This window comes from Dasypus novemcinctus, chromosome 25 (genome assembly GCF_030445035.2).
Source record: "Dasypus novemcinctus isolate mDasNov1 chromosome 25, mDasNov1.1.hap2, whole genome shotgun sequence".
Taxonomy (NCBI): Eukaryota; Metazoa; Chordata; class Mammalia; order Cingulata; family Dasypodidae; genus Dasypus; species Dasypus novemcinctus.
Genome location: NC_080697.1, coordinates 22404043 through 22476131, shown reverse-complemented (window position 1 = coordinate 22476131; position 72089 = coordinate 22404043). Strand labels below are relative to the sequence as shown.

At 37.5% G+C, this 72089-nt stretch overlaps 1 long non-coding RNA gene across 1 annotated transcript; it reads left to right on the top strand.

The window, feature by feature from the left end:
* The first annotated feature begins 11629 nt into the window (after positions 1–11629).
* On the top strand, positions 11630–53783 carry LOC139437608 (uncharacterized). The gene is made up of 3 exons (XR_011647465.1): positions 11630–12057; positions 30454–30585; positions 53695–53783. It is a non-coding gene; the product is annotated as an uncharacterized lncRNA (long non-coding RNA).
* Positions 53784–72089: the final 18306 nt, after the last annotated feature.

The following is a 72089-nucleotide window of genomic DNA, read 5'->3' as shown; positions in this document are numbered from 1 at the left end:
GACCCATCTATATGTTGTCTACAAGAAATCCACTTTAGATCCAGGTACTCAAGAAGGCTGAAAATGAATGGCTGGAAAACAAATTTACAAGCAAACGGCAACTAAAAATAGGGTGGGAGAGGTAGCAATAATAATATTGGACAAAATAGACTTTAAATGCAAAACTGTTTAAGAGAGAATGGTGGACACTGCATATTAGTAAAAGGTGTAATTTTTCAAGAAGAAAGAACAATCATAAAGGTTAATTCACTGAACAAGGGAAACCTCAAATACATGAGGCAAACCCTGGAAAAACTAAGTGCAGAAGTAGATGCCTATACAATTATAATGGTGGACTTGAATCCACCAGTATCAACATTAGAGAGAACGTCTTGACAGAGAATCCAAAAAAAGCAAAAATTTTGAATAACACCCTTGAGGATCTGGAACTAATAAACATACACAGAGTATTATACACAAATATAGCAGTACATATCGATTCTTCAGGGCACATGGATTATCCTCCAAGATAGAACACATGCTTGGGTGCAGAACAAATTTCAATGAACTCAGAAAGACTGAAATTATACAAAGTGATTACTCTGACCACAATGGAATGAAGCTGGAAATCAGTAATGGGAGAGGAACAGATTAGACACAAAGATATGGAAGTTATACAACATAATCTTAGACAAGCTGTGGATCAAGGAGGAAATTACAAAAGAAATCAGTAACTACCTTGAAACAAATGAAAATGACACCCACAAATATCAAAACCTATGGGATGCAGCAGAAGCTGTACCGAGTTGAAAATGCATAGCCATAAACACATATATCATAAAAGAAGAGGTAAAATTGAAGACATAACAACACACCCAGAGGAATTAGAAAAAGAAACAACAAACTAAGCCAAAGGAAGTAGGAAGAAGGAAATAACAAAGATTAGAGCAGAACTAAATGAAATAGGTGGAAAAAAGAACTAGAAAAAATATTTTTTAAAAAGCTGGTTATTCAAAAAGATCAATAAAATGGACAAATCCTTAGGTAGACTAATAAAGAAGAAAAGAGTGAAGACACAAATACACAAAATAAGAAATGAGGACGGGGAAATCACCACTGACCCCATAGAAATAAAGTGTATTATAAGAGGATATTTTGAAAAATTGTATGCCAACAAGAAGAATAATTTAGAAGAAATAGATAAATTCCTAGACACACACAAGAAGTCTTTACTGATAAAAGAAGAAATGGATGAACTCAACAGAACAATCACAAGTAACAAGATTGAATTAGTTATCAGAAACCTCCCAAATAAAGAGCCCAGGACGAGATAATTATGCAGGTCAATTCTAGCAAGCATTCCAAAAAGAACTAACACCAATCCTGCTTAAACTCTTCAAAAAACTAGAAGTGGAAGGAGCATTTCCTAACTGCTCCTATGATGCCCATATTACCCTAATACCAATTATAGGCCAATATCTCTAATGATCCTAGTTGCTAAAATACTCAACAGAATACTTGCTAATTATATTCAACTATACATCAAAGGAATAATACATGACCAAGTGGGTTTCAGCCCTGTTATGCAAGGCTGGTTCAACACAAGAAAACCAATCAATGTAATACACCACATAAACAGATCACATATTAAAAGTCAAAAGATCATCTCTATAGGTGCAGGAAAAGCATTCAACCAAATACCTCAGCCCTTCCTGATAAAAAACACTGCCAAAGATAGTATTAGAAGGAAACTTCCTCAACATGATAAAGTATATATGAAAAATCCACAGCAAACATCATATACAATGGTGAAATCCCAAAATATTTCCCTCTAAGATAGAGTACAAGGCAAGGATGCCCACTATCAATGCTTCTATGTAACACATTGTGTTAGAAGTACTTGCTTGAGCACTGAGGCAAGAAACAGATATAAAAGGCATCCACGTTGGGAAGGAAGAAGTCAAAACTTCACTATTTGCAGACGACATGATCCTATATATAGGAAGCACAGAGAAATCTACAACAAAGCTTCTAGAACTTATAAATGAGATCATTAAAGTTGCAGGTTATAAGATCAATGTGCACATTCAATAGCATTCCTGTACACCAATAATGAACAATCTGAGAAGGAAATCAAGAAAAAAATACCCTTTACAACAGTAAATGAAACAATCAAATACCTAGAAGTAAATTTAAAGATGTAAAAGTCTTATACACAGAAAACTACATAACACTGTTTAAAGAAATCAAAGAAGACTTAAATGGAAGAATATTCCCTGTTCATGGACAGGAAGACTAAATATCAAAAATTTGTCCATCCTACCCAAACTCATCCACAGATTTAATGCAATCCCAATAAAAATTAACCCACCATTTTTTACCAAATTAGAAAAATTAACCATGATTTTGTTTGGTAGAAAAAGTGGTTCCAAATAGCCAAAGACACATTGGAAATAAAAATGAAATCAGAGGACTCAAACTCCTGACTTTAAAAGATACTACAAAGCTACAGTGGTCAAAATGGCATGTTTGGCACAAGGATAGATATACTGACTAATGAAATGGAGTTGAGAGTTCTGATATAGTTCCTTACATATAGAGTCATCTGATATTTGAGAAGGCCACCAAACCCACTCAACTGGCAGAAAGTAGCCTCTTCCACAAATGGTGCTTGGAGAACTGGATATCTATACCCAAAAGAATGAAAGAGGAACACCATTGCACACCTTATACAAAAATCAACTCAAGACCAGTCAAAGATTGATCTATAAGAGCCAAGACCATGAAGGCCTTGAAAGATAATGTAGGGAAGCATCCACAGGAACTTGTAATAGGAAATGTTTTCCTGAGCTTCATACCCAAAGCACAAACAGCAAAAGAAAAAAATTAATACATGAAACTTCATCAAATTTTAAAACGTTTGCACCTCAAAGAAGTTTGTCAAGAAAGTGACATAGATGTGGAGTGAACATGGCCATTCTAGGGTCCACAGGAAGGAGGAATAGAGTATGGATTAGAGTGGACTTAACTGATATTCTATTCATGAACTATTGTGATTAGTAATTGAAGAAAATATGACATTGGTGTGGAGAAAGTGTCCATGGTGGCTTCTGGGGGTAAGGAGTGGGAAGAAGAGATGTGATGTGAGGGCATTTTTGGGGTTTGAGTTGTCCTGGGTGGTGCTGCAGGAACAGTTACCAGACATTGTATGTCCTCCCATGACCCACTGGGTGGACTGTGGCAGAGTGTGGGCTATGGTGTAGACCATTGACCATGAGGTGCAGCGGTGCTCAGAGATGTATTCACCAAATGCAATGAATGTCTCATGATGATGGAGGAGGTTGTTGTTATGGGTGGAGGAGTGGGGTGAGGGGGTTGGGGGGTATATGGTGACCTCATATTTTTTGAATGTAACATTAAAAAATAAAGACAAAAAATAAAAAACGAAATAAAATATTTATGATAAAGAAAGTGAAAAGACAATCTACCTATGGAAGAAAATATTTGTAACCATGTATCTGATAGGAATCTAATATTTAGCATATATAAAGAAATCCTATACCTTGAAGGGGAAAAAAAAGAAGACAAAAAGCCCATTTAAAAAATGGGCAAGTGATTTGAACAGACACTTACCCAAAGAAGAAATACAAATGGCTATGAAGCATACAAAAAGATGCTCAACATCACTAGCTGTTAGGGAAATTCATATGAAAACTACAATGAGATGTCATTTTACTCCCATTAGACTGTCTGCCATTAAAAAAACAGAGGACTAAAAGTATTGGAGAGTATATGGAGGAATGGGAACCCTTATGCACTGCAGTTGGGAATGTGGAATGGTCCAGCCATGGTGAGAACAGTTTGGTGGTTCCTCAAAAACCTAACTATAGATCTGTCATATGATCCAGCAGTTCCACTGCTGCATCTATAACAAGAGAATTGAAAGCAAGGACACAAAAAGATATATGCACACCAATGTTCACTGCAGTATTATTCACTATTGCCAAAAGTTGGAATCAACCCATACGCCCGTCAACAGATGAATGGATAAGCAAAATGTGGTATATACATACAAAGGAATATTACTCAGCTGTATTACAGCTGTATTACAAAGGAATACAGTACTAACACATGGGATAAAATGGATGAATCTTGAGGGCCTTATGTTGAGTAAAGGAAGCCAGGCATTGAAGGATGAATATTACATGACCTCACTGATAGGAATTAAACAAATTGAACAGACAGAGAGCTAGAGTCTGTAAGATAGGTTTACAGGAAATAGAAATGGAGAAAAAGATTGTGACCCAATGCCCATGTAGGTGAAATCTATGATAAGGTGGAAGAGAGTAGTTGTGCAGTCAAGGGATCTCTCGGGTGCATTGATACTATTGGTTTGGGTGGTGCAAGTTTAACAGGAGCAGAGGGTGGGTTGTGAACAGTCCGTGGAACTGGGGAGAGGGCTGGAAGAAGGAGCAGGTGAATACTGGGGATTTGTGGGCATGTGGTTGAAACTACAATATTGGGAAACCTCTCAACAATATGACAAGGAAGGGTTACTGGTTTAGGGAGTCGAATGGGGGTGCATACGGGACAGGGCACAATAGTGACAGTCATCTAGAGAAGGTGTGAGTGATTGTTTTGTCATAGTGCATTGTTTCATTAGGTGGAAACCCACATAATGAGCGAGGAGGAGTTGAAATCCCATCCAGGGGAGGGCCAATATGTTCTCAAAAGGGTGGGTGTCTCTCAAGAGCATGGGAGTTTCCTAATTGGGGAGGACAGAACAGTGTGACAAGACCTGAGAATTGTTGCAAGTTAACTGTAAATCTTGTCATTCAAGGAGCTAAGTCTGGTGGTTGCTGAGGGGAAGGGCAACAAGGAATAGAGTAGATGGAGGAGGGAGTATTTAGGGGGCAATGGAAGTGTTCTGAATGATCTTGCACTGAAGGATACAGGCCATGTTGGATTTCATCATAAACTTAATGTATGGTCTGGAGTGTAGAAATAATATAAAGCATTGCCCATGGTTAGTGGCTATATTTCAATATTGGTACATCAGTTGTAACAAATGTACTATCCATATTTAAAAAGGTTATTAATATGGGAAGGGGAAAAAGGAGGAGGATGTTGGATATATGGGAGTCCCCAGTGTTCTGTAAGTGACTTTAGTGTGACCTAATACTTCTTTGAACACAAAAACAAAAACTAAGACACTGGGGAAGAAATGGAAGAGAATGTGACTGTACATACAGGACAACTGACATTACAGCAATATAAGGCAAAACATCAAAATTTTAAAAATATTTTTCATTTTATTTAAGTTTCAGTTTTTGTAAATTGTTATGTGTTTTATATCTTATGGTTAAACCTATTGTTATTTCTTTTCCCTTTTAATTGTATTTGGCAATATTCTTCGCTTCAATTTTGAAGAAGTTTGGGATCATGGAAGGGTTATAACTGTGGCAGTGGAGAATCATTGCGGTGGGTTGTCAGTAATGGGGGATACATGGGAGGAAGTTCACCTGGGCATACATATAAGTAATGTAACTGTGTTGAAATGTTCATGGGACATTGTCCCAGTGGGTGGAGTTTCACATAATAACCAAAAGAATATTGAATTCCCTTCCTAGGGAGTTCTGTCACATTTTCTAATGGAAAAGCAACAATCCTCCAAGTAGGGGACAATGACTAGTAAAGACAGATGGTCCATTGTTGGGTCCATGATATTTGTGACTATTCTTATGACCCCTTGCTCCTGAAATTACAGCTTAGCTTAGTACTCTAGGGTGCCTAAGATTTACCTCCTATGAGCCTCCATGTTGCTAAAATGTGGCCTCTTGCTAAGCCAAACTCAGTGTATAAATGCATTACCTTCCCCCCAGTGTAGGGCATGACTCCCAGGGATGAGCTTCCCTGGCACTGAGGGATTACTACCAAGCAGCAAGTAGCATTGTATCTGGAAAAGGACCTTGAATAAAAGGGGAAATAGGTAAACAAAAATGATTTCATATAGCTAAGAGGCATCAAATCGAGTCGTGAGTTTATCCCATAGGTAACAGTTATGCACATCTCATCAGGATCTCATAGACTGCCAGAGTAGATACTACCCCAAAAGTGGGGCTCCTGAGTGCTCTGGAAACACACATATCCTAGAGTCACCCTACATAGCTCCAGAGGTTTATGCTTTGCCAGTGGGCCCTTCATTTTTTCTTTTTATCTTTATTATTTTAATGTTACAATCCAAAGATATGAGGTCGCCATATGCCCCCCACCCCCCTCTCCACTCCTCACCCGATAACAACAACCTCCTCCATCATCATGACACATTCATTGCAATTGCTGAATACATCTCTGAGCACCACTGCACCTCATGGTCAATGGTCTACACCATAGCCCACACTCTGCCACAGTCCACACAGTGGGTCCTGGGAGGACATACAATGTCTGGTAACTGTTCCTGCAGCACCACCCAGGACAACTCCAACCCCCGAAAATGCCCCCACATCACATCTCTTCCTCCCACTCCCTACCCCCAGCAGCCACCCTGGCCACTTTCTCCACACCAATGAGTGGGCCCTTCTTTCGAATTTGTGCTCCTGAGTGTTGGACTCATGTGTGACTTCTCTACACATGCCTCTTCTGTCCCTTTTTTTGAACCTATAGTTTGCACTGGATTTGATATGTGTACGTCCAAGAGGCTTGAATCTTTGGTCTGTCCTTTTTCCAGCTGGACCCTGGGCCTCAATGGAGTTGCCACACCTACTCTTCAGTTTATTTGACTCACCCAGGACAACTAACAAGGAGGTGAGAATGGACAACCATCATAGCAAGGAACAGAGAAAGGCTACAAATGCAAGGAAGAGAGTCCTATCCATCAGCCATATGAGAATGAGACCTCCTCTCAATTAAGGTGGAGTGGGCATCACCATCCCAGAATTCTCAGGATTGGGGAATAAAATATGGTCTAGAGTGGATTTACTGGTATTCTACTATAGACTTATCAGGATTCTAGCAATGGAAGAAATTGTATCATTGATGTAGATACTGGGGCCCCTGGAGGTGCTGAAGGCAGGGAGAGGGAATAAAACATGTAATATGGGGGATTTTCAGGAGTTGGAATTATCCTGAATGACACTGCAATGACAGATACAGGCCTTTATGTGTCTTCCCATAACCTACAGAATTGAGTGGGAGAGAGGGTAAACTATGATATAAACTATAATTCATGATAAGTGACAATGCTCCAAATGTGTTCATCAATTGCAATGAATGTACCACACTAATGAAAGAAGTTGTTAATGTGGGGAAGGGTGGGAGGTGTGGGGAGTGGGGCATATGGGGATCATTATTTTTGTGTGTAACATTTTATTATTTAAATATTAATACATATATTTTAATTTATTGAAATACATCACTCATAAATACACATAAACAATAAAGTGTATATTAATAGTTGTGAAATTAGAAAACAAACATCTCTAAAATCATACAGGACTCTCATAAAACAGCCTACCACCCATAGCTTGCAATGTTGTTAAACATTTTAAACTGATGAATAAAGAACATTTTCAAAATATTAGTACTAACCAAAGTATGTTCCTCCAACCCACCCTATCATTTATATCATTTATATATGAACATACAAAAGCTAGAAGTGTATAGTAAAAATTGTGAACTTACAAAGCAAAATGCATAACATCACTCAGGGGTACCATACATCAACCCTCCACAAACATCTTACATTGTTGTGAGGCATTTGTTACAAATTATGAAAGAATATTGTCAAAATCTTACTACTAATCATAGTCCTTATCTTTCATTTGGTGTACTTTCCCCCCAATACACCCTATTATCATTTTTTAAAAATTTTATGACAAAGTTGTAAATTTATAAGACAATCAGGAACATGTGCGGAATTCCCAAACAACATCCCTCTATCAACACACCACATTGTGGTGGAACATTAGTTACAGATAAGATAGTATCTCCTGACTGTTACCACATCCAGAGTGTACATTTGGCACATATTTTCCACACTTCCCCATTATCAACACAGTACATCTTTGGCATAGATGCAAAATATTAGATTGTTACTGCTAACCACAGTCCATAGGTCACTCCAGTGGTGTTTTTCCCATGCTTCTGCACATTCCCACCACCCTGCATTAGTGATGTACTTTTGCTCTAGCTCACAAAGGCCAGTCTTGCATTTGTACCATCAACCACAATTCTCATCCACATCTTGGTCTACTGTGCTAGTCAGTTCCTAGATTATTCTCTAGCACTCTGTCAGTTAACATTTACATCCCTAGACTGCCATTTTAGCCACATCCCCATTTATAAACTAGTTGTTACTCACTCTTTGTTACCATCGTCTAAACATTTCCAAACTTTTACAGTACAGCTAAGTAAAACTACATACATTAAAAATCAGTAGTCCATCTCTATCCTCCTCTTATCTCCTTTAGGAATCCACCACCTACCACCAGGTCTTTAAGATGTTTTCCTACAATTTCTTCTAGAATCTCCATGGTTCCTGCCCTCATTTTAGGTTTTTGAAACATTTTGATAAATGATAGTATTTTTGGTTCTTCAAGTTGCATTTAGCAGGTCTCCAGAATAATATTAAACCCTTCAAATAAGGAACATATTATTGCTTTTAAAGAAAAGTATGCTCTACAGCTATAATTCACATCATATATCAAAGGTTTAAATATGAGTCTAGAGCAGTATAGATGTCGAGAGAGGTTCAATTATTTGCATATGGAAAGGCCAGGACTCAGTAATAATTTTGGGAAGGAAAAAAGAATTTATTTATGACCAGCCGGGCTCAGGGAGCTTCTCATCCAAAAGCCAAGCCTGGAATAAGATTTTTTTTTAGAGATTTATTTATTTAATTCCCCTCCCTCCCCTGGTTGTCTGTTCTCTGTGTCTATTTGTTGCGTCATGTTCCTTTGTCCGCTTCTGTTGTTGTCAGTGGCACAGGAAGTGTGGGCGGCACCATTACTGGGCAGGCTGCACTTTCTTTTGCACTGGGCGGCTCTCCTTACGGGGCGAACTCCTTGCGCGTGGGGCTCCCCTACGCGGGGGACACCCCTATGCGGGGGACACCCCTGCGTGGCAGGGCACTCTTTGCGCGCATCAGCACTGCGCATGGGCCAGCTCCACACGGGTCAAGGAGGCCCAGGGTTTGAACCGCGGACCTCCCATGTGGTAGAAGGACACCCTAACCAGTGGGCCAAGTCCGTTTCCCCAGAATAAGATTTTTGAGTTCATTTTATACAGTGGTAGAGTTCAGGGGTCCTTTGATTTAGTGTTCAATAAGTTTGAATTAACATATACCCCCCACATTCTAGGTATGCTTTTAGCATGAACGTCATACATTCAATGTAAGCTTTTAACACATTCAGTTTGCATTCTTCTTGAATATTTAAAGTTTATAGAATTTTCATTGCTTATTTTTCAGGGACTGGAATTGTTGCCATAGTTACCAAGGGCAGGACTGCAGCTCTTACTGTCTGACACACACAGCTCAGGTTATCTACAAAGAGACGAAGATCCCCCATGCATAGCCTATATCAATACATGTTCATTCATTATATTTTGAAATTGAAAACAAACTAAGTTCAGATATTATTACACTATAAACATTATAGTATTTACAGAACCCTAAAGGTGACATATTAATCAAAATTTATATTCCAGGCAAATCAAAAACAATTTTTTAAAGTTAATTTTATGTTTAAAGAAGCTTCAGATTACATAAATGTTACAGAAAAAATACAAGGGATTCCCATATGTCCCACTCCCTCCCCTTCCCACACTTTCCCACATCAACAACATCCCTCATTCGTGTGGTACATTTCTTACAGTTGATGAACATATATTGAAGCATTGCTGTTAACCATGGATTACACTTTATATTAGAGTTTACACACTGTCCTGCACAATTTTGTAGGTTATGACAAAATATACAATGGCCTATATCCGCCATTGCAATGTCATGCAGGACAACTCCAATGTCCTGAAAATGCCCCCATATTACATCTATTCTTCCCTCTCCCATCCACCAGAATCAGGTGGCCACTGCCCAAACTTTTTTAGTTTTCTTTCAGTCCTTATCCATCTGGTGACATAATTATGAGTTTTCTTTCAGTCCTCCTTCACCTGGTAACATAATTTTACAGGACTGTAACCATGTTGTAGATGCAGTTTTATATTAGACTTTCTAGATTTTTTTCACATTATAACAATTGCCCATGTGTCTTCATATTACTTTAAAAAATATAATATTATTTTAGATGGCTATATCTCTTTAGATATTTAGCTTTTTACATTATAAGTACAATTTCAATGGATATTTTTAACATTTTTCTCTCTCTTGATCCTTACCACTTAAAATTACTTTCAATATATAAATGCTTAATAGGTAACCAAATCCCATCTCTAAATAACTGGAACAATCAGTCCATCAGACGTCAAACATGCTCGTCTCCTAACCTACCCCACTTCCACACCAGCTATTTTCATTAACTTCAAATTAAAAAAAAAAACAAAGTATTCTAATTGATAAAAATAATAAATTGCATAAATATGCCCAAATTCCTCTAGTAACCAAGAATTCCATTTTAAAAAAAGTGAAGTAATGTTATTTTTTTCTTAGATTGCAAACACGTTTTCTATAAAAAATATATATTGACGGGCAATACTCTGTTAAGAAAGGTAAGGAAAAGGTAGTGAAAACATAAGAAACCTCAGCAAAGAAAAGGAAACTATAAAACTGAAGTAAATTTTAGTACAGAAAGAATTCATTACCTGCAATAAAAATTCACTGAATGGTTTTAAGAGAATAATGGAGACGGGGAAGAGTCAGTGAACTTAAAAATAAATCAACAGACCTCTTATATTATTTAATGTAACATTTGTGTGATCTATTTATCTTTTAAAGAAAGACAATAATAAAATATTTTTTAAAAATCTAAAATCAATAAAAATTCTCAAATCTGAGAGAAAATATGTATTTGAGAAAATGAACAGCACCTCAGGGACCTGTGAGACAATTTCTAATGATCTAAGATTTGGGAAGTTTCCTAGAAGAGGAGAGAGAGAATGGGACAGAAACAGCGGAAGAGCCTGAAAATGACTCGATTTGGGGACAGATATAAATTTAGAGATTAAAGTTCAGCAAAACCCAAACTGGATGAATTTGGAAACAACAAAGCCTACCAGAGCATAAGCGTCAAACTGGTGCCAACCTAAGATAAAGACAAAATCTTGAAGGTAGCCAGGAAAAACCCAGACCTATTATAAACTGGGGAAAATTGATTTGTTAGAAACCATGGAGACGAGAAGACGGTTTCACTGTATCTTTAGAGTTCAACAAGGGAAAAAACCAAAATGACCAACCACCGAAAACCCTCCAACCCAGACTTTTATATTCAGCAAAGCATAAAGTATGCAGGTGTAATTAAATCAAAGATTTAGAGGCGAAAAACAAAAAGGAATTGGTGGTCCCCGCAGGGATCAGCGCCCCCAGAGGCCGACGCAGGGGGTGTTGGTGCCCAGGCTCCCCTCCCGGCCCCTCGCCCCCCTCCCCCGCCCCAGGCCACTGGGAGACCAAAGGGGAGGGGAGGGACCCAGCAGAGGACGCAGCCCCGCGACAGATGGGATGACAAAGGCTGGGGCTGCTCAGAAAGCGCCGGAGGCTGAGGAACAGTCGTTGAACTGCTGACAGCCGCATCCGTACCGCGCATCCCGCAAGCGGAAGGAGCGGGGCGGGCAGGAGCCCCCGGAGCCGCCCCCAGGGCACGCGGCGCCGCCAGCCTAACGCAGCGACCCGGCGTCTAACGACGCGGCAACCGCCTCTGGGCCCCGCGTGGGGGGGGGGGGGGGGGGCGGGCGGGCTCGTTGCTCAAATTACCCCCGGCTGGGGCTGTTGTCCAGAGCCCGCTGGGGGCAGAGCTAGCAAGGGAGGAGGAGCCTTAAGCGCCCTGGCCTGGACGCGAGCTGCGGGAGCTGGGCGGGCCCCAGGGTGCGGTCTCGCAGCGCAGCCACCCGGGCGCCTGTTGCACTAACCAGGTGAGTGCTGCAGTCGGCCAGGCACTGGTCACGTGGACAGGATCAGCGCCCCAGTAAGCTGAATTTCGCACCCCTTCTCCTGTGCCCACTTGGGCCCCTCCCAAGCAGCCTGGGATTATTTAAAAGCAAACAAACAAAAAACCAAAACCCTTCGAAGGTTAATGATACCGGAGAAATTGCAATCTCCAAGAATGCATGAATTGCATGAGAAATGGTAAATATAATTGAATATTCATTCTTAGATTCATTCTCAAGCATATGGCTACTTAAAGCATCGTCAAAATATTATCGTATGTGGTTTATTACATACGCAGATGTAGCTCATAGAATAAATGGCAGGGGATTAAATATACCTATATAATTAAAAGGTTTCTATATTTTAGTAGAAATGGTCTAAGGTCAACTTTTGTTAGGTGGCAAAAAGTTGAAGTTGTGTAATTCCATCCCGCGATCAGCCACTAGAAAATAATGCAAAGAAGTATGGATAGAAAAACAACAGACATTAAAATGAAAGTCTGAAAATATTTAAATCATCCAAAAAAGGGGTAGAATTTAAAAAACAGAAAGAACAGGCACAAAACTATTTATAAAATGCTATAGTTGATTCCAATTATATCAATACATGTATTAAATGTTGATGGACTGAAAAAAAATGGTGGCTCTCCACCCATAAAGCAGGAGACCTGGGGTAGGCTTGTGCCCAAGGCAGACTGCGGGGTGAACTTACACCATTTTTGTAGGGGACATCCTTGACCTAAGACCTCTGGCTGCGGTGTTGGTCCCCTTCGTACTTAGAAGCATCATTTTCAGCCTGCACGGAGTGCGCAGTTTGAGGTGAAGGCCCTGGGGAGGGAGGAGGCTCCGTCTGAACACAGAGCCTCAGGTGTCAGGGAGGCGGCTGCTTTGCCAGCATGAGGAGCACAGGCAGAGGGCCTCTTCCCTGACGCACTGGTCTGTCAGCTCTTCCATGAAGAAGCTCTCCAGCTTGATCTCATGCCTGATTTTTCTGAAGTAACTGCTTTTTGGTGACAGTTGAAGGGAGGGCTTCTGTCCCAAGAAGGCATCTCCAAATTCTAGCCCCAGGGTGAGGGGGAAGCAAAGAGGACTGAGAGCCTGAATTCACTCTGTGGAATCCCTGGAGTTGAAACGGTATCCTGTGCTGTTTCATATCTGTGGGGATTCATAGAGCTATACTATATGCCACATGGACTCTGCTTAGACCATCACTAATGAATTATAATGCAACTGCTCTATGGGATTTCATGATCATAGTACTTAGCTATACACTTAATTTTTTTTTTTTAATTACATCTTATTTGAGAGGACTTTGGTGGATATCTTCCTTTTCTCTTTTTTCCCTCCAGGTCTACTTGCTCTACTTCTCTGTTTTGAATGGGCTGATCTGAATTAATTTATTATTTGCTCTGAATTGTAGGTGGATTTGGCCAATGGGGAGCCAAGCAGGAGATTGGTGGGGAAAAGGAGGGTGAAGTCTGGATATTTTTTTCCCCAGATTTTCTCTCTGTTGGCTTGTCTCAGGCTGCTGCCAACTTTGCAGTCCTTTCTCCAGAACCTCCCCCCAGGAGGTGCTTTCCTACCCCCTCTTTACATCTTTGGAATTAGTCGCTTTATTAAATCCTCCATGAATAATCATAATTAAAGTATGTACCATCTGTTTTCTCCTAGAACCACAAATGATACAAAGACAAATTGGAAAATGTCTCTGTTCTCGGTTTTCTACCCTTAGTACCCTCTATCCACGTTTTACTTATGTGGACCACATACATGATCAGCCAAGCACTTGGCTATGTTATCACATCCCAAACTTATATTAATCAAAAATATCATGTGAATTTTTGTTTTCAGTTAACTTGTGCCTTGTTATTGATTTTTTTTTTGCTTATATGTATCTACCTTATGTTTATATGGATAGACTTTTAAAATAATATATCTATAAAGAAAAAATTCTTCAAGAACTTCTTCAAGAAATTTCACTCCCACTTCCTTGCAGTGTTTGGAATGTATTAGAGAAACTGTAAATATTTATTGAGTGAGTGCATAAATGAAGAAGTAAATAACTCCAATTAGTTGTAAGTAGTTTGTGGACTTTGATTTTTACAATAGGTGTTTATCTCCAACTATCTCATCCACTGTGACTGTTAGTAAAAGAAGCAAGAAATGTTAAATGAAACAATCTAAAAGTATTCATATTGCCTTGTCTGTGGAATTCCCCTAAGGCAATTAATCCTGTGTGGAAAAGTCAGGAGACCATTAAACTCTTAGATTGGAGATCACTGAGTTATAAATTACTTGCTAGAGAGAGACTGGGAAAAATTGAGTGGAAAGTAATTGAATCGCCTTGTTAGGGCCTAATGGCCCTGTTAGACGACACTTCTGGGAAGAAATTCCAAGAACATAGGCTTTGGTGTATGTCCTAGGAGAGAGAGGGGTAATATGATTGATGTTTCTAAACTCTTTATGTGATTATTATATTTAGTGATTTATTAAATTTCGCATCACACTTGTGTTCGTAGATTACACACTCTTTGGTCACTATGCATTATTTTCAGGATCTTTGGATTTTAATTTGCTAAGTCTGACTTTAGATTTTTCAAAGAAATCTATATTGAAATTATAGATAGTCTGCATTTTCCCTTTATTGGTGCTTTCTAAAGAATGCCTCTGCGAAAATCGACGTGCAGATGTCTGTTCGTGTCACTGCTCTTGGTTCTTCTGGCTATAGACCCAGTGGTGGTACTGCAGGGTCACATGGCAAGTCTCTTTTCAACTTCTTGAGGGACTGCCAAATAGTCCTCCACAGCTGCTGGACCGTCCTGCATTACCACCAGCCAACCAGGAAGAAGGGTTCCTATCTCTCCACAGCCTCTCCAGCACTTGGAATTCTTTTTTTGAATAGTGGCCATTCTGATAGGTGTGAAATGATAAGTCCTTGTGGAATTGGATTTGCATTGCCCTAATCAGAAGAGACCTTGAGCATTTTTTCCATGTTTTTTTTTTTCTTGTCATTTGTTATTTCTTCTTTGGACAAACGTCTCTCAAGTCTGTTGCTCATTTTTAAATTGGATTGCTTGGGCAAACATCATATAACTCACTGCCTCGGGCTGGAGAAGTGACACTTGGACTATCTCCAACCAGTGAACTCACAGCCACCACTGCCTTCTCGGAAATGGGAGGAGGCCATCTGACCCTATGAAGTGAGAACGAATGCATTTCCCATTCCATCTAGGACCTGTGAGTATTTTTTGAACATTTCATTAACATTTTTGTTATGAAAAAAACTGAGTCCAAGAAAGCTACCTCCTGTTTGGAAAATGATTCTAAATGACCCTATTTAAAGAATTATAGCATATTAAAAAACAAACAAACAAAAAAACCTTGGACATAATAGAACACAAATCTTCCTGTCTACCCAGGACATGTTCAAATCAGATCTTATGGTTTTTGGCCAAGAGTCACGCAAAGATTAGCAAAAAAGATCAGTTAGCAGGATCTCTTCAGACATGGTAACAGCATGAGTTTCTGATTATTAAAATATGAAACATTTCAGATGGGACTATATAATGATTTTAAATTCCTTACATTTTATGTAATCTTTGGACAGTTCATACATGTTGCAAACAGGCACGTCTCTATCAGTAGAATGCATTTAATTTCCTGTAAGGTGTAATGTGATAAACAAAGGGTATTACTTTTTATAGAGCCAAACCAGCTTGCAGCTCTTCTAACCATCACAAAATATACGAGGCAACTCTTTTCAGGTAGTGGACAACACGCAACATGAGCTAGATCACTGGAGAAGGGAACTGGGAAGTAAGTCCCACAACGGTCCTGCTTCTCTGCCTGGGGACAGTTTCCCAAGTCCAAGCTGAGCAAGGCAGTCGCACTGAGCTGAAGAGGCAGAGATCAGAGTTCAGGGCGGCGCAGGCAGCAAGAATCTTCAAGGCTATTGCATCAGGAGGGAACTGTGCAGAAAGAGCATCCCAAAGTGTGCGTGAGGGTTGTCTTCAAGTCCATTGCTAATATCTGGGCTGGACATAAATTGAGAGGTGGGTATATTTTGCAGTTGGAAGCAATTCATTTATTATACAATTTTGATATGTCAGTGGTTTTCAAAAGAAAACCAGTAGACTTTAAATTCTCTTTATTTAGTTCCCGTTATTAAAAGTGTCAGTGTAGTCATGATGTACAGCTACTTAATATTTATTAAGCATTATGAGCCTAGGCATTATATATGTTTTATTCTTCACAGCAATCCAACAAGATAATCCTCTTGTCTCCATTCTACACAGTCAGAAACTGAGACTAAGAGAGTCTAATAACTTGGCCAAGAAGTCACAGAACTATCCAGTGATGGACCCAGGACTCAAACCCAAACAGCCGCACAAGGTCCCGCTCCAGGCATTAACTTGCCAAGATGTTACTTCCTGTGGGGTAGGCACACTCAGTCACAACTTCCATAACATTCATGCAGTTCAGCTCATTACAAAAGTATGTGCTAGAAATTCCACCAGGTGCTGGTGATATGGAGATGATTAAGCCTGGATAACATACTACTGAGGGAGACAGATGTACAAAGATAATTAAACAATATGGTCATTAATTTAAAAAAAGGTTGTATGAGGACTAGTGAGGACACGGGGAGGGGGCCTACCAAGCCTGGGAGCGCAAGGGCAGGTTTAGGTTTAGATGATGGCCTCTGGGTTACAAATCCCCTCTCTCTGCTCCTTAACCCAGTGCTCTGCATGTACACTGACTGAACTGGTAGGCATCACAGATAGTAGCTGAGAAAGTGTCTCGGAACTACACTGATTGGGTGAGGGTCCTAAGTGCCACCATTATCAGATGTGACCTTGGACAAGTTACTTAATTTTTGAAGGACTCCACTTTCCTTCTCTCTAAAATAGGATTGCCCTGATAATGTGATACCCAGGTCCTGAGCCTCAACAGACTCCAGCACCTACAATCTGATTTATTGGACTTACCACACTCAGCTAAGATGGAGTTGAAGAAGGACAATCACCACACCATGGAGCCTAGAGTGATTACAACTGAAAATGGGAGGATGGCAGCCAGCATCCATGTGGAATCTGAGCCTCCTCTTGACATAGAGGTGCAATGGACACAACCAATCCAATGTCCACATAGAAGAGGTGGCATTGGATTGGGAAAAGTGGACATGGTGGACGATGGGTATGGGGAAGGGCAGGAAGAGATGAGAGGTGGGGGCGTATTTGGGACGTGGAGCTGCCCTGGATGGCGCCTCGGGGGTGATCACCGGACATCGTGGATCCTCACAGGGCCCACTGGATGGAATGGAGGAGAGTATGGGCCATGATGTGGACCATTGTCTATGAGGTGCAGAGGTGCCCAAAGATGTACTTACCAAATCCAATGGATGTGTCATGATGATGGGAACGAGTGTTTTTGGGGGGGGAGAGGGGGGATGGGGGGGTGGGGTTGAATGGGACCTCACATATATATTTTTAATGTAATATTATTACAAAGTCAATAAAAATAAAATAAAATAAAATAGGATTGCAGTAGTGATATGATGAAATGAAAAGCCCAAAGTACTTGACAAATTCTAGCAATTATTACTATTCACGAAACAGGCTTTAATTTCAATGGACCTAAAAAAAATTTCATAGGCGTTGAGTCTTACTGCTCGTATTGTACAATTAGATATGAACATTTAGGATATAAAAATTCTAAGAAACTAAGCTTTGTGTGGAAGCAAAACACACATCTACTCATTTGTCTTTTAGTCTCACTTCCATCCTCATAGAGATAATGAGAATTCATGAATCGTATTTTACAGCTTTTGCCAAAATAGCTGGCGATAGCAGCACTGCTGGTCTTGGCCTATGCTTTGAGATTTTTGTCCACATCACCTAGGAATTTCATTCCTATCCTGATCTTAGACAATTTTATATAGTCCAACACCCACTCCCATAAGCAAGCTAGCCCGATTCGTATGGTTATTTTTTTAAATTTCTCTCTGCCCCCCCACCCCAGTTGTCTTCTCCCTGTGTCCATTTGCTGTGTGTTCTTCTGTGACCGCTTCTCTCCTGATCAGTGGCACCAGGAATCTGTTTCTTTTTGTTGCGTCATCTTGTTATGTCAGCTCTCCGTGTGGGCGGCGCCATTCCTGGGCAGGCTGCACTTTATTTTGCACTGGGCCGCTCTCCTTATGGGGCACACTCCTTGTGCGTGGGGCTCCCCTACATGGGGGACACCCCTGTGTGGCATGGAACTCGTTGCGGGCATCAGCACTGCACATGGGCCAGCTCCACACGGGTCAAGGAGGACCGGGGTTTGAACCGCAGACCTCCCATGTGGTAGGTGGGCGCCCTATCCATTGGGCCAAGTCTGCTTCCCCATGTGGTAATTTTAACTTAGTTTATTTTGGTTCTAGGGAACCTACTTGGTTTCAGATGAACATTATAAGGTTGGATACTTTGTCAAGTCTCTTTCTTACTAAGTATAAAATTACATGAAATGTAAATTACTGACAAAGCCTAACTTGTCACCCATTTTTCTTGTGGATGGCGTAAAATTAGAAGGAATGTAAACCAATGGGGAAAAATGTGTAGCATGTTATCTAAATACTGGGCTTCAAAGTCAGTGAGCCTTCATGGAACATAATTACTAGTTATCTGAATAGTCAATGTCTAAGAGGCAAGACCTTTCTGAGGGACCATGTAACAGTTACCCAAGCATATTGTAAACCTTAGTTCATGTTCAGGGAAACCTGCTCTTGGCTTCTCAGCCAACCTTTCCCACTGGTTTACGTGGGACCCTGGGACCCACCCTATTTCACTGGCAGTTTCCTCCACTGTCCAGCTACCTACTGCTGCATCCTCGTTTCCAAGAGAAAAAGGAGAGGGGCTATGTATGTGCTAAAGCATGTCTTGGATTGCCATATCATGGAAATCAAAAAAATCCAGAGCCCTTCAAAATTAGGCCAGGGCCAGATGAAAGTAGCTAGCCCCCTCTACCCCTTCTCACCCAAATTAGTCCTCTACAGTAAAAGGTACCTCTCTATCAGAAAGTCACTTGGTTCCAAACTTTAGTCTTAACATTAAAAGAGAAAGAGGAGTCCTTTTCTAAAGCCTTTTCTTTCCAAAATTTCTCGAGAACTCATCACGAATACATTTCTTTACAATTTTAAATCTGACATGGATCAATTAGAGACTAAAAGAATATAGATTCATTTCACAGTACCAGAAGTTATATTTTATTACACAATAGTCAGGGAAAAATATCTACAAGAACAATAACTGCTGTGGAGCTGTATTCTCTGATGAAACAAACAAACATAATTATTTACTAGAAGAGCTATTTTCCTTAATAATTTAACAGTACTATATATATATATATATTTACAAAAAATCAAAGGCAGTAGAGAGTGTTTCTCTATAACTGATAATAAAAGAAAATATTAAAAAATAAGTAGTTTTTGTGTAGCCACATGAACCACCATTCTGAAATGCCAAATAAACGAATATATTGAATAACTACGTACTGAGCTACTACTAGGTTTAAGGCACTATTAACAAAAAATAACTAAAATTCACTATCAGAGGCCTGGATTTACAATATATTTTTTCACTGATTTCTTCATCTGCTTAATTTTCTTCTTTATGCCTTGATGACCTTGTTTTGACACATACCGAAAATATCTACAACCTAAAAAACAAAGCAGAACAGAGTTTTAATACTTATCAAATTCTTCAAATATATTTCTACTTGTAAAATTATTTAATGAAAATAATTGCTTTGTCTTATCTTTACAAATACATCCCAAGCATATTCTAAGAGCTGTCACCAATGAAACGTATTGCTTCCTACATGCAAAGATGTTCCTGATCCATCATAATTAAAGCATATACTTTAGCTTGTTTTCTGACCTGCTCACGAAGCCCCAGTTAGGGTGATATGCATAATACACAATATATATAATGACCTTTCTCAAAGAGCAAATTACCTTAGCTTCCCTCTTAATATTAGCTGGTCAATCAGTTAAAAAGGCATATACAAAATATGAGAGTTTGCCATAGAAAATACTGGTGAGATAATTAGAATACATGAAGCAAAGCTTGGAAGAGATCAAATATTATCTGTTCAAACGAGTTGTCTAGAAAGCAGCTCTGAAAATGGTTAATGTGCTACCTTTGCTGCCTAGTCTTACAATATTAAGAGGACCATTTATCAACTATTTCAAAGAAATGAAAAAAGTTTCAGTAAAAAATATAAACTGGATTTTAAGAGTTTATTTTTAATTTAGAAATTTAATAAGGAGACTCACACATGAAAATTAATTTCATTATAGTCTCACCATATATATATATCCACCCTGTCTGGAAAGCTCCAAGCTGCACACTGTACTTAGAGTAATCATTTTATTATCCCTGAAAATTGGGAACCAGAATTGCCAATATTTCATCAGCTGGGAAAAAAGGGCTTCTGTGGTTGTACTTTAATAACTTGTGCGGCAAAACTCACAGATCACACAGATTTCCACTTCCACCTAGAATGTAGAAAGCTAGAAAAAAGTTCACTCCCACTCTAACAATGAGAAAATGTCAAATGAACTGCAAACTCTTCTCTCTTCTTCAGCCTATCAGAGAGCTGGAGTCCCAGATCAACCAAGCAGCCTAAGGTCAAGGGAGGAAAGGCCTTCCAAAGAAAAGGGAGACCAGTAAGCCAGGGAGGACAGGCCGCCACTATACAAGCAGCGTATCTGGAAGCTCGGAGCAACAGCACACCTCATCTAGAAGAATCTGAATTCTGTGGTGTAGTGGCAAGAATCAAAAGAAGAACACAGCTCAGCACAAGAGACTGGCTTAACCCCCACACTAACACCTCGACAAAAGAGAAGTGTGCCCACTCTCAGCATAACAAGGCCTGATACTCATATTGTACTTTACAACTCATAAAGCACTTTGATATGACGTCCACTTGATGTTTACAACAATCCTATAAGTAAATCCACACAGGTGTTACAATGGACATTTCACAGAGAAGGTTCACAAAGATTAATTGCTTGGATCTAAAGTTATATGGAAAGTAAGTGACAGAAATGGAAAATGAGCCCGGGTCTACAAATTTGGCTCAAACACACTGCATTAAGTAGTAGAAAAATCCCATTCCTAATTGCATTTGTTCCTTTTCATCAGTGTATTTAGAAATAAAATTATTATACTCTTCTTTCTTCATCTCTTTTCTAACAAAAAACCCAACATTTTATTAATCTTAGTCACCATCTGAAACATTCATTGAAAATACTAATTCCAAAATTATACAAATCATATCTAAAACTGAATTGAAGAAGAATCTTTTTCACATACCTTAGGTCTCCTAGCAACCAACTGCTTACTAGTGGCCATTGTGAGGTTTACTTTCTTCATTTTGGATGTATTTTCTGATAGTTTCATTTCAGTACTGGCTAACTTTTCATATTTCAGTGGTACAAAGCAGGTCAGAGTTTGATCAGCCAAAATATTTTTCAAAGAAAACATCAACTCCCCTCTTCCTTTAAGAGGAGTTTCAATAAGTTAATGGATGTAATCTTTTTAGGGGGAAAAATATTGTTTCCTTACAGGAACAGGTAAGTAAATAGACAGCTAGGATAGAATAGTAAGTCCAATAGTAAGTCCAATAGAATATTTTTTCTATTTCCAATAAAGTAAACAATCTCAGTAAACTTTCTATACATGAACACCAAACAGTTATTTGTTTGGAAACAGTCCGTCTCCTATACCTTTATGCCCCCTTAAAAACACTCAAGTTAGAGCATGAAAACCAACCACAATCAACAATAGGAAATCACCACTTCTGATCACTGGGAATTCCTACAAGCTCACCACCTGGTCCTAACTCAAGACTGGTTCTTTCATTCAACTGTTATTTCTCAAGCACTTCATATCTCTGGGTAAGATTTAATATGAATGAACAGGCACACCTGTAATTTCAAACTCATCTAAAAAGTTATGTATAGCTTAAAAGGAAACAAAAACATGTACCTTTTCCTAATAGTAGTCCAGCTACCAAAGCTTTCTCACAAGCCAAAGCTTCATATTCTTTCCAATCGCTTTTTGCCCAAAGAGCTGAAGTGAAAGCTTGGCCATCAGTTTTTCCTGGAGTTCCACTCTTCTTGAACACAGGCGAGATGATTTCTGGAAAAGAAAATTGTCAAAAGGGAAGATCCATGACAGGGACAGATCTATATTTAACAATCTGAACTTAAGTAGAGTCTGTGGAAAGGCAAGGAAAAGGTTTCCAAAAACTTTAGTCTGTGTATTGGTCATGACATGACACAGCATGAAAGCAAATCCTTTTCTGTAGGAAGCTGATGTGGCTCAAGCAATTGGGCTCCCATCTACCACACAGGAGGTCCAGGGTTCGATAAGCAGGGCCTCCTGGTGAAGGCAAGCTGGCCCATGTGGAGAGCTGGCACAGATGGAGTGCTGTCCTGCACAGGAGTGCTGGCCGACACGGAGACCTGGCACAGCAAGATGATGCAACAAAAAGAGACACAGAAGAGAGACAATAAGAGATGCAGCACCAGGGAGCTGAGGTGGCAAAAGAGAATGATTGCCTCTTTCCCACTCCGGAAGGTCCAGGATCGGTTCCCAGAGCTGCTGAATGAGAATACAACAGACACAGAAGAACACACAGTGAATAGACAGAGAGCAATGGAGGGAGGGGGGAGAAATAAATAAATCTTTAAATATATATATATCTACTACTACTTTTACTTATTTTTTAAAAAAATCCTTTTCTGTTGTTCTCTTTTATGTCCATGTGCCACTTTCCATTTAATTAAATAACCAGTGTAGTACAAAACAATGATTAAGAATATAGACTCTGAAGTCAGACTCCTGGATTCTCAGAACTTCTACTTACCATCTGTGTGACCTGGGCAAGCTGCTTAACGTTTCAGACACTAATGGTGCCTATCCCACAGCAATGCTACTAGGGTGATACTGCTCCCATAATACAGGTCTCATATGAAGGTCTTTGCTTAGGGTCTAGTACAGAGAAAATGTTCAATAAATGTTAGCTATTATTATTATTATTACTTACTCCATTACGGTCTGTCTTCAGTATTTTCCCAAATATTTCCAAGCAGTTATATTCTTATTGCATCCAGCAAAATCTAAAACTGCAAATAATACTTCCAACCCCAATTTATGGTGTTCTTTTTTTTCTGCATTGATCATAATAGTTCAGGTTTATAAAAGACACTGAGGTACACAGAGCAAACAATATATATGTACATACAGGTGAGAAAGCAATACCGATTCCTAAGCCTTCTGGTCTAGTGAACAGTGTAAAGCAATGCATTTGCTCACACTCTCCCATACGAGGAATTCAATAATTTAGGCCACGCAAAGAGGCCAGGATGGGGAGGTTAAGCCCAGCATGGGTTATGCTCCTCTACTTACATATGACTGAGAATATTATTTAAAATATCTGCCCATTTGTGCTCTGTCTATAAGACTCTCTTGTATCAGGAGAGGGACCTAGGCAGCCCAGTACCAATCAGGCTTATTAAGCTGATTTTCTTCTATGAAGAAATATGTCCTTCTCTGTACTGAGCTAAAGCCCAGTAGGAATGAACATGAGGTGAATTCTATCAGGTGACGCCATGTCTCCTTTGCTGTCTAACATTTTATAACACGGCAAACCTTCCCTGCAAAGGGCCAGCTAGTAAATGTTTTAGGCTTTGTGTGCCACACAGTCTGCCACACTACTCAGTGCTCACATCAGAGTGCAAGAACAGCCCTAAACAAAATGAAAACAACTTTATTTATAAAAGTAGGAGACATTAGATTTGGCCCAAGGGTCATAATTTATACTCCCAGCTCTTTAGCTTGTCTCCACAAAGAGAGAGAAAACAAACTTATTTACCTGATTGTCTAAGTAATCTATGAAATTCCAACATCAGTTTATGAGATGGTACAATCTGATACAAAATCTAGAAGAAAAAATGTCATTTTTACACACTCTAATAAAGGTATTTCTCAAATTTCAGCTTACTTTCAAAGAAAACTCTTATTGCCTAATATGCCTCAATAAATAAACCAAGATTTTAAAAGATATTTTTCCCTCATACAATTTCAATTTGGATAGAGTAAAAGAAATTATAACCTCTGCTAATAACAAGATAATCAAGAGAATTATGGGAAGTATATGATGCCTTTTTTTTTTTGATGTACTGAGGGCCGGGGATTGAACCTGGGACCTCATATGTGGGAAGCAGCGCTCAACCACTGAGCCACATCGGCTCCTCTGAGTTGGTTTTTTTGTTTTGCAAGTTGGTTGTTCTTGTTTTTTCAGAAGACACCAGAAACCAAACCTGGGACCTCCCATGTGGAAGGCAGACGCTCAACTACTTGAGGCACATCCACTCCAATGATGACTTTTACTTTTCATCTCCACTTGTTTTTCTACTGAGTACCACACTTAAAAATTCAAATAATTTATTCTCAGAAGTCAGGAGCAAGGAGAAAAATAAAGAAAAAAGAAAGAACATCGCAGAAAATATTTAATATTTACAGATTAGAAGAGGCTAGAAATAATTATGGAAAACAAGAAAACTAAGAGAAGACAAGGTAACTATTTTGTAAGACTGTTTAGGAACAGAGTACATTATGGCTATGTGACTAAATATTTTTACACAATAGAAAGAAGAAAGGCAAAAGTTCTTTTTTTGAAAAATAAGAACTGTTTTTTAAGGAAATGCACAAATACAGGATTTAAAGTAAATTTATCTTTCTCATTTCAACGCATTTACTATTAGAAATGAATTGTCTGCTTGCTGGAGTACTTTGATCTTACAATAACATAATTTCCTACAAACTAAAACGTAAATTTTGTTAATTTCTCCACGTAAGGTTTTCAAAAGCTCAATCAATATCAATATGCCAATAGAAAATAGTAGTATTAACACTCATTTCCTATGAAAGTCACATTTGTCCCAAGGTTTATGGAATTATGTATAAAGCTCAATTCACTTCAATTTTTAAAAACTTTTTTACTGAAATAAAACATCCTCTCTCTGTCCTCTCCCTCTGGCACTACAATTACAAATATGTCAGACTTTATTACAATTCATTAATCCGCTCTTCTGCTATATCTAGTCTGCTATTTATCCCATCTACTGAGTTCTAAATTTCAAAAGTACAGTTTTCAAAAGGAAAAACAAAATTCTCTAAATCCATGTTCTCTTAAACATAAGTATATCCATATAGTTATTTTCTATAATCTTTGTGGCAGTTTGATAGTATTTATGAATTCCAAAAAGAGATATTAGGTTTGTAAACTGGTCTTTCTCTGGGCGTGATACCTATTGACTGTGTTAAATTCAAAGGCCTTATATTTACTTGATTCAATCAAGATTAAGGCTTTGATTCCACCATGTCATTAGTGTATGGAGGGGTGGAGGGTTGAGTCCCTGCCCCCTTGGGGGGCTAATATAAACAGACGCTTAATCAAGAACACAGGAGATACACAGAACAGAGAGGAAGAGAGACAGCTCCACCGACACGGCAGAGGACACGAGGGAAGTCAGATGGAACCATTCACCGGACAGCTTACAACTGACCTTGTGAAGAGAACAGAGCCCTTGAGCCCGGAAAGGAATGAGCCCTCCAGCCTACAGCTAAGATCTGAAGAAGCTGGACCCATGGAGCTTTACGAGGAAGAGGAAGGCTCAACCCTCGCAGACGTCACCTGCCACCTTGCTTCAACACAGGGCAGCAGACTTTGGATGAGAAAGTACCTCTTATGGTACCTTGAATTGGACTCTTTACGGCCTGGTAACTGTAAGCTTTTACTCCAAATAAATACACTTTATAAAAGCCAACACAGTTGGGGTCCTTTGCATCAGCACCCCTTGGCTCACTAATACAACCTGTTTTAAAGTTCTTTCAAATACATTAGTGTTCACGGTGAACCCAACTGTAACCCTATTGTAAACAGCAAACTACAGATATAGATACAATTTTATCTATATATAAATATAGATATAAATATACTAGCAAACTAAATTCAAACGCACATTAAAAGAACACCATGATCAAGTTGGTTTTATCGCACGTGTGCAAGGGTGGGTCAATGGAAGAAAATCAATTAATAGATCACCTTAACAGAATAAAGGGCGAAAAAAAAACATGATCATTTCTATTGATGCAGAATAGGCATTTGACAAAATCCAGCACTTCCTTGATAAAACACTTAGAACACTAGAAAGCGAAGGAAACTTCCTCATTAAGATAAAGAGCATATATGAAAAAACCACAGCTAACATCATACTCAATGGTAAGACTGAAAGCTTTCCCTCTAAGATCAAAACAAGATAAGAATGCCACAGTCACCACTGTTATTCAACATTGTCCTGGAAGTTCTAGTCAGAACAACTAGGCAAGAGAAAGAAATAAAATGTAATCAAATTGGAATGGAAGAAACAAAATATATTTCTATATGCAGAATACGTGATCCTATATGCATTAAGACTTGAAAATTCCACACTCAAGCTACCAGACCTAATAAATGAATTTAGGAAAGTGGCAAAGTACAAGATCAACACCCAAAATTCAGTCGTGTTTCTATATACTAGTAATGAACAATCTGAAAAAGAAATGAAAAAAAATATATTTACATAGCAATTGAAAGACTCAAGTACCTAGGAATAAATCTACCCAATGATTTAAAGGATTTGTACAGAGAAAACTACAAGGCATGCTGAAAGAAATCAAAGACCTAAATAAATGGAAAGACATGCTGTACTCAAGGATTTAAAAACTAAATATTGTTAAGATAACAACTCTACCCAAAGTGATTTACAGATTTAACACAATCCCAGTCAAAATTCTAACAGCCTTCTTTCCTAAATGGAAAAGTCAATCATCAAATTTATGTGGAAGGGAAAGGGACTCTAAATAGTCAAATCCATCTTGAAAAAGCAGAACAAAGTTGGAGGACTCTCATGTCCCGATCTTGAAATGTATTACAAAGCCACAGTAATCAAAACAGTATGGTACTGCCACAAGGACAGACATACAGATGAATGAAATCAAACTGAGAATTCTGAAAGTAACCCTCATATTTATGGCCAATTGATTTTTGACAAGAGGGCAAAGTCACTCAACTGGGAAAAATAGTCTCTTCATCAAATGGTGCTGGGAAAACAGGATATCCATATGTAAAAGAGTGAAGATGAACCCCTTCCTCATACCATACACAAAATTAATTCAAAATGGATCAGAGATCTAAATACAAGAATCAGAATTATAAAACTTCTAGAAGAACACATAGGGAAGCATCTTCGGGACCTTGCATTAGGCAATGGTTTCTTAGATTTTACACCCAAACCACAGGCAACAAAAAATAAAATAGATAAATGGGATCTCATCAAAATTAAAAACTTGATCATGAAAGTAAAACTTAATGAATGGGAGAAAATATTGGAAAACCACATATCTGATAAGGATTGAATATCCAGAATATATAAAGAAATCCTGAAACTCAACAACAAAAAGTCAAACAGCCCAATTACCAAATGGACAAGGGAAGCAGATGTGGCTCAAGCAGTTGGGCACCCACCTACCACAGGGGAGGTCCTGGGTTCAGTTCCCAGTGCCTCCTAAAGAAGATGAGCAAGACAACAAGCTGGCACGAGCTGGCACAGCAAGCTGGAGCAACAAGATGATTCAACAAGGAAATACAATGAGAGACAGAACAAGCAAGGAGCAGAGGTGGCTCAAGCAACTGGATTCCTCCCTCCCACATGGGAGGTCCCAGGTTTGGTTCCTGGTGCCTCCTAAAAAAATAGAAGCTGAGCACACAACAAACGGACACAGACAGTAGTAGACAGCTAGCACAAACAATGAGGGGAGGGGAGAAATAAATAAAATAAACCTTTTATAAAAAATGGGCAAAGACTTGAATAGAAATTTCTCCAAAGAAGATAGACAAATTGTTATGAACTATCACTTGCAGGAAACCAGCTTCACAAAAGAAGCCTATAAGAAGTCCATCAAAGATTAATGACATCAATTAAAGGCAAACTTGAACAGAGACCAAAAAGAGTAGTTTTTTGACAGGGACTGTACAACAAATCAAGCACATCCTTGCTAATTTTAACAACTACCAGTTCTTTATTGGTGAAAACATGAATCCAGATGCTATGGTTGCTCTCCTAGACTACCATGAGGATGTTGTGACCGCATATATGATTTCGAGGATGGTTTAAAAATAAAGAAATGTTAACAGATTTGGAAATTGCTTTGGATCTCTAAACTGTCATCATTTTCTTATCAATATTACAATATGCTAATGAAATATATTTTTTCAGCCCTGGATCAATTTATACATTCTAGGTATTATATATTCCTTAACATTTGGGGTGGCATATCATGTAGATGTATCTTCTCTGGTACCTTGGATGTGATAGTTGGGGAAAGAATTATTAGATTCACCTTCATGGTGAATCCCCATTCCTGGATTCTAATTTTTCTTGGGTTCACACTTTATTTCATCATTGGCTAAATAAAGCTTGGAGCAGTCATCTTTGAATGATTCCTTTCCTTAATCTTCAGCATCTAATCCGTCAGCCAGTCATGTTGACTCTACCACCAAAACACTTCACATTCTCTCCACTACCAAATGCTCTGTAGAAGCCACAAATCATAACTTACTTGGACATTGGAAATATTTCTTAACTAGCTTCACTCTTCCATTTTTGTTTCCCTATAATTTATTCCTTGATATAAATAAGTAAGATTGTACTGTTCTCCTGCTTAAAGTATGATGTTATTGCTTTCAGATATGTGCTGCCTGTCCTGGGGGCAATTTATATGTTACATAAGTGATGAAGGCTAGGCCAGGTGACTTGCTCTTGTAAAAGAAATGTGAGTCAATAAGTGTGAGTCAAAAGGATGTGTGCACCCTCGGCAAACACTTTAAGAACCAGCTCATGTTACAGTGCTCAAGGTTCCTGTGTGATAGATGCTAAGCCACATGGGGACCCTGAACTTTAAGAGAGCATAGGAAAGGTAGCTTTAATTTTCTAGCTTCTAACCTGAAGGTAAGAAAATTGCAAGGCATTTGAAACCAAGAAATGTAAGCCATTCTCAATTATCTTCCAGAGTAAACTGTGAAAAAAAAGGAAAGAAAAGCAATATAGATATAGGTAGAATAACCTGGATATATGGGGTGTACTAAAATGATGGAAAGGAGTTTTTCACTAATTAGATTCTAACAATTGCCAGGATAATTTATTCCTCAATTTCTCAAACTCATCAGTTATCTCCCAGTTTCAGAAAAATGGGTAAGTCCCACTTAAAAGCCCTTAACAATTTTTGCTCTTGTCTAAATGACATTAATAATGTATTTCCCTTTAGGCTTACTTAAATTTTCTTTAAGGATCAAATAAATACTTGAGACTAAAAATTCATTAAGAAGGGTTTGCTGCAGCAGAATGACTGCTGATCATAGGCAGAATGAAAGAAACAAGGCATTCTCTGGATGGTGTATGGGTTCTGAACAGTACAGGTTTACACTTTAAGCAGGAGGTGTTTGAGAAGGAACTATGATTCTGTCAGTAATTGAGAATAAATTACATTTTTGCTTTATTTGGAGTTTTGCAACACAAAAATATTGTATTTGATATTACTTCCATTTTTTATTAAGATGACTTACAAAGGAATATAATTTATGTATATTTATAAATATATACATATATACATAAATCTATACTGAACTTCCTTGAGGAGCAGAAAAAGAAGACATTATAGTCAGCTTTAACATCATCTGTGGTTAGACAGGGAAAATAAAACCTCTAAATTAAGAACTAACTAACATCTCTCACTTTAATGGCATCCTGTTTTTAGAAAAAAATTTTACGGAAGTACAAGCTATGTTTCCTTTGTGAAAATCACACCTGCAATTGCCACTATGATACATATAATATTTTTGTAGTGATTTTTATTCTGTGGCACACAGATGAAGGACAGAATAATTCAGTATAGTTAGCTAAAACTTCACTTATCCCAAGAAATTACAATTTAAGTGATAAAAGATGACTATAAATTATGTTTTATTCTTTCTGAAATATGTTATTCTAATGATTACTTCTATATCACAGCATAGGTGGAGTCTGCAAATCACTGAAAAAGTGAATCTTGGAAATACTCTACGAAAATTTTAGGCTCTAATTTTCCTTCAACTTCTACGTCATATAAATCATGCATGGTGTGATTTGTTCTGAGTTTTGAATGTCAACCTCATGTATAGTTTGACATGTTTTTTTATGGTAGTTTCCATCTAACACTGTGCTATTCAATTGTTCATGGTTTTGGCACTTAGGGTTGGAAAAAGGTGGTTTTCCAGAGATGCTCTGCCAAAGTGGAAAATCAGATGAGGAGGTTTTCTGGAGTTGCTGAACCACCACTTTGATGTACATCTATCAGAAAACAACTTTTTGCCATATGAAAGAAGGTATGTAGTAATACTGGAAGTTTATGGTCCATAGTGTGAGCTAGACCTACCAATGCATAATTTCTTAGTGATTTAAATTATTTACTGGAATGTAATATTCTTCAAGTTTTATTAGAGACTTGAAACAGGCTGTGATTTTTAGAATCTTAATGGCATTTTATTTTATTTATTTATTCTTGTTTTTTCTATTTTTTTAATGTTACATTAAAAAAATATGAGGTCCCCATATGTCCCTCAGCCCCCTCAACCCACTCCTCCACCCAGAACAACAACCTCCTCCATCATCATGAGACATTCATTGCATTTGGTGAATACATCTCTGAGCATCGCTGCACCTCATGGTCAATGGTCCACACCATAGCCCACACACTCCCACAGTCCACCCAGTTGGCCATGGGTGGACATACAATGTCTGGCAACTATCCCTGCAGCACCACCCAGGACAACTCCAACCTCCAAAAATGCCCCACATCACAACTATTCCTCCCATTCCCTACCCCAGCAGCCACCATGGCCACTTTTTCCACACCAATGTCACATTACTAATCACAATAGTTCATGAATAGAATATTAGTAAGTCCCCTCTAATCCATTCTCTATTACTCTATCCTGTGGACCCTAGAATGGCCATGTCCACTCCACATCTATATCAAGAGTGGGCTTAGATTCCACATGAATGTTGGATGCAATTCTCCTGGTTTCAGCTGTAGGCACTCTTGGCTCTCAGGTGTGGTGGTTGACCTTCTTCATCTCCATGTTAGCTGAGTGGGGTAAGTTCAATAAACCAGAGAGTAGGAGCTGCAAGTCTGTTGAGGCTTGTAATAGTCCAGGGCCTGGCTATTACATGGTCAGTCCAGAGATTCAGGTGCCCTGGGTATACACTAAACACCAGCACCAACTACAGATATGTTAAAAGTAACAGGAGAGGCTTGTGGAAAAAGATCACATCTGAGTCCAGTTCTGTCGCACAGAAACACAAAATCCAAAGTAGGGCCAACTGACATGGCACTGAACTCCTTTTGCCATGCCCATAGAACCTGTGGGTTTCTGCAGCCCTCTGAAGAACCAATACCTGGGGTTGCATCTACTTTTATCTGTCTCTGGGACTCTGTTCAGATGTGCATAAGGGCAGCCCATCTGATAACCTCCCAGCTTTTTTGGAGACTCATAGCCATATAAACTCATTTGTCCTTTCCATTTCCCCCTTTTATTCAGATCAAAAAGCATTTTTAACTCCTGGTATTATATGTAGACTGAGACATTCTGCTGGTCCGAATTGACCATTTTATTCAAGGTCATATATTTTAAGAATATTTTTCTACAATTTCTTAATCTCATGTTTTTCTCAGGATTACATTTTATTCACTCTAAGACAGAAGCAGTAACTTTGGAATAGAATATAAAATAAATTTAAAGTTATTATTTCCCAAATAATTTAGGAGAAAATTAGATTTAATGTTGATATGACTGATTCTGAAAGTTTTGTGTGTAGTTGTCCTTTTTTGTCCTTTTCATTTCCACCTTTTATTCAGGTCAAAAAGCAATTTTAACTCCTGGTATTACATGTAGACTGAGATATTCTACTGGTCCGAGTTTACCCTTTTATTCAAGGTCATTTTCTAGTTACATCATCAGCTGGTGCTTGGTAGTAATCCCTCAGTGCCAGGGAGGCTCATCCCCGGGAGTCCTGTCACACGCTGGGGGCAAGGCAATGAATTTACATGCTGAGCTTGGCTTTGAGACTGGCCACATTTGAGCAACATGGAGGCTCTCAGGAGGTAACTCTTAGGTACGCTGCAGCTCTAGGTTTTGTTCTTATTTCAGATGCACCTTCTTACAAGCATAGTCATTATTATCAAGGGCTCATTGTTGGACCTTCCTTCTTTTTTGTTCTTTGCGGTTGCACTTGGGGGATTGTTGCTTTTCCTTTAGAGACTGGGATAGAGCTCTCCTGGCTAGGAACTCAGCACTTCCTCACTTGTAAAACCCAAACATTTTTATGTACCCTGGACATATAGCCTGGAGAACTCCCTACCAACCATGTGTCCCCTGTCTATAACATCCCACACCAGTACTCCTCCCCTACCATTGTCGAACCTCTCTGTGATCCAAAACTTTCTAAAAAATGAGACCCAATATATTGCCAGTGTCCATTAATAGTAAAATGGAATACAGTGATGAGTTTAAAGGTTAGATATAGAATACATATTCATTTAGAAAAATTAAGGTAAAAATATTTTGGGGTATCAAAAAATTTAAAAATGCAAAAGCTCTTTTTTTTGATGTTTTGCCTTCCATCACTGCAATAAGTGTTGCCCTGTATGCAAATTGGCAAGGCAACTTTTTTCATCTTTTCCTCAGTGTCTACGTCCTTTCTTTTTCTTTTTTTCCTAATTATTAAGCTTATCTTCACAGAAGTTTTAGATCACAGTAATTTATATATACAATATACAGTACTCCCACATATCCAACATAAAACCCTTTTCCCTTCCACAGCAATAATCTTTTTACATGTTCATATTATACTTACTGAATCTGATGTATAGATATTGAAAGAATAGCTTTCAATCAAGGTAACATTTGGGTTTACATTGTGGTTTATATTTCAGACTATACAATTTTTTGAAGTTTTAGTTATCTTATGTTCTACAATATGATTTACATTTTAGCCTATCAGCCCCTATACATTTTTGGAGTAATTTAGCATGTCTTATATCCATCCTTGCATAATCTTGTGGAACATTTCTAGTGCCCACACAGCTACATTGATTCCATCTATTCAATACCTGTTTCCCCCTCCCTTCAGGGCCCACAGTGACAGTCAGTCTTCATTGCTTGAAGGGCCATGTTCAGAGATACTTGCAACAGTGTTAAAGGCTTGACATGCTCAACTGCCCTAATGCATTGGGAGCCACCATTTCTCTCAAGAGATAAAATTCCCTCTATTTGAGAACATCATTCCTCCCCAGGATGTGGGTATACCTTCACTCTCATTATATGATTCTCTGTCCAATGATATAATCCACTATGGCAAAATGAGCACTCATACACTCCCAAAAAGCCTGTCCTGTGTCAGATTATCCACTTTAAGCATCTTAAACAGTGAACCTTCCTTATTATATTTTTGAAAAAGTTTTCTCAGCATTATACTCTCAACCAAATACCTGACAATCTCCTATGATCGTATGTTCCCCCACCCTTCCTCCAATTTCTTGGGCAATATTACCCTTCCTCCCATCCCTAGCCCCCGTCAAGCCCACAAAACCCACCCAAAAGTAACCCCTTTCCCCCATTTTATCCCTTCCTTGTATAAATACTTACCTCCAACTTAACATAGGTTTCACCCATGTAGGTGTCAGCTTGCATCCTTCCTCTACCCCCCAATTTCCTTTAAGCCTATCATCCAGTCTCTAGCTCTATGAGGCAGCTTGGTTTACTTATTTAATATCATTGAGGTCATGCAGTATTTATCCTTCAATGCCTGGGTTGCTTCACTCAACATAAGGTTCTCAAAATTCATCCATGTTATCACATGTGTTTGTAGTGTATTTGTTCTTAAAGCTGAGTAGTATTCCATTGTATGTATATACCACATTGTATTTATCCATTCATCTGTTGATCGGCATTTGGGTTGATTCCAACTTTTGGCAGTAGTGAACAATGCTGCTGTGAACATTGGTGTGCATATATTGGCTTTTGTCCTTGTTTTCTGTTCTACTGGGTATATACCTAGTAATGGAATTGTGGGGTCATATGGCAAATCTATAGCTAGTTTTTTCAGAAACTGCCAAACTGTCCTCCAGAATGGCTGGATCTTTCTGCATTCCCACCAGCAGTGGTTGAGTTTTCCCATTCCTCCACATCTTCTCCAGCATTTGTAGTCTTCTGTTTTTTTCATAGCTGCCAATCTTATGGGAGTAAGATGGGATCTCATTGTAGTTTTGATTTGCATTTCCCTAATAGCTAGAGATTTGGGGCATTTTTTTCATGTGATTTTTAGGCATTTGTATTTCTCCTTTGGAGAAGTGTCTGTTTAAATCTCTTTCCCATTTTTAAAATGGGTTGTTTGTCTTTTTATTTTCAATATATAGGAGTTGTTTGTATATGCAGATTATAAGTCTCCTATCAGATATAAGTTTACCAAATATTTTCTTCCATTGTGTAGGCGCTTTCTTCACTTTCTTGACAAAATCCTTTGAGGTGCAGAAGGCTTTAATTTTGAGGAAGTCCCATTTATCTATTTGTTCTTTTGCTTCTTGTGCTTTTGGTATGAAGTTCATGAAACCATTTCCTATTACAAGGTCCCGTAGATGCTTCCCTACACTGCTTTCCAAAGTCTTTATGGACTTGGATCTTATATTTAGATATTTGATTCATCTTGAGATGATTTTTGCATAAGGTGTGAGTTGGTAATCTTCTTTCATTCTTTTACATATGGATATCCAGTTCTCCAGGCACCATTTGTTGAAAAGGCCATTCTCTCCTAGTTGAGAGGGTTTGGTGGCTTTATCAAATATTATATGGCTATATATATGAGGATCTATATAAGAACTCTCAGTTCAGTTCCATTGGTCAGTGTGTCTCTCCTTGTGCCAATACCATGCTGTTTTCACTACTGTAGCTTTGTAGTATGTTTTGAAGTGAGGTAGTGTGATTCCTCCAATTTCATTTTTCCCCCCCAATATGTCTGGTTATTTGGGGCCTCTTTCTTTTCCAAATACATTTCATAGTTAGCTTTTCTAGTTCCTTAAAAATGCTGTGTTGATTTTTATTGGGATTGCATTGAATGTGTAGATCAGTTTTGGTAGGATACACATCTTAATAATATTTATTCTTCCTATCCATGAACAGGGAATATTCTTCCATTTATTTTGGTCTTCTTTGATTTCCTTGAACAGCGTTGTGTAGTTCTCTCTGTGTAAGTTTTTTTACATCTTTACTTAAATTTATTCCTAGTTATTTGATTTTTTTATTTAATATTTTAAAAGGAATTTGTTTCTTGATTTCCTCCCGAGCTTGCTCATTATTGATATAGAGAAATGCTACTGATTTTTTTGTAGAGATCCTATAACCTGCGACTTTATTAAACTCATTTATGAGTTCTAGAAGCTTTTTGTAGACCTTTCATGGTTTTCTTTGTATAGGATCATATCATCTGCAAATAATGAAATTTTGACTTCTTTCTTTCCAATGTGAATGCCTTTTATGTCTGGTTCTAGCCTCAATGCTCGAGCAAGTACTTCTAAGACAATTTTAAACAGAAGAGGTGATAGTGGGCATCCTTGTCTTGTTCCTGAACTTAGAGGGAAAGATTTTAGGATTTCATCATTTTAAACGATGTTGGCTGTGGGTTTTTTCATATATACTCTTTATCATGTTCAGAAATTTCCTTGTATTCCAATCTCTTACAGTGTTTTTATGAAGAAAGCGAGTTATATTTTGTCAAATGCTTTTTCTGCATCTATAGATATAATCATGTGATTTTTTCCTTCAATCTATTTATATGGTGTATTACATTGATTGATTTTCTTATGTTGAGACATCCTTGCATACCCGGAATGAATCCCACTTCGTCATGGTGTATAATTCATTTAATGTGTTATTGAATATGGTTAGCAAGTATTTTGTTGGGTATTTTTGTGTCTAGGTTCATTAGAGAAATTGGTCTGTAATTTTCCGTTCTTGTGGTGTCTTTGTTGAGTTTAGTACTAGAGTAATGTTGGCATCATAGAAGGAGTTAGGTAATGTTCCTTCTGTTTCAATTTTTTGGAAGATTTTCAGCAATGCTGGCATTAGTTCTTTCCAGAATATTTTGTAGAATTCACCTGTGAAGCCATCTGGCCAGGGGCTCTTCTTAGTTGGTAGGTTTTTAATGACTGAATCTACCTCTTTACTTGTCATTGTTTTGTTGAGATCATCAATTACTTCTTTCATCAACAGAGGCTGCGTATGTGTTTATAGGAATTTGTCCATTTCCTTTGAATTGTCATTTTCGTTGGAATATAATTTTTCAAAGTAATCCTCTTATGATAGTGTTTAGTTCTGTGGGGTCAGTGGTGATATCTCCTTTCTCATTTCTTATTTTTTGTATTTGCGTCTTCTCTTTTTTCTTTGTTAGTCTAGCTAAGGGTTTGTCAATTTTATTGATCTTCTCAAAGAACCAGCTCTTGGTTTTATCTTTTCAAGTGCTTTCTGATTTTCTATTTCATTTAGTTCTGCCTTTATCTTTGTTCTTTCTTTCTTTCTTTTTCCTGTGGGGTTACTTTGTTGTTTTTTTACTAATTCCTCCAAATGTGCAGTTAGTTCTTCAATTTTTACTCCTTCTTCTTTCTTGATGTATGAATTTATAGCTATAAATTTCCCTCTCAGTACTGCTTTTGCTGCATCCCATAAGTTTCGATATGTTATGTTTTCATTTTCATTAGTTTTAAGGTAGTTATAAATTTCTATTGAGATTTCCTCTTTGACCCACTGTTTTTCTAAGAGTGTGCTGTTTAATTTCCATATCTTGGTCTGAAATCTGGGCCTTGGGCCATTGCAGATTACCAGCTTCACTCCACTGTGGTCAGAGATATTATTTTGTATGATTTCAATCTTTCTGAATTCATTGAGCCTTTCTTTGTGGCCTAACATATGGTTTATCTTAGAGAATGATCCATTTGCACTTGAGAAAAATGTACATCCTCCTGTATTCGGATGTAATGATTTGTATATGTCGTTAGGTCCAGCTCCTCTAATATACTGTTCAAAGTTTTTGTTTCTTTATTGATTCTCTTTTGAGATGTTCTGTCCAAAGTTGATAGTGATGTATTAAAGTCTCCCCCTATAATTGTAGAGGCATCAGTTCTTTCATGTAGTTTATCCAGTGTTTGACTCATGTATTTGGAGGTACCTTTGTTAGGAGCATAAATATTTATAATTGTTCGTTCTTGAAAGATTATCCCTTTCACTAATATGTAGTATCCATCTTTGTCTCTCACAATTGTTTCACATTTAAAGTCTATTTTGTCTGATATTAATATAGCTTCTTCTGCCTTTTTTGGGTTATTTTTTGCTTCTAAGATTGTTTTCTAGCCAATCACTTTCAACCTTCTTGAATCTCTGGGTCTAAGATGAGTTTCTTGTACATAGCATATAGATGGGTCATATTTCCTTATCCAATCTTCCAGTCAAAATCTTTTGGCAGGTGTGTTTAATCCTTTGACTTTCAGTGCTATTACTCTCAAGGAATTATTGACGTTATCCATATTTTCTTCACGCTTCTATTTGTCTTTTTTTTTTAACTTCTCTTTTTGTCTTTTTGTTGCTCTTACACTCTCCTCCAACTCTGCTTCTTCTGTTTTTTTCTTTCTTCCTGCAGAACTCCCTTTAGTATTTCTCAAAGGGCAGAGTTTTTGTTGGCATTCACTTTTAATTTCTGTTTATCTGTGAATATTTTAACTCCCCATCATTTTTGAATACTAGCTTAGCTGGATAGGGTATTCTTGGTTGGAAATTTATTTCTTGTAGTACCTTGACTATATCATACCACTGCCTTCTTGCCTCCATGGTTTCAGATGAGAAATCAGCACTTAATATCATGGAGCACTCTTTGTATGTGATGGTTCTCTTTTCTCTTGCTGCTTTTAGAATTTTCTCTTTATATTGAGCATTGGATAATTTGACAAGTATATATCTTGGGGTAGGCCTGTTGGGATTTAAGTTGTTTGGGGTGTGTTGGGCTTCCTGGATATATACATCCATCTCTCTCAGTAGATTTGGGAAGTTTTCAGCCATTATTTCCTCCAACACCCCTTATGTCCACTTTCCCTTCTCTTCTCATTCTGGGATGCCTATAATCCATATGTTTGTGCATTTTGCATTGTCATTCAGGTCCCTAAGTCCCAGCTGGATTTTTTCTATCTTTTTATCTATCAGATCTACTGTTTGATTTCAGATGTACTGTCTTCCACATCGCTAATTCTCTCCTCTGCCTCTTCTAATCTGCTGCTATTTGCTGAAAGTATATTTTCAATTTCTTGAACTGTGGTATTCACCACCATCATATCTGTTATCTTTTTCCATATGTCTGCAATTTCCTCTCCAAGTGTTTTCTTCATATTGTTAATCTCTTCCTTTACTTCATTAAGTTGGCCTCTAATATATGTTTTGAGACTTTTAATTACTTGTCCAATGTTCTGCTCCTCTTGTTGGTTTTTAGTTTGTTCATTGGATACAGTCATGTTTTCCTGGTTTTTGTTTTGTTTTGTAGTTTTTTGTTGCTGTCTGGTCATCATTTTATCTTGACGGGTTTAATCAGTTCCTTAGCTTCTTTGTCTAGACTTGGGGATTAATTAGTTGTGCTTCTTGCATAAGTGTTATGTCTCCTCTTTGTCACTTTGTTCTTCTTACTCTATTTTCTTGTTGCTGGCTAAGTTCACTTTGAAGGAGACTATTAGGGCCAAGGAAAGGAAAAAGAGTAAGAAAAGAAAATGTATAAAGTTGTATTGGCAATAAATGTTAACAGAGCAACAATGTGAGATCAAGGAGAATGGATATTAGACTTCATGTAAGTTGTGTAGAGTTATAGCAGTAAGTAGAGTACCTATAATGAGATAGTCAACTGAATATTGGGAGGATTATAGTATGAATTAAAAGTCCAGTGTTTTCATTACAGAGGGAAAGAGAAAAGAAAGATAATGTCATGAGTGGATAATAGACAGAAAACAGAACAAAGGTATTAGAAATAAAAAGTCAGACAATGTCAGGGCCAAAGAAAAGGAGGTGGAATGTAAGAGAAACAGTAGATGATGGAGGATAGAAAGATGTAGGGTAAAGGGGATAGTGTAGGTTGCCAAAATCAATACACACAGAAAGAGGAAATGGAGGATGAGGAAACACAGCAACTGATGTGCTCCCTCCAGCACCTCTTATATAAAGAAAAGAAAATAAAAAAGAGGAAAAAGAGAGAAAAGAAGAAAAAAGAGAAGAGAAAAGGCAGGCAAAGAAAAGTGGGGAAACAAGCAAGAAAAAGAAAAAGAAAAAAGAAACCAAAATAAATGAAAAATAAATTTGGTGGTTAAAATGGGAGAAAAGTCCAGGATACAGTGCAATATTAGCAACCATGACAAAAACAAACAAACAAAAAAACAACATTTCAAGCTAGGAATCCTCTTTCCAGTTAAATAATATGCTTAGGGATCTGACCTTCCCCCTTTCTCCCTTCCTCACTTCTCTCTCAGGGCAGCAGGAAAGCTCCCTGAGAGTTCCAGTAGGAGATTCAAGTAGGTCCTTGTTGACCCAAGTCAACGTGGAAGACTAAGACTCTTATTTCCAGCGTGAGAGCACATACACTTCACCAGAAACTCCAAATATGCTATTGGAAGCTTGGATAGTATCTCCTACAGTCCCTCCCCCTTAGGTGTGCTAGGGGAGGTGTAATTGATTTTCTGACTCCACCTTCTCCCAGACAAAGTTTCCTATCCCAGGATGTTTAGGTAAATTGGGCTTTCTCAGAAGATTCACCTCTCCTTTCATCTGAGACTCTCCCCAAGTCAGCTGGTACACTCCTCCAAGCTCAAGGAGAGAGAGAGAGAGAAAACAAAAACAACACTAAACACGGAGGGCTACAGTAATCAAGGACCTGAGACAGACATCAGGGTGCGGTGGATTCAGGGATGGGAAGTCCGTGATATTGCAGACTCAGGGTGTGTGAAACTCTGGAGCATGGGCCAACAGATTTTAGGGGACACGGACCTGGGAACCACACATCCAGTTAACACAGGGCCTTGGAGTGCAGCAGCACAATACAGATTTTGGGGATATCTGTGGCTGTGCCACCAGCCCTAGGGGGAGGGGCTCCACCCACAACTTCTGACCTCCATGTCAGAAACCCAAAATTCCACCTCTCACAAGAATCTCCTCCATCACTGTCTCATCAAATCGACTTCCAAATACCTCCCACCCTGCAATCCCCCAAAACAGCCCACTTAGGGCTTTGGAACACCCCAGCCAACAAAGCCTTCTGGAATCACCACCACCAGGCCACCAGCACCAGTGGGAAGGGTCCTGCCCACAACCTCTGAGCTCCTTGCAAGAGACCCAGAATTCTACCTCTTGCAAGAATCTTCTCTGTCATCGTCCCACCCAATTGCTGTCCAGACAACTTCGGCCCTGCAAACACCTGAAATGGTCCAGTCCAGCAGGATACTAACCCTACTCAGCTGCTGCTTTGCAGGAGAGATTATGAGGTGCACTCACTCAGATGCCACCTTGCTCCACCTCCTCTGACTCTGACATTAATGGCATTTAAGAAAAATAAGGCACAATGATTTTGCTGATCAAGTTTGAGGAAAAACTGAAGTAAGGACTTTCAGAGAAATAGCAATTTAGTAACTTTCCTCTCCTCAGAGATTCCAATGTTTTAAATTAAAAATATTAAAACAAATGTACAAACCCATAATGTTACAAACATTCTTCCTGGGGGGAAGGGCACTGTTTAAAACCAAGAAACTTCAGCCACAAATCTGAATGAAAATACCTACTTACTATTACTTCGCTTGAGGATTTCTAATTATTCTTGGAAAATAAATGTTAGATACAAAATCAAAATCCCACACTAAACCTTATATTTGGGGAGGTAATGGGAGTTATTATATCAGACCACAAGGATAGCTCTGGTGCCCCTTTACTACATTTACAATATTAAAATTATGAGCAATAAATTTTAAAAAAGAAAACCTCAAACTTGGAAACAACCCAAGTATCCATCAACTGGTGAATGTGGTATATCGTTGTAAGGAATACTACACTATAATAAAAAGGAACAGACTACTGATACAAAAATATGGTGAATATCAAAATATTTTAAGTGAAATAATGTAGGCATAACAGACCACATATCATGTGATTTTATTTATTTGAAGTTTCCAGGAAACGATGGAGATGAACATCAGATTAATATTTTCTTTGGGTTGTTGGTGGGAGAGAGGATCGACTGCAAAGCTGGACATGAGGGATTTGGGGGGCAATGGAAGTGTTCTAAAACTTGATTATGGTGAAGGTTGCACAACTATACATTTACTAAATCTCACTGAATTATACACACCCAATGGGGGGGTTATGATTTTATGGGAAATAACACCTCATTTAAACTTTGAACAAAATAATTGCAAAGGAAGTTGAAGGGATTTATGTGTTGGCTCACCCAAGCAGTAAGTGGGGGAAATTTTTTCCTCATGTGATGCAAGCCAGCTCTAGGAAAGAAGCCAGAGACAACTACAACATGTTTCTTCATTGTAGATGAATCTATGCAGAGGTACTGGATACACAAACATAGATTTCACTGCTGAGAATGTTCATAACTGTGGTTCTCTCATCACTATATTAAAGAAGCTAAATAACAGAATTGGTAATTATATTTACATCAAATAGCCATCATTTCTGAAGCTCCAAGGAAAACATATTAATAAGAGACAGAAATGCATAGGTAGACAAAAATAAGAAATTAGACTAGATAAATTTTAACAGTTAATACAAATAAAACAGATTTATCATGAATAAGCTGAAATCATTCAAGAGACAATTAACAAAAAAGAATGTATCTAGCTTCTAACAGCCTTTGTGGTAATGGCAGAGTAACTTGTTAGTACCAACACTACCACAGAGGAAAAAAAAACTAGGAAAGCAAATCTCTTTGAAATTTGAAAGTACTAGCAAATAAGAGAATGTAGGCAGAGACTAGAGGGTAATCTCCCACTGAAGTAAGAAATGCTACATGTAAATGTTGTGTTTGTGGCTTTTTGACAGAAGACACTCTCCAATTGAGGGCAGCTCTGAGGGTAGAAAGTTTTAGGCTCACTGGGTTGAGGTCAGAGGATAAAGTTGTGATTAAAAGATAAGACAGAAAATTAAAAGGGAAATTCTGGGAGGGAGGAAGCCAACAGAAAAAATGGACCCAAAAAATCTGCAATCTGCATTTAAATTTCACCTAAATATTTGCCTATCTGTTTAACATAGGAAGTTTGGCAAACTGTAGCAGGTAGAAGATTAAGAAAATGAGTAGAAATTTTTTTAAGGCTTCAGCCTTAGAACAAAGCTCACTCTTCATTGGAACATAATAGAATGCAGTCTTTTCAAATATCAGGCATAATGTTTATTACTCAATCAAAAATTAATAGACACACACACACAAAAAGAAAGAAAAATGTGACCAATTCTCCAGAACAAAAAAATCTTCAATAGAAATTAAAGCAGAGGGAACTCAGATATTGTAATCAAAAAGCAAGAACTTTAGTGTAGTTAATATAAATATATTCAAGAATTAAAATTATATGCATAATTCATAAATAGATGGAATTTTAAGCAAAATTACAGAACAAAAATCATAATTCTGAAATTCAAATTCTAATAAGAAATTTAAAAATTGACTGAACAAGCGTAATAGCAGCACATTATACATTGTGTAACAACAATATAAATGGTCCTGACTTCTCACCTGGACCAATAACAGCAACAAGAAAAGGGAATGCAAGAACATGCTTTAACTTGTTGTTAAAAAAACAACAACAACAACAAAAAAAAAAAACCTTAAATTTCAAAAGAAAATTCTATATGATGTGAAAATATTGTACAAAATTAAAGGTAAAATAAATGCACTTGAATATTTAATAAAGATTCAGTAAGGATATATAAAGATTCAAGTGACACTAACTGATTATCAAATTACACTATACCCAACAATTGGAGAATGCACATTTTTGCATGAATGTGTGTTTGCAATGGAAGCATTCACCAAAATGGAGTATATACTCAGCTGCAACAGAAATCTCTATGATTTTCAAAGTGCTGAAAGCTTAATGTTTTAGTGTCTAGGCTGCTTAAGCAAATACCATGAATGGGTTGGCTTAAGCAATAGGGATTTATTAGCTTATTGTTTTGGGGCTGGGAAAATGTCCACATCAAGGCATCAAGACAATATTTTCTCCCCAAGACTTTGGAGTTTCGGGGCTAGCTCTTCATGACCCATGGTCCTCAACTTGTCACATGAAAGCCACCTTGTGCTGTCTCCTGATCTTGTCCTTCTCTTCCAGGTTTCATTTGTTTTAGCTTTTTACTTCCTGTGGCGTTCTCTCTGTATCTGAATTTCCTCCTCTTATAAAGGACACTAAGAAGAGGATTAAGATCCATTCTGATTGAGGTGGGTCACATCTTAACTAAACTAGCCTCATCAAAAGGTCCTACTTACAATGTGTGCAAAACCACAGGAATGGAATAAATTTAACAGATTTTCCTGTAATACATAACAGCTTCAAAACACTACACTCCCCACAGTAGACCCCAAAAAAACATGTTCTTACTATATGCAAAATACACTAATTTTATTACAATGTCCCAAAAGTCTTAAGTCATTTCAGAAACAATGCTTAGTCTAAAATCTCATCTAAATCAATGGAAGGACAGGCATAGGATAAAAGTTTCTATTCCCTAGAGGGAGAACAGAAGGAAAACAGGGGTCATGGGTTGCAAACAATTCTAAAACCATGCAGGACATGCAATAGTCCTACAAATGTAGTTTTCAAGGTCTGAAAGTTATCTATACAATGATTTTATTTCCTCTGAGTCTGATGGAGTGGCAACCCCACACCTTGCAAATGCTTGTACAGCATCCATGCTCTTCCCAAATACTGGGGTGAAGGATTTATGCTCTCCAAGCCATGGGATGGCAGCTGGCTCTCTGCAAGTGTTGGGGCACTGGCCCCACCCTCTCACAACACTGGGCTGGTGGCCAGACTCTGCAATCTCCATGGTATAGCCTCCACCCTCTCTGCACACTGGCGTGGTAGCACTCTTCCTGAACAATGAGGTAGAAGGCCCATCCTCTCCAAGTGCCAGGGCTGACTCAACCTTTCCACACACATGGGTGGACCCCCATCTTGGCCAGAGAAGATGTCTTCGGTCCCAAACTCAGCTTCTGTCTTTTTGCCCTTGAAATGATTTTTTTCCCTTCAATCTGTTCCTCTTTGGTCTCTTTTGTTCTAGGCTGGCAGTGGTTCTATTTATACAGCTGTCACTAAAAATGTGATTTTGCATGTAATACACAGGGGCCCAGACCATCAGACAAAAGAACTTTCCACATGTTCTTCATGGATAACTGCATTTCCAATCCTGACTTCCCTGGAAATTATTAATGGTGGCATGTGCATTTAAACCCTTGGATGGAACATTACTCTCTGGGAACTCACTTTCCAAAAACTCAGAATTTTCCAAACCATCAATTTCTGGTTTCTTTGTGCCCAGGAGTTCAGTTCTCAGCTTATCCATTTCCTCTTGTATTTTACTGGAATTTGCAAGGAGAAATCAGACTGAACTTTTCACACTTACCTTGGAAATCTTGTCAGCTAAATATTCAAGTTCAACCCTGTCAAATTCTTTCTTCCACCAGACATCAAAACTCAATTCTGCCAAAATCTCTGCAACTTTAAAAGAAGGATTACCTTTCCATCAGTCTCCAGTAGCACAATCATCATTTTCTACCAAGACCTCATGATTATTACCTTTAGCATCCTTATTCCTGAGAACAGTTTCTTCCAACTGGTCTAGGCCTTTTCTATCAATACATGATCGAATTTCATAGCTATTTCCATACTTTTTTGTGATTGCAATAGTAGCACCCTACTCTCCTGGTACCAAAATCTGTTTTAGTTCCCTAGACCTCTCCAAATAAATACCATGAAATGGAATCGATTAATCAATGTGAATTAATTAGCTTATGGTTTTGAGATGGAAAATGTCCACATCAAGGCATCATCAAGGCAACACTTTCTCACCAAGACTATGATGTTCTGGTGATGGTTGCTGGCACGTTTTGATCCCTAACTTTTCCCATGGGAAGACACATGGTGGTGTTGCCTGATCTCTTCTTTCTCTCCTGTGTTTTGTTGATTTCAGTTTTTACTTTCTGTGGCTTTCTCTATCTGAATTTACTTATCTTGTAAGGGACTTCAGTAATAAGACATTATTTTTAACAAATTTTAAATAACTCATGGATTAAATGGATTAAAAAAGAAATCATATAGGAAATAAACCATCTAGAATTAAATGATAATGAAAATAAAATACAGGAAAATTTTTAGAATGCAGGTATTGCAGGGACAAGAGAAAATTCTATTAATAAGGATAGAAGCTTAAAGGCAATCATGGAAATTTTGACGTTGAGAAATTAGGAAAAATAAAAAACATACACAAATTGAATAAAAGGAAGGAAATAATAAATGCATAAATATTTTGAATTAAGACAAATAGTAGATAGCAAAGCCAAAGTTAGGTATTTGAAGATCTAAAATTGATAAGCTCTTAGCAAGATTGAAGATCACATTGCCAATATCATGAATAAAATTTACTATTACTACAGATCATTCAGACATAAAAAGAATATTAAACAAATGCCCTGCCAATTTCATGCCAAAAATCAAACAACTTAGATAAAAATTGATAAATGCCTTAAAAAGCATAATTTATAGGAGTGGGAAAATGTGATATTAAAAGGGGGCTAACACTATATCAGAGAAACTGAACTTCTTATCAGAAATCTTCTCACAAAGGAAAGTCCATGTCCAAATGCTTTTAATGGTAAATTTTATCCAACATTTAAGTAGAATGTAATATTAAACTTGTACTAACTTTTTCAAAAAAAAAAAAAAAGAAAGAAAAGGAAGGAAAACTGAATTCATTTTAGGAGACCAGCAAAGACTTATATTAAAACCTGACCAAAAAGAAAGATAATTATGGACCAATATTCCTTATGATCATAGATGCAAAAATCCTTCACAAAATACTAGCAAATTAAATTCAGCAATAAATATAAAGAATACTGTATCATTCCTAAGTAGGTTTATCTCAGGAATGCAGTTAATTTATCATTAAAAAATCCATTAATCTAATCCATCATATTAACAGAATAACAACATAAACATATGATGTCATCTATAGGTGCAGAAAAAACATTTGAAAAAGTCAACCTCTTATAAGTTAAAAACATTTAGCATACATGAAAAAGAAGGAACTTCCTCTTTTTGAAAAAAGGACATTTGCCAAAAACATCCATACACTTATTGTCATAATTAATGGTAAATAATTGAATACAAATATGACTTTGCCACTTTTACTCAACTTTCTACTTGAGATACTAACAAGATCAGTAAGGCAAGATAAAATCAGAAGAGAATGAAACTGTCTTTAAATACTAAATTATCATGTACATAGAAAATGCTAATGATTCTCAAAAAATTGGAACTAATAAATGATTCTGTAAAAGGTCTTAGAATACATTATTATGTGAAAAAATCCATTCATTACTATATACTAGAAATGAATAATTAGAAAATACAAACAGATATAATCTCACTTAAGGTATTATAAAATAATAAAAATCAGGAATTAATTTACCAGGAAGTATAGAACCCTTCTACAATGGTAGCTATATAATGTAGCTGAGAGAAATAAAAGTAGACTTAATTAAATGGAGTGCTATATCATGTTCTAGGGCTGATAAATTCAATATTCTTAAGATGTCATGTTCCATTATTTAGTGACTCTGGATAATTCTCATCACATTCCCACCATTTTAACACATAATTTTCACACTGATTTTAAAATATAGATATACAAAAGAAACACACATAAGCAAAAATAGCCAGAGTGGAAATTGAATACAGAAAGAGACATGCACTACGTAACTCAAGATTTACTACAAAGCTAATGTAATCAAGATAGATGGTTCTTTACATGGACTGCCCAACATGTCACAAAGTAAAAGAGGGAATCCAGAAAAAGAGATTGAGATGGTTAAATGTGTGTCAGCTTGCAAGGTTATAGTGTCCTGTTCTTGAGTCAAGTATTACTCTGCTGGTTACTGTGAGGGCATTTTGTAGATGGAATTCGCATCAGTAATTAGTGGGTTATGTGTATAATTGAAGAAGGAGATTGCGTTCTGTAATGTGGGGAGTCTCCTCACACAATCAGCTGAAAGACTTAAAAGTCATAACTGGAGGTTTCAGAGTCAGTAGGAGAATTTCTGCCTTCACTTCAGCATTGACCCTTACTTTTATTTCCAGCCAGCCAAATTCCTTTATGTAATTTGGACTGTTGGCTTTCACAAAGGGCATTTATTTGAGATAGAAGCTTACAGTCACCAGGCCATGAAACATAAGTTACTTCCCTCATCAAAGCCTATTGCCACATGTTGGGGGAAGTTGGCTGTTCACTTTTTCCAAGAGATCTGGCTTCTTGGGTTTCTCTCCCCACTCAGCTGTTGTGCTCTGTCAAGCTCAGCTCCAGACAAATCAGGAAAATAGATCTGATTCTTTCCTCAGGGCTTTTGCTGTGTCTAAGGAGTTGTCTCTATTCCTCTGTGTTCTTGTCCTGTGTGTTCATTTCCTAGGCTCCATCTCAAAACTCCAGCATTAAAACACCAACATGAAAACTCCAACATCAAAACTCCAACTCCCTTCTCTGCAGTAAGGTTTCCAAGGGAATGGGGACTCAATGTCTTATGGACATGCCCAATCAAAGTCTTAATCATTATTAATCAAGTAAATGCAAAATCTCTGAATCAAATATACTCTAATATGCCTGGAGGGACAGACCAGTTTACAAACATAATCCAATATCTAATTTTGGAAATCATACAATATCAAACTACTACAGTGTATGATGCATTTTACATATAATGTCCCAAATTGGCAAATATATATATATAAAGAAAATAGAATACTTTTTTACCAGGAGATTGGGGACAAGGGACTGTACAGTAATTCTAGGGACATGGAATTTCTTTACGGGATAATTATCATTTGGAAAACAGACAATGGAAATGACGGCACAAGTTTGTACATTTATTATAAATTATTGTATATGGTATATGGTAAAAGTGTGAATTTTCTGGTATGTGAAGTCTATTTGAACTTAAAAATGTAGGCGATAAGAACTGTGGGAAGATGCCATCAAACTAACAGGCATAGCTCAATGCTCTCAAAAACAATGGAAATATGGTCAAAAGCTACCTGGGGTAACCTCCTTTGGGGGTCAGCAGACTAGGACAGAGCTCCACAACTTCCAGGTTCCAAGGGGGTAAGGGACAGAGAGATCAAGAAGCCAAAAAGACAAAAGTTAGTTACTAAGCGGTAGTGAAGCAGGAAGTGCTCTGCTCTCCCACCACTAAGATATTAATTGGGGATAAAATCCTTGGCTTCCTGAAGCCAATTGGAGGGAAACAGACATCTCCATCTCCAAGAGTTGTTTTGAGGAAAAATGGAGGAGGACGTGGGGTGCTTCTCTTTAGTGAATTGGGTCAGCAGAGACTGCTTTGAATCTCTACTCTGGAGATTCAACACAGAAACACAGGAAAGCCCAGGCTGAAACAACTCCATGGAAAGGTGCACTGATGTGTGCCATATGCTGGCCAGTATGGACATTGCATAGATAAAGACTTGGTTCTCTCTGTGTCCTACCATGGGAAAAAAATGTGTGCCCCACTAGTGAGGCCTGATTTTCATAACTTAAGCTGGGCAATTTCAAAGACATAGAATCAATTGAACCAAATATGAAAGAAAAGCTGTGGGGAAAAAGAACAGTAAGCAATAGAGAAATTGGCCATCAGAGTAAGATCACCAACATATTCAGATGGCTAGACATCAGCCAAAAATTACAAGTCATACTAGGAAACACAAAGAGATGGCCCAGCCAAAAGAAGTAATCAAAGATCCCGAAGAAATACATGATTTAATACAATTAATCACTGATAACCACACAACTTTCCTAAATCATTTCAAAGAACTTAAGAAAACATGGCCAAATAAAAGATATTAAGAAAACACTGGGAGAGCATAAAGAACAATTTGAAAGCCTGGAAAGAAAAGTAACAGACCTTATGGGAATGAAGGACAGGATAGGTGAGATTAAAAGTACATTAGAGGCACATAAGAGCAGAACTGAATTGCTCAAAGAAAGACTTAGTGATTTTGAAGACAGAACTTCTGTACTGGAAAAGTCAGGAGACCAGAAAGAGAAAAGAATGGAGAAAATGAAACAGAGTCTCAGGGAATTAAATGACAATGCAAAATGCACAAACATTCACATTATTGGTGTCCCAGAAGGAGATGAGAATGGAAAAGGAGCTGAGAGAAAATTTGAAGAAATAATGACCAAAACTTCCCAACCCTTATGAAGGATATAAGTATCAAATCCAAGAAGGAAAACTCACCCCAAATAGAATAAATCCAAATAGACCTGCCCCAAAACACCTACTCTTCAGAATGATAAATATCAGAGATAAAACAGTGAATTCTAAAAGCAACAAGATGAAAGCAAAGCATCACATACAAGGGAAACTTAATAAGATTAAGTGCTGACCTCTCATCAGAAACTTTGGTGGCAATAATAAAGTGGAATGATGTATTTAAGGTACTGGAAGAGAAAAACTTCCAGCCAAGAAATTCTGTATCCTGCAAAAATGTCCCTCAAAACCGAGGGTGAGTTCAAAGACTTCACAAACTAACAAAAACTGGCAGAATATGTTACCCAAAGACCAGAACTACAAGAGATAGTATAGGGTGTGCTGGAGCCTGAAAGGAAAAAAAACCACATTATTAAAATACATCATGATGTTTGTATCTAACAGAGCTATTATACGGGTATGACAGTGTTTGAAAGGGAAAGTCTAAGTTCATGGAACTTACTGTTCATAGGAACTTAAGTTCATAGGTTTACTGGAAGGAAACCTAAAAACCATAACATGAATCTCTATAAGATAGTAAAACCTCATGTAAAACATGAATATGGGTGGTATTGAATATATATAACTGTTTTTATAAAATCTAAATACAAGTATACTGGAGAGAAGATAAAAGAATAACAGGTATTTACAGCAGATGTGGCATAGAGACACGGAGAGGTGATAGGTTTCCATTGGTTCTTTTTGTTCATTATAATTGCAAAAATGAAAGAGGTCTGGGAATGATTGGGGTGATGAATGCCCAAATATGTGATTACACTGAATACCAGCGATTGTGCTCTTTGCATGAATTTATCCTTTATTAATATGTATCAATAAAATTGATATGCATAAAATAACCTGCAAGTGTTGGAGATGATATGGAGAGATAGGGATGCTTATTTGCTACTGTTGGGGATGTGGAATGGTACAGTCACTGGTAGTTGCTAAGGATGTTAGATATGGCTTTACTATGTGAACCAGCATACTACTATTAGGTATATATTCAGAAGAAGTGAGAGTAGTGACATGAACAGACATCTGCACACTAATGTTCATAGTGATGTTATTCACAATTGCAAAAAGAAGGACACAACCCATGTGTCCATCAAACAATGAATGGATAAACAAATTGCATCCATACCCGTGATGGAATATTATACAGCTGTCAGAAGAAATGAATTCATGGAGCATATGACAACATGGATGACTCTAGAGGACATTATGTTGATTGAAGCAAGCAAGGTCCAAAAGGACAAGTATTTATGATTTCTCTATTATGATCTAAATATAATGAGCAAATTCCTGGAGTTAATTGCTAGAATATGTCATGAGACAATAGCATGTGGTTAGAGAATGGAAAGCTGAGGTTTAATCTGTGGAAAATTAATAAAAACTTGTTTGTGAATGTTTGGAAATGAAAAGAAATAGTAAAAGTACATCCTAAGTCTTGTAATTAGTACATCTGTCCTATGGATATGTTAGTGGTTTGTTTGATTTGCCCCTACCATTTTATCCTTTTGAAAATTTTTTGTTGAATGTATATTGAAATCTTTTGGGCTCAAAGTATTCTCTGTGGGAATGTTCATGATTCTGATTTTAAATTGTGAATGCAATTCTAAATTCAGTTTCTTAATTTTTCTTATGTCAGATTTGGTAATATTTTACTAACAATGAATTCATTTCATTGAGATTTCCAAACCTATTCTCACACTTTTCTTTTCAAATATCATTTTGTCTGTTGAAAAACACTAAATTTTAAAATGAAAATAAATTTTTAAATTCAAATTTCATTTAAAAATAAAACTGTAAATGAAAATGTCATTTAAAAATCTATTCACACCACTTTTGAAATATCATTTTATCTGTTGAAATATGATAAATTTTTAAATGAAAGTATCATTTCATTGGTTGAAAATTGGTTTAAAAATGACTTTTTTCTGATGTTGACATTTATGCTTCTCTTTGTTTTTCTTGATCTGTCTTAAAATGCGCTTATCAAGTTTATTACTCTTTGTAATGAATCTATCTTTACTTCCGTCCATCCTCTCTGTCTATTCTTGTTTCCCATTTCACTAATTTGAGTTTTCTTTTTCCTTATATTTATCTCCTCTGTGTTTAAGTTTTCTGTCAATTTTGGAAAATTCTTGTGATTGACAGCTTTGCTTCTTTATTTCTAAATCATGCATTGTATGTTAGAAACTTTCCTTCAACTTTTATTTTTGGAAACCAACATATTTTGGTATATAGTATTTAAAAATGAATTCTAACATATTACCTAAATTCCTTTTTGAATTCACATCTGAACTATGTGATATTTATGATAATATATTTTAATTTCCAAACAGAAGGGAACTTTTTAATTTGCTCATTTGTTATTATTAATTTCCATTTAACCATATTTTGAACAGAACCTAACCTGCCTATGGTTGTGACATTTAATTTTTTTATTATTTTCAGTTCCATATATTGTTATTTTTAAACAATCTAATGCTGCTTGAAAAAATTTTCTTGTTCAAATCATCTATGTAATTTTAGGTTAATTTCAGTTTAATAAGTGAATTGCTTAAAGTAAAAAACATGAAAAACATGAGGTAAAAAGTAACAAAATAAAAACACAACAAAGCTACTAGAACTAATAGACAAGTTCATCGAACCTGATGAGGGCAAGATTCGTAGTGCTTCTATACACTACTAATGTGCAGTCTAAGTAGGAAGTGAGAAAAAAATTCATGTACAATGGCCACTAAAAGAATCAAATATTTAGTAATAAATTTAACCAGGAACATAAAGGACGTATATTCAGAAAACTATAAAATGTTGTAACAGAAACCAAAGAAGACCTAAATAAATGGAAGGCATTCCATGTTTATATATTGGAAGATTACATATGTTATGATGTCTGTTCTACCTAAACTGATGTACAGAACAATGCATTTTAAAAATGAATTGATTGCCTATGTTTGCATCAATTTGTAGATTCTATTTTACTCCACTAATTTAAATGACTAAACATGTCATGGCATTAACTTGGTTACTAAAGTATTACATGTGGAAAAGAGATTGTGTTAACTTCTTCATCATCTTTATTTTTAAACAATTGTGTTGAGCATATTATTTCATTGTAATTTTTATGTACAGTTTGAAAACATCTTGTCAATTCCCCAAAAAATGTCCCCAGGTATTTTCATTGAGTTTGTGTTTAAATATATAAGTTTCTTTTGAGGTGACTGAGCATTTTCAAAACAATAATTTGATTCATGAATATATTATGTCTTCATTTATTTAGATCTTCTTTAATTTATTTAGCAATGTTTAATCATTTTGCTTGTACAGTTATTAAAAGTTTTTTGGATAATTTGTTCCTATTATTTTATGTGTTTGCAAATATGAATACATTTGTAAAATTCCATCTTTCAAAAGCTTGTTGCTAATCTATAGGAAATTTATTGTCTTCTGTGTATTAACCTTCTACTCTGCATCAAATTTAAATATACATATTTCTCAAGTGGTTTTAGGTTAGTCTCCTAATGATTTTAAAGAAGGACCAGTGGTTCTCTACTGGTAGTTATTTTGCCCCCCAGGAGATATTTGACAACATTTGAAGACATTTCTGGTTCTCACCACTAGGAGAAAGCTCCTGGCATTTAAAGACGAGGGAGTAAAGATTCTACTAAACAGATTATATTGCACAGGGCAGCCACACAGAGCAAACTTTTTCTGGACTGAGTGTAGTGTGGAGTGTGAGAAACTCTGATGTAAATAATCATGTTGGCTGCTAATAGATAATGTAACCTCCTTTCCAGTCTGTGTCTCTTTTATGTGTGTGTGTGTGTTTACTGCCTTATTGTTCTGTTTAGGGCTTCCAGCAAAATATTGACTAGAAAGGAGTTTCAAGCCTTATATCCTCAGCATCTTTCCAGACTTTGAAAATTATTGGGAACCTCAAGTAGGTGTTCTTTATTTTGGTTTTATCTATTGGTGGTCACTGTAAATATATATGAAAACTGAGAAAAATGAACTTATTAATGCACTAAGGAAAAACAGTCCTCATTACATGTGAATATATGTATTGTATTTTATAATAAAAAAGCTATATTTTATGCAACAAAAAGTGAGATTTTCCAATTTTTTAAATGTCTGTTTTAATAGGGTTCGGGTAACTCATCAGTTGCTACATTCAATCTGTTGAAATATTTTGTTTTTCGTTGAAGTATGTGAAGAAAATCATGCCTCATACAGGTATGTATTGGGAAAAGGAGAAGTATTGTAACATAATTTGTAGATATTTGTAGTTTTCTCTTTTGATAATATACTTTAACTTGCCAAGAGGATGTTGCTTTTAAATCTTAGTTGAAATGTGGAATCTGAAAATGATTCCTAACTTGTTTGGCTTCTTATATTAAAATTCACTGAGTTAATATTCACTTTTAATGGATTTTTTTACCCATGCAAAAATTTGTAACATAATGCATTGTTCATTTGGAAAAATAGTGATTTATTGAGTGCATTTTATAGGCCTGCTGCAGCAAGATACCATACACTGGATGTCTTAAAACAACAGAATTCTATTCTCTTACACTTCTTGGGGACCTAAGTCTGATATTAAGTTGCTAGCATACTTTCTTCTTGAGTGTACATGGATCATTCCCCAAGATAAACCATGTGCTAGGCTGGGGAATAATCGTCAATCAATTTAGAAATATTGAAATGATACAAATTAATTTTTCTGACCACAAGGGAATGAAGCTGGAAATAGTTAAGGCCAGAGAACCAGATTAGGCACAAAGATATGGAAGTTAAATGACACAGTCTTAGACAAACTGTGGGGCAAGAGGAAATTACAAAAGAAATGGTAACTCCCTTAAAACAAATGAAAATGACAACATGACATATCAAAACTTATAGGATGCATCAAAAGTTGTAATGAGAGGGCAATTCATAGCCATAAATGCATATATCAAAAAAGGAGGAAGAGTGAAATTGAAGACCTAACTGCACAACTGAATGAATTAGAAAAAGAGAAACAAACTAAGCCCAAAGGATGTAGAATGAAGGAATTAACAAAGATTAGAGCAGAACTAAATGAAATAGAAAATAAAAGGGCACTAGAAAAAAATTAACCCAAAAGTTGGTTCAAAAGGATCAATAAAGTTGGCAAACCCTTAGCTAGACTAACAAAAAAAAAAAAAAAAAGAGGAAAATGCAAATAAACAATGTAAGAAACAAGATGGAGGTCATCACCACTTACTCTACAGAAATAAAGAGCATCATAAGAGGAACCCTTTGAAAAATTATACGCCAAATAAAGGATAATTTAGAAGAAACGAAGAATTCCTAGAAACACACAAGCTACCTACATTGACAAAAGAAGAAATTGATGAACTCAACTGACCAGTCAGAAGTAATTAGATTGAAACAGTCATCCATAACCACCCAACTAAGAAGACCCAAGGACCAGATGGCTTCACAGGTGAATTCTACCAAACATTCTGGAAGGAACTAACATCAATCCTGCTTAAACTCTTACAAAAAAATAGATGTAGAAGGAACATTGCCTAACCCATTCTATAATGCCAACTTTTCCCTAATACCAAAGCCGAACATAGGTGCCACCAGAAAGGAAAATTATAGGCCACCCCCTCTAATGAACCCAGATGTTAAGATCTGCCACAGAATACTTGCTAATCATATTCAACAACACATGAAATGAATTATACAGCATGGCCAAGTGGGTTTCATCCCTGCTATGCAAGGATGCATCAGCATAAGTAAACCAATCAGTGTAATATAGCACATGAACAGATCAGAAGAAAAAGTCACACGATCATTTCTACAAATGCAGAAAAAGCAGCCAACAAAATACAGCACCCTTTCCTTATAAAAACACTGCAAAGTAGAGGAATAGAAGGAAATTTCCTGAACATGATAAAGGGTATATGAAAAACCCACAGCTAACACAATATACAATGATGAAATCCTAAAAGCTTTCCCTCTAGATTGGGGACAAGACAAGGTAATGAGTATCACTGTACTTATCTATCTTTTTCTACATGTTTGAGCATGTATGGCAGGAAAAGATATGAAAAGCACCCAAATTGGGAAGAAAGAAGTAAAAATTCCACTGTTTGTTGATGACAAAATCCTATACATAGAAAGCCCTGAGAAATCGACATCAAAGCTTCTAGAGCTTATAAATGAGTTCAGCAAAGTCGCAGGTTATAAGGTCAATGCACAGAAATCAGTATCATTTTGATACAACAAAAATGAACAATCAGAGGAAGAAATCAAGAAAAAAATCTGATTTACAAAAGCAAATAAAAAAATACTAGAAATAAAGTTAACTAAAGATACATATGACTTATACACAGAAAACTACACAATGCTGTTAAAGGAAAGTAAAGAAGACTTAAATAAATGGAGGAATATTCCCTGTTCATGGATGAGAAGAAGAAACACCATTAAGATGTCTACCCTACCCAAACTGATCTACAGATTAAATACAATCCCATTGAAAATCAACACAGTATTATTTTTTACCATATTGGAAAAACCTGCTATGAAATTTATTTGAAAGCACAAGAGGCCCTGAATAGTCAAAGACATATTGAAAAAGAAAAATGTAATTGTAGGAATCACACTATCTGATTTTAAAACATAATACAAAGCTACATTGGTCAAAAATGCATGGTATTCATAAAGGATAGAAGGAACAACCAATGGAACTGAATTGAGAGTTCTGAGAAAAATCCTCACATATATAGGTGTCTGATATTTCAGAATGCCACCAATCCCACTGGAAGAGAATGGCCTTTTCAAAAAATGGTGCTTGGAGAACTGGGTATCCATATCCAAAAAAATGAGAGCAGATCACCAGTTTACACCTTATACAAGAACCACCTCAAAATGAATTAAAGATCTAACTATCAGAGTCAAGACCATTAAATATCTTGGAAAATAATTAAATACCTTGGAAGTACCTACATGAACTTATAGTAGGAAATTATTTCATGAATTTCACACCCAAAGTATGAGCAGTGAATGAAAAAATAGAGAAATGGGACTTCCTCAAAACTTCTGGCACATCAAAGGACTTAGTCAAGAAAGTTAAAAGACAGCCTATCCAATGAGAGAATAGATTTGGTAACCATATATCTGATAGGAGGCTAATACCCAGCATATATAATGAAATCCTGTATCTCAAAAATAAAAAGAGAAACAACCCACTTTAAAAATGGGCAAGTTATTTGAACAAACACTTCTCCAAAGAAGAAATAGAAATGGCTAAAAAGCACATGAAAGATGCATTTCATCACTAGCAAGTAGGGAAATGCAAATCAAAACTACAATGAGCTATCATCTTCCCCCATTAAACTGGCAGTTATTAATAAAACAGAGAGCTACAAGTGTTGGAGAGGATGTGGAGGAATGGGAATCCTCATCCACTGCTGTTGGGATTGTAGAACTTTCCAGCCATCATGGAGGACAGTTGAGTAGTTCTGCAAAATCTAACTATGGATCTGCCATATGATCTAGCAATTCCACTGCTGGATACATATTCAGAAAAATTGAAAACCAGGACACAAAAAGATACATGCACACCAATGTTCATAGCAGCATTATTCACTATTGACAAAAGTTGGAATCAACCCAAATGCCCATCAAGAGATGAACAGATAAATAAAATGTGGTATACATACAATGGGATATTATTCAACTGTTAGAAGGAATACAATACTAACACATTGGATAACATGGGCGAATCATGAGGACATTATGCTGAGTGAAGTAAGCCAGGCTTTGAAGGAAATTTTTACATGATCTCTCTGGTATGAATTAAGGAAATCGAGCAGAATCAGAGAGCTGGAGTTTGGAATATAGGTTTACAGGAAATAGAAAAGGAGGTTATGAACCAATGCCCAAATGGGCAAAATCTATGATAAGTTGGAAGTGAGTAGTTACATGGTGAAGGGATATAATGGGGGTGTAGTAATACTACTGGGTTGGATGGTGCAAGTTTGACAGGGGTTAGTTTAGGGAAGTGTGGGTTGGTTAGTCCATGGAACTGAGGTAGGGTTGGGAGGTAGCATGTGAACACTGGGGATTGGCAGGTATGTGGTTGAAACTTCAATGTTGGGAAAGCTCTTTTGGCAATATGACAAGGAAGGGTTACTGGTTTAGGGTGTTAGATGGTGGGTATTTGGGATAGGATGCAACTGGGGCATTATTCTAGAGAATGTGTGCTGATCCTTTTTGTTAAAGTGTGTTATATCAGTGGCTGGAAACCCACATTATGAAGAGAAGGAGTTGGACTTCCATCCTGGGGAGGCCTGATATATTAGCAAACAGAGGGAGTCCCTCAAGAGGAAGGGCAGTTCTTAATAGGGGAGGACAGACCAATGTGTTAAGCCCTCAGTATGTTTGCAAGTAACTTTGTATCTTGTCCTTCAAGGAGTGAAGCCTGATGTTCACCATGGGCCCCAGGGGAGGTGGAGGGAGGAACAGAGTAGATGAAAGAGAGTGGGTATTTAGGGGATAATGGAACTGTTCTGCATGATCTTGCAATGATGGACACAGGCCATGTTGAATTCCATGAAAAAATTATAAGTGTGTGGTCTAGAGTGTAGACCATAATGTAAACCATTGACCATGGTCAGTGGCTATATTTCCATACTTGTACATCATTTGTAACAAATGTACCATCCACATTTAAAATGTTATTGATACGGTAAAGGGGAAAAGGGGGAGGACGTTTGGTATATGGAAGTATCCTGTGTTCTGTATGTGACTTTACTGTGATCTAAAACTTCTTTGAAGACAAAATGAAAAAAAGTAATACCTTGGGGAACAAATGGAAGAAAATATCACTGTACATACAGGACAACAGATATTACAGTGGTGAAAGGCAAAATGTTCAAAGAAATTTTTAAGAATATTTTTCATTTTTTTAATATCCCAAGTTTAATGTTTTATTTTCATTTTGGTTTTTCTAAATCATTACATATTTTATTTCTTATCTTTAAACCAATCATTATTTCATTTTCCTATTAATTGTATTTGGTGGTATTCTTGGCTTAATTTCTGAAGCAGTTTTGGACAATAGAAAGGTTACAGCTATGAAAGGGTAGGATCCTTGTTGTAGGGTGTCAGTGAAGGGGGCTACATGGGAGGAAGTCCTTGTGGGCATACATATAAGGTACATAAATGTGTTCAAATGTTCATGGGGCATTGTCACTGGGGGTGGATATTCATACAATAATCAAAAGTATATTGAATTCCCAACCTGGAGAACTCTGCCACATTTTCTAGTGGAACACCTACAACCTCCCAAGTGCAGGGCAAGGACTAGTGAAGAAAGACGGTCCTTTGATAGGTCCTTAATATTGACCCTTATGCTTATGAGCCCTTGCTGTAGAATTTGCAACTTAGCCTAGTGCTATAGGGTGCCTAAGAATTACCTCCTGACAGCTTCCATGTTGCTCAGATTTGCCCTCTCTCTAAGCCTAAGTCTGCGTAGAAATGCATTACCTTCCCCCAGTGTGGCACATGATTCCCTGGAATGAGCTTCCCTGGCACCAAGGCATGATAACCAAACACCACTGAGCATGCAACTTGAAAAAGACCTTGAATAAATGGGGGAAAAGGTCATGGCAAATGGATTCCTATGGCAAAGAGACAAAAGAGCGAGCCGGGAGTTCATCCCAGAGTTAACGCTTATGCACTTCTTAGCAGGAGCTCATAAACTGTCAAAATAGATAGTACCCCCAAATAGTGGAGTTTCTGATGGCTCTGGAGACATCTAGATCCTATGGTCATGGCAGATAGCTCTGGAGTTGGTGCCTTGCCAATGGGCCCTTCTTTGGAGCTTGTGCTCCTGAGTGTGAAAGAGTTGGACCCAGGTGTGACTTCTCTATACATTCCTGTTTTGTACCTTCTATTTGATCTATACTTGGTGCTGGAGTTGGTAGATGTATGTCCAAGAAACTTGAAGACTGACATGCTACTAAGGCATCAGAAACAGATATCCCTTCAGCACATTATTCTATGTTCCTATCTTACATCAAAAAATGCCAAAAAAAACCCTTGATTAATCTAATTCAAATGAGTCAAACACAAAGGATTCTTTAGATGCTATTTAAAAGTATTAGTAATCTCGCAAACTTTTGAGACATTGCTGCTAAGTATGACTCACTTTGGACAAGATGTAAGTGTTGCCTTACAGTTGAGTCATCACCCACTTACAATGCCAAATTTCAGAATTATAAATTGGGGTAAATTCACAAATTGCATAAACAAACCATGAGTCAGGGAGTTGTGGGCTACTGTGATGTTTTGTGTTTTCCATTGTTCAGTGCTTTGTGTATGAGTTGCTTGATAAGTAACACAAACTATCACAAAAAGCAGTGGCTTCAAACAAGAATAACTATTTTTTGTTCTCAAAATGCATTCAGGTGTTGTGGGGAAAACATCCTCCACAATAGAGTCTCCCCCACTTAAAAACCCTCCCTGAGGATTTTGGGTTTTTGACTCCCAGCTGGAAAATCAGTGCACCAAGCAGCAGCTCACAGGGGGAAAAGTGGGAAATTAAAGGACACAACTTGAGGTGTCATTGAAGTTCACGTTTTTTGGTGGATGTGCTGGTTGTTTCTTCCTGATTCTCCAGTCCGCGCCTGGACTAGCCTGAGGCTCCATGTTTAGGTTCCAAGTAGCTTAAGCTTACTTTAGGGAGTCCCTGAAATTTGTGGCATGTTTTTCTGAGTCAGAGGACATCCCAGGGGCTGGTCCACCTCCTTACAGCTTTCCTGGATCCGTTATCTTTCTCTTTTTCAAAATCCAACAAAGGTGCCTCCTTAATATATTCATTCTTTTGGGTTTTGAGAAACCCTGGGAGTTGTCTTCCAGGCCTGGTGGGATCATGGAAAGAGGTTGTCAAGAAAATCTCTGATCTGGGTGGGGGGCTTCTCTTCCCTTGGCCTTGGGGATCTTTTGGCCCTTTTTCTGGTGGACATATTCTAAGGAGGGGTGTAGATTGCCCTCCTGTTTGAGAAGGGGATGGAATGTAGACTTATTGCTTCTTTGTAAGGAGGATTAGGGAGGTCCTGCTACTGGAGGCTTCTCCCCCTGGACTCCGTACAGGACCCACCATTTGAGTAGTGGCTAGGTGTCCACCATTCCTGCCATGAGCATGACAGTAAGAAGCCCTAGAAGCCACCCTACGTGATTCCAGGTTCAATTCAATTTGGCAGGCCTGGAGTTGTGGCTCTACATCCATGTTGAATCCATCCCCAGTGGAGGGGGGATTGGATTATACTGGCTGCAAATTTGCACCAGCAGCAGCCTGGTGTTCATGGGTAAGGGGTAGAGGGCAACTGCCCAGTGCACTGCTGGACAGGCTCTGATTGGCCCTGATGTTAGTGGTGTTAGTTGCCTGAATTAATGTGTGGAAGAGGGCAAGTGGATGGGGTTGAGAGATGCCTCTTGCCCATACCCTCCAGAGATGTCCTGAAAGAACAGAGGAGGTCAGATGCGAGAGGCAAGGGAAGGTGTGGGCAGGGTTAGGAGGCAGGACAGGTTTGATGGTGAGGAGCAGAGGGAGGGCAGGTGGAATGGACTAGAAGCCAACTGGGGCAGAGATGGAATATCCAGTGGCGGGAGCGATTGGAAAATCAGGAAGATGTGAAAAGAGGTGCAGGTTGAGGGGAACCCAGAAGGAAAGGCTTAGGGGGCTCTCAGGGTGATGTTAAAAGCAGAGATGGGAATGTGGGGGTAGTGCCAGGGAGGATTCCGGAATAAGGGAAATGGCCAATGATGTTGGTGTTGATGGGGTAGCCAGGGTGGAATGGGGGGGAGGGAGGGAAAGGGAGGGAAAGAGGAAGAAAAGGAAAGAACCAGGATGGTGTCTCTAAAAGGAGGGTGGGATTTGCAGACACCACCTGGAGGAAAGTCTCACCCCCAGCAGTGATGCAGGGTCCTCCCACAGTAGGGCAGGTGGTTGTACACCTGGAGGGAAGAGTGAGCCACCAGAGGCAAGACTAAGAGAGGTCCCAGCCAGAGATGTCACAGATGGGTCACTCTGCAGGTGTGGAGGTTGCCTGACATCCAGACACTGGGCCACCAAAGTGGTCACAGAGAGGGCAACGTCCTCCACCTGGTCCCCCTTGGGCAGGCGGTCGTCCCACAGAGGTGGAAAGACCCACGTGTGACAGTTAACAAGAGGGTAACTGGCTTGTCTGGGTTGCTTGCACAGGGAGCTGCAGGAAACAAAGCAGAGGCTTTAGTCAAAGGAAGAAGGGGGCAGGAGCCCTAGCAGGCCTGGCCAGGAAGGGGCTGCAGATGACTCAGTCCCAACTGATTCCTTGCATCCCTGGCTTTCTAGGAGACATTTTACCAAATCCCCATGGCTTTCTTCTGTACAGTTTCTCTCTGTGGTCCCATTTCTTATCCACCCTAGTGTGCCCAGATAGCACAGGCCATGTTCAAGGGGGTGAGCAGGAAAGAAGGAATAGAGATAAATCACCTTTTCTGAGGAGGACTCACACCTGGTGTCCCCATGGCACCTCCCTGGCATGCTCGCCAAGCTGGTTAATTAGGAGATTGGGTTACAAGTGCTGAGGGCAAGAGTAAAACACCTGCGATGGGGCTGCATGCCACAGCCCATCGAATGAGGCTATTGGAGAAATAGATTCTAAGAGCTCCCAGAATGAGGAAATGATTTCGCATGATCAGGAGAAACAATGGAGAGTCTCACACATGTTTAATGCGCAATCTTGTATCAAGGATTTTCACATGAATTGTATCCCTATAAATACCATGTAAATTAAACTGCATAAAAGTTATTTCACAGGTGGAATCTCAGGTTTAGTGCATTTCAACTCTTTGTCCCTAGAAGTCCCCTCAGTTCCTAACTTCCCATCCCTCCTGGATTTGTTTCACGGCATTTCACACCTGCTTATCTCCAGCTCCTTCCCTCTTTCTTTGCAAGGATACATGGAGTATATGAGAGTGTCCCAATGTTTGGTGGTCTTCCTTGTGTTCATGCCCTCTGGGACCTCTCTTCTCTGAGAGGGTCTTTAACAACTGACAGGCTGAGGCTATTAAGGTGACTTGCGCTCTCAAGGATTGAGGGTGTGGTTTACCATTGGAGCAGGTGTGTTGGAAGAGCAGAACATTACCTTTAATTCACCCTTTTTCTCCACTTTCTTGCCTCTGTTCTGACACTGTAAAACCGAAAAAGAAGATACAATCTCATGGGATATAATCTGTCTTTTCAAGGAAACCTTCAGAACCATATCCATGAATAACATATCCTTTGCATTAGTGTGTAAAACATTTTTAGGGAGTTAATTCCATTGATTAGCTTTTCATCTTTGAATACTAAATATTTTCTGGATGAGCTATCAATTGATTTTTAGTCAAGAGTCTTTTTTGAGAACTTTCTTGTCAACAGGACACAGTATCTCAACCCTAGAGGAGAAAGTATGGCCTCAGAAAAAGATGCTGATCCCTCTCATCACAGCTTGGACAAGCACATCTCACTGAGCCTTCCAGAAGCTCAGCACTGCTATGCACATCAGCTTTACCACATTGATCTTCTTGGCCCAGAGATACCTAATGTGGGAGATGGGCAATGAGCAAGTGTTGAGGGACTGTCTTTTGTTGAATACCCTGAACTTCCTAAACCTTACAATCCATACCCACAAAAAATGTGATTTTTAATTTATCCCTGAGCATTCTGCCACACTCACTAGGATGGTGTTTGCAAGGAGAAGCAGAGTGAAGCCACTGAGTCTTAGACAGACTTGATAAAAGGGGAAGCACAAAAGAGTCAGTAGGTGTTTGCCAGAAATAAAACTGACTGCTGATACTGACACGAGCCAATCTGGTCACAATGAGATGTGGGGAGAAAGGTATAAACTGGATGGAAGGGAAAATAAGGCTAGTAGAGACAGGAATTACCTAACATGAGAATTATGGATTGGATCTATGCAGAAATCAAAAAACTAAACCAATTAAGTATTCAAAGATGTGATTCATTTATGTTTGAGATGAAGCCAAAATATCTGATGGGTGAATTGCTCTGTCTCTCTCCCCAGGGCTTCTGCTGTTTTTAAGAAGCTGTCACTATTCCCCTGTATTCTTCTCCTGTGTGTTCACTTCCCAGGCTCCAGCTCAAAACTCCAACATCAAAACTCCAACACCGAAATGTCATTCCCTTCTCTGCAGTATAGTTTCTCTCTGAGTCCCTGCCCATCAAAAGTTCAGGGACCAACATCCTATTGGCATTCCCTAATCAAATCCTTAATCCTAATCAAGTAAAAGCTAAACCTCTGAACCCAATACACTCTAATATGCCTGGAGGTACAGAACAGTTTACAAACTTAATCCAATATCTGTTCTGGGAATTCGTAAACCATATCAAACTGCTACACACCACTCTCTGAATTACAAAAAGACATTACAATATTTTTTTAAAAAGCTTAAATCAGTAGCAATGTTAAGTATAGCATCACATTGCAATAGGTTTCAATAAATTCAGTATGCTTTGGGGCAAAATCTCATCTGCAGTAGCCTTCTGAATTTTAAAAGACCATTTACCTGCTTCCAATACACAAATGGACAAAGGATAAACATTTTCATTACCATAAGGAGAATTTGGGAGGGAAACATGAGATATGGTTCCTCTACAGTTCAGTGGACCTGCATGACATCCTCCACTAGATTTTAAAGTCTAAGGGTCATTGTTAAGATGATGGTTTCTTCTTCTTGGGACCACATGGGGACCCACACTTTCCTTTGGCTTGCCCAATGGCCATTTTCTTGGTTCCATCTTCACCAAGCATCTCGGTGGTGACCAAAGTCCAGACCCAGTCCTCAAAGAGCACTGGGGTGATTGCCATACCTTGCCCAATCATTGGGTTAGAGACTTAACCCCCTTAATACAATGAGATGAAGGCAACATCCTACCTAACCTTTGGCATACCTGCTCAATCCTCTCAGAGCAACGAGTTGACCACTTATGTTCCCTAACCCACGCGGAAGCTTGCACCCCTCTCAGGCCTATTGGGTGCTGAACTTGACTGCCCTAATCCTTGAGAAATGTGCTCCATCTTCTCTGTACCCTGAGGTTGCAAACTTTCCCTGAACATCAGGTGGGAATATCCACTCTTTTCAACATCTGGTTCAAAGTCATCCACTCTGAACACATGAGTGGGGTTCCTTTCTTTGCCCAAGGCAACACCTTAATTCAAGATCTCAGCTTCCATGATTTTTCTCTTAAAACTGTTTCTCCTTCAATCTCTCCTCATCATGTCACTTTTATGCAAGTTGACAGTGTTTTTGTTCATACATCTCTCTCAATAAGCTTGTTGACTTAGCATGCAAAAAGCAGGGGTCCAAGCCATCAGACAGACTTTCCACAAGTCTTTCTGAGATAACTGCATCTTCAATTCTGATTTACAAGTTCTGAGTTTTGTTAAGTCCTCATATGGGGCAGTATAACCTGGGAGCTTGATTTTTAGAGGCTTGGAATTTCCAGTCATTTTCTGGTTTCTTTATGCCCAATAGTTCAGTCCTCAGCTTATGTTGGGCTTCTTCTTTGCTATAAGGTGCAAGGAGAAGCCAAGTTGCATTCTCCCAGTTTACTTTGGAAAGTTCTTCAGCTAAATGTTCAGGTTTGCCTTTTTCAAATAATGTCTTCCATAAAACATCATGAGTTAATCTTCCTGGGTCCTTGGCAACTTTAAAACAAAGTTCACCATACCTCCATTTTCCAAAAATAGTTTCATCATTTACTTCTAAGCCCTCATAAAAAGTCTCTTTAGAGTCTGTATTACTACAAAAGTCTCTTCAAAGCAGTGTGGGTCTTTTCTCCCAAGTATCTCACAATTCATCCAAAACATACCCTTCACCCTTTTATAAAAGTGTTCTAGCATCTTGGTAATTTCAAAAGCACTTCCCCACTCCTCAGTACCAAACTCTGTATTAATCAGCCAAAGGGGTGCTGATGTAAAATACAAGAAATCTGTTGGCTTTCTTGTATGGGTATTTATTTGGGGTAGAAGCTTGCAGTTACTAGCCATGAAGCATAAGTCACTTCCCTCATCAAAGCCTGTTGCCACATGTTGGCAGTGTTCTGGCTGCTTGGGTTCCTCTCTTCCCAGGGCTCTGTTACTCTCCCTATTAATTTGCTGGGCTCTCTCCACAACATCAGCTGTAGACTATCAGGGGAATGGCTCTGTCTCTTTCCTCAGAGCTTCTGCTGTGTCTAAGGAGTAAACTCTATTCCTCTGTGTTCTTCTCCTGTGTGTTCTCTTACCAGGCTTCAAATCAAAACTTCAGTATCAAAACACCAACATCAAAACTCAAACTCCCTTCTCTGCAGTATAGTTTCCAAGGGATGAGGACTCAACATCCTGCTAACATTGCCCAGGATCAAAGCCTTAATCATTGCTTAAGTAAAAATGAAATCTCTGAATTCAATGTACTCTAATATGCCTGGAAGGACAGACCTGTTTACAAACATAGTCCAATATCTATTTTTGGAATTCATAAACCATATCAAACTGCTATGACACATTTTATATGTAATATCCCAAAGTGGCAAATATATATGTAAAGAAAATAGAATAAGCTCACTCATTCACTCATTAACTAAGTGATAGCTATGCTCTTAAGTAAACATATAAAAGTATACAAATATAGAAAGTATACAAATATAGAAAGGGAGACCAAAAAAGATAGAAATACAAACCATCAAAATGACAGAAACCTATCTTACTGTTAACTGCATTATATATATGATGTTATCCTAGGATTTCAAATTATTTAGTAATTGGCATTCTTATGCATCAGTGTCATGTATCAATAAATATTTCACTTTGATGGCTGTTTAGGGCCTGATTCTATGTATCATCCATCAATTTGAAGTGATCCTTTGGTATAGACATGAGATGGTTTTCAATCTTCTTATAATGTAAATACTTGTGTAAGTGGATTTTTAAACATTTATCTTTGTGAAAATATCTTATTTTCTGGATATATATTCCAGATGGTTAATTTATACATTAGGTATTTTGACAAATAATGGCAAGATATTTTATACATCATCAAATAAACAACTGCAAATAGTATCCCAATTTATAGTTGTGGAGACACTTTATTAGTTTGTCAGATTCTTGAAAACACAGTTCAGTATTGTTTTATTTTAATACTAACAAAATATACATGTAAATTTTTTGTAAATTACCTTCTTAGATATTTTTATTTCATAGTTATATTTTTATATAAAAATATATAGTATATAAATATATATTTTTTTATATATAGTTATATTTTAAAAATCATTAAATGCTATAACAAATGCATTATGAGGTAGCATTTAAAATTATTATGTAAGATCATTAAAATAGTTTCCGTCCTGGTTTAACCTGTTTATATCACTCACACTCACACACACACACACACAAACTGTTCTATCATTTCTAGATTTTGTTTTCACTTTTAAGAAATGGTTCCTCCTGAGGTGTTTTGTCTATATTGAAGTGTATTTCGTGATTAGTAAGGAAAGAAACTGTAGTAGTGATGTGCAGAGGGTCGCCACAGTGGCTGCTGATGGTCGGGAGAGGGAAGAAGAGATATGGTGTGGGGGCATTTTCAGGATTAGGAGTTGTCCTAGGTGGTGCTGCAGGGATAGATGCTGGATGTTGTGTGTCCTGTCATGGCCCACTGGGTGGACTGGGGGAGAGTGTGGACTACAATGTGGACCACTGTCTATGTCCTGCAGTGGTTCTCCAGAATGTATTCGCTGGGTGCAGTGGAAGTGCCACACAGATGGAAGAGTTTGTTAATGTGGGAGGGGAGGCATGGGTGGGGTGGGGAGTATATGGGGACCTCAAATTTTTAGAATATAACATTTAAAAGAAAATAAAGAAAAAAATAAATAAAAATAACCAAAAAAATGAAATGTACATCTTTTCATCTAAGGGCAAAAATTATCCAAAGAGTATTTTGAAACTAATTTATAATTTTATCACTAGACATGTGTCATTAGTTGGCAATGTATGGTAAATATCAACTCTCACTTTCTGGATGCCATTTCAACTCTTAAATGTATCTTTTCAATGACATCACTTTTGAGTGTACATTTAGTTCAATTCAACTATATTCTCCCTTACTGATTGTGAATTTTGTGTTCTGTTGTGTTCTGCAATTGACTTTGGATAGAATATGAGTAGGCATCAAGTTTTAGTATTTCAATTAAGGTATACAAATGACATAGCAGACTGCATGGAACATATTTTCTTCCACTTTACTTTTAGGCCACATTTGTCACAGTCAAGTAAATAAATACATATACTTCTTGAGCTTTTGCTGTCCTCAATTCAGGTCTTTGCTCTTCTCCCTAATGTCTTAAAAATATCTTTATAATAATTCATGTTTTCTGGTACAGCTGGTGTTACCATTTTAACCTTTTAAAAAAACATTTTTGAATATGTATTGAAATCTTTTGGGCTCAAAATTTTCCCCATGGGAATGTTCATGATTCTGATTTTAAATTGTGAATGGAATTCTAAATTCAGTTTCCTACTTCATCTTCTGCCAGATTTGGTAATGTTTTACTAACAATGAGTTTGTTTCATTGAGATTTCCAAATCTATTCACACCACTTTTGAAATATCATTTTATCTGTTGAAAAATATTTATGTCTTCTTATTTCTGATGTTGACATTTATGCCTCTCTCTTTGTATTCCTTGATCGGGCAAAACATACCTTTATCAAGTTTATTAATCTTTTCAGTGAATCTATTTTTGCTTCCATTCATCCTGTCTATTCTTTCTCCCATTTCACTAATTTGAGTTTTCTTTTTCCTTATATTTATTTCCTTCGAGTTTAGTTTTCTATCAATGTGGGAAAATTCTTGTGATTTGGCAATTACTTTGCTTTGCTTCTTTGTATCTAAATCATGCATTGTAAGTTAGAAATGTTCCTTCAACTTTTATTTTTGGCAACCAACATATTTTGATAAATAATACTTAAAAATAACTTCCAAAATATTTTCTAAATTCTTTTATAATTCATCTCTGAACTATATGATATTTATGATAATATATTTTAATGTCCAAACATGTTGGGACTTTCAGTTTGCTCATTCATTATTATTAATTTCCATTTGACCATATTTTGAACAGAATCTAACCTGCCTGTGGTTGTGACATTTTATATTTTGTTAATAATTATTTTAAGTTCCATGTATTATGTTTAAAAATCCATTGATGCTTGAAAAAAATTTCTTGTTCAAATCTTCTATATAATTTTAGATTAATTTTAGGTTAATCAGTGAATTGATTAAATTAAAAACATGAAAAATACCATGCAAAAAGTAACAAGAAAAACACAACAAAGCTACTAGACCTAATAGACAACTTGAGAGGGTGCAAGATTCACTCTTATCACTTCTATACACTAGTAATGAGCTGTCTGAGTAGTAAGGCAGACAAAAAAATTTCCTTTACAATAGTCACTAAAAGAATCAAATATTTAGTAATAAACTTAACCAGGGACATAAAGGACCTATATTCAGAAAACTACAAAATGTATCAGAAACCAAAGAACAGAGTAAATGAAAGCACATTCCATGTTCATGTATTGGAAGTCTACATGTGTTAGGATGTCAGTTCTACCTAAACTGATTTACAGAACAATGCATTTATTAAATGAATTGTTTGCCTATGTTTGCATCAAATTGTAGATACCATTCCACTCCACTGATTTAAATGACTAAATTTACATCATGGCATTATCTTGATTACTAAAGTATTAAGTGTAGAAAAGAGATTGTGTTAACTTCAACTTATTTATTTTAAAAAAATTGTGTTGTGCAGATTAGGTCATTTTAATTTTTACATACAGTTTGAAAATATCTTGTCAATTCCCCCAAAAATGCTTCCTGGGATTTTCATTGAGATTGTGTTTAATTATATAAATCCTTTTGAGGTGAATGAGCATTTTGAAAACAATAATTTGATTCATGAATTTTTAGGTCTTCATTTATTTAGATATTCTTTCATTTAATTAGCAATGTTAATAATGTTTATTTTATTGTTATTAAAAGTTTTTGTTAATTTTTTCCTAATGTTTTATGTTTATGCAAATATGAATGCATTTTTAAAATTCCATCTTTCAAAGGCTTGTTGCTAATCTATACAAATTTCATTGTTTTCTGTGTATTAACTTTCTATTCTGCATCCAGTTTTAATGTACATATTTCCTCAGTGGTTTTAGGTTATACTCCTAATGATTTTATAGTAAGACCAGGGGTTTTCTCCTGGGGGTTATTTTCTCACCCAGGAGATATTTGGTAATGTTTGGAGACATTTCTGGTTCTCACCACTTGGAGAATGTTCCTGACATTTAATGGCAAGGGAGTAAATATACTACCAAAGAGATTACATGGCATAGGGAAGCTACACAGAGCAAACTTTTTCTGGACTGAATGTAGTGTGGAGGTTGAGAAACTCTGATATAAATAAACATGTTGGCTGCAAATAGATACTGTTATCTCTTTCTTTCCAGTCTCTGTCTCTTTTATGTGTGTGCATGTGTTTGTTTTTACTAGTGTTCCCTTCAGGGCTCCCAGCGCAATATTGAATAGAAAGGGGATTCGAGGTTTATGTCCTCAGCATCTTTCCAGAGTTTGAAAAATTATTGAGAACCTCAAGTAGGTGTTCTTTATGTTTGCTTTATCTATTGATAGTCCCTGTAGTATACATTAAAACTGAGAAAAATGTATCTTACATTATTTAGTAAGTGAATAAATCTAAGAAATGTTTATTGTGGTCAATGCACTGAATATTGCATAGTTATTTTCAATTTTGTCTTTGAAACTTTCTCTAATTCCTTCTATTGAGTAATAAAAGTACATTATGCAGAGCTATAATAAACTACTAGAAGTTAATTTAAATTCTAGTAAACTAATTTGTACTGAGCCCACTCCCCCCAAAAATAATTTAAATTGCCTAGTCTTATTTTATGAAGACTTTTCCTGTTTGTGGTCAGATTGTAATGAGCCATTTAAAAAAATGAAAAAAAACAAACAAGAAAGAATCAAGTACACACACCCACACACAAAAATACATTTTTTTGAGCAAAAATTAAATAAAAATAAAGTAAATCCACACAGATCTGGAAGCTGTGTTTTTTTTCCCTCCTTTTTTCTATCTTAAATCACAGCAATTACACAAAGTGAAGTTCAGCAGGCATCAGGGCCAAACTGAGCATCCTTTTGCTGTTTTCAACAAACTACATTGAGAATGCCAGCTGCATTTCCCATGTTGGCTTTGACAGCTGTCATTTGGAGAAAGCAATCTCTTACTGTCTAGTCTTGATTTCTGACTTAGGATTAATGGCAATCAGACAATTCCTTGTTCACCACGGATGTCATTCAATTCAGAATTTTTGTTAGAATAGTTCCCTTTAAACCTTTCCGCTTCTACTACACTGAGGATATCTTTTAAAAAATTGTCAGAACAAAGCTATGAAGGATAATATTTGTGTATTGGCCAATTTAGTGTGTGATATCGTGACTTTGAATATAACATATTTTAATAAAAATGGAAACAGTATAGCATAACAATTCCAGATTCCTGTTCCATGCATCTGTTATACATGGAAGATGATATTGTATTTCATATGTTCCTGAACTTGGCAGATGCTATTGATATAGGCATGATAGGTGAACATGAACTTTTGAAAGTTGGATAGTTTTAAAAATGACATATTCCCAATCTATCTATTGAATTAACAAGTTTCTCTTCTCTATGCACTATTCCAAATGTAATTTGGGCACAATCAATTCTATGTAGTTTAACAGTCAAAGGTCATCTTAAACAATGGTCTCTTTGAGAAAATTCAAAGCTTAAATCTAGGTGTCTGAAGAGTTCATATGTGATTTAGTTTCCTGGCTGCTAAAAGAAATACCATACAATGGGAATTTATTGCCTCACAGTTCTGTGGTTAGGAGAAGTCCAAAATCGAGGGGTCATCATGGCAGTACTCTCTGCCAGAACATCGTGGTGTTCTGGGGCTGGATGCTGGAGATCCTTGGTCCTTGGCTTTTCTTTCCCAGAGCAATGTACATGGCTGCCTCTTCTTCTTTCTCTTCCAGGTCCCATTGATTTCCAGCTTCTGGCTTCTTTCCCAGGCTCTCTCTTTCTCTGTAGCTTTTCCTGTAAGGCTTTTAGTAATAAGATTAGGACC